Here is a 70,719-nt window from a genome sequence, read left to right on the forward strand (position 1 = left end):
GAGAGGGCATCGCCGCAGGACCATGGTGTACATGTCCACCCGGCACCCTCTCTGGGGTTTTAAAAACATTAGTTATTCCACTAACAAACATATTGTCAAAGATACATCTCTAACAACATGCTCTTCTCATCACGAACACCGCACTGAGGCTTGTCTACTTGTTACAGCAGTATATATACACCTTGCCGCTGTGACGTCAACATGTTACGCCGTAGTGCCCGTGATGTCACAGAGCGGATAGAACACTGTGATTGGACGGCTAGTCCAGATATGTACCTTGCCGCTGTGACGTGTGCACGTTACTACGTAGTGCCCGTGATGTCACAGAGCGGATAGAACACTGTGACTTGACGGCTAGTCCAGGCGGCTATAATTGAAATAAATGTAGGGCTAGATTTAAATAGATTTAAGCTATTTTCTTTTTGCTTAAGACCCAACGATACCCCTTATTTAATACACTCCGACATTCAGAATTAAATAGGAGCGCTGGTCGGATAACAACAGATAGCATAGTGTCCGTAGTGATGTCACTCAGCGCTCAGTCGTTAATTGTCCACGTTTTCGATAGAGATGGATAGGCATTATTGGCGATATTAAATAAAGGTAATCGCTCTCTATGAATCATTCATATTCAAGGGCGTTTTGTTATTTTGAAGACTATACTCGTAGGCCAGTAGGATTTGAAAGGAGCCCACGATACTTTAAACTTTATGCGGGTTGGATCATACAACTGCCGCGGGCTACGCCTGGGCAACAACGCAGGAGACAGAGCCCGACGTATAGTAGTTGACAACCTGCTGAAAAACTGTGATATTTTATGTTTACAAGAAACTTTCTTATCTAAACAGGACTTGGGAAATTTGAACTCTTTTAATGACAATTTCCATGGGGCTGGTGAGTCCACTACTGACCTATCTATGGGGATAGTGAGAGGAAGGATAGCAGGGGGCGTGGCCATCCTTTGGCACAAAAAGAGAGAAGAGTTCAATAAAGTTTTTTAAAAGTGGAAACAGAGCGCCATAAGGAAGAGCTTACGACGTAGTTTAAGATGCATGTAGCAGGGATGGCTCTGGAAAACGTGGCCTTGGACTTCAACATCAGTGCTAATTTTAGGCAACAGCTACTTCCCACATCACTGCTAGTGTTTTTAAGAGTCATAGCCTACTTTTCCAGTTGAAATGCAAATTATGGTCATTTTCATCTATGAATTAATTAAAAAAAATAATAATGAGCTTGCTAGCACATCTCTCCTGTGTTATTTTTGATTTGCCTTGTTTTTTAGCTGGTTTCGTCCAATTAAAAGAGCACATTAAACCACCCTTGCGAGAAGTTGCGTCAACGTGGTGATAAATACAACATTAATCTGCTTTTATGGGTAGGTGTCTTGCCTCAATACTTAGATCTTCAAATACTTAGAATACTAATCTTCAAATGAATGCCTTGATTCTGTGTATGTGGCTGGAATGAAACTGGATGTAGGTTACATCATCTCCCAGTGCTCCGAGGGTTCATGACATCATAATGCATGACCACTGTGACAAAAATATATTGTATCTTTTTTATTTATTTTCTTCAGGTCATAAACATAACAGCGGAAAAAAAAACACAACGCTCACTCAAACACGAGCAACAGAGATGGGTCTGTCCGCCGCCAGATACTAATGGACCAACATGCCTCGCGCATGCGCGCATAGCCTTGGGGTGAGCGCGAGCGTATCTTGTTCCCATGGATACGCTAAAGCAAAGCGTCGCTCCTCGCGCGCTTTTCGAACCGCTTTACCGCCGCCGGCCCGACAGCGGCAGTAGGCTAGTAACTGTAGTTTGCTATTAGCCATTTTAACACCTTTAACACATTCTTTGGCATCGGGGGCCTTGTTAACTAGCTACACCTCAGGGATGCAGAGCGAGCTGGCCTTAACGACGAGAGAACGGCATATCTGTATCGTCTAGTCTATGATTTTACCACTACTTTTCACTACTAGCTTGCTCGGAGCAACGTGCCGTCAGCCTCAATAGCATATCCGGTTTAAGCAACCTCTTTTCAAAATAAGAGCTTTGTCTGAAATGTGTCAGAAGATGCGATTTGGATTTAACCGGTTCTCGAGGTTAATACTATATTATTCTATGTACTTTTCATTGTGAAAACAATCTCAGAGTGATGGAACAATCACAAAGAGAGAAACCAATTAATATAAAATATATACACATTATATATACAAAAGCTTTCCTAAATAAGTACCCTAGGTCTAGACCAGTATTAAAAGAACCCAGAGTCTGGATGGAATGGTAGATTTTATCGAACATTGCACTCAGGTGCAGAAGAATCAGGAGGCAGGGGGAGGCAGCATCCGCAGCCATCAGAAGGTTATCCTGACCCTGAGTAATGCCATTTCAGTGCTGTGGGCCGGTCGGAAATCAGACTAGAACTTCTCAAAGAGGTTGTTGAAGTTGAGATGTTCTTGGAGCTGTGCTGCAACCATTTTGTCAAACACATTGGAGAGAAGGGGGAGTTTCTGGGCCTGTAGTTTGTCAGAAATTCTGGATGAGTAGGCTTTTATTTTTTAGAAGGGGGGTAATTATAGCAGTCTTGAGTACAGGGGGGGATACGGCCTGGTTGGAGGGACTGGTTAATCACCTGGGTGATCAGAGAACTGAGAACAGGATTTCAACAGGGCAGTTGGAATAGGATCTAGGGCAGATGTAGAGGAATTCATATTGAAAATGATGGCCTCAATTTCTCCCCGGATGACTTCAGAGAAACAGGAGAGAGGTTGAGGTGGTGAACTTATCACTAATAGGCCTATTATTACATACTCACTGTCCTGAATCTATTTCACCCCATATTGTGAGGGCCCAATTTGTAGTTTAAACATTTCCCACACCTATGCAGACAAATGTACCAATCACATTATAGCTCATCTCACTCTCCTGAATCCATCCCTTGTAGCTTAGCCAGCCTCACTAATTGAACCTCATTGACATCAATTATTTAACTAATTTTTAGTTTCAAATCGTTATTTGAATGATTTGTGTTTATTAATCGTTTTCTATTATTTCATGTCTTCGCAGCAAATAAAAAGTAGGGTACTTTTGTTTTTGCGTGACTTTGATTTTGAAATCCATTCGCTATTGAGGCTCGCTTCACTGCTCTGCGGCATAACAAGCTGTCTGGCTCTGCTCTGCCGGTAAGACAGTCAGTTACGGGTAACTAGGCTAACTAGCCAACGTTAGCTTTGGCTTCTGAGATACCTGACCACCAAGATAGCCAGCCTGATGGTCACTTTGCATGGATCTCAATAGCGAACAAGCTGCTCGCTAGCTGTAACGTTAAGCTAGTGAAAATGTAATGCTAGCTAGCTAGCTATGAGCAAGTCAGAATCTAGCTAGCATTTCTAGAGTCAAATTCAGATAAATTAGCAAGTTAGGCAACTTGCACGCTAGCACTAACGTTAATGGTTAGGACTAACGTTAGCCAGCTAAGTTGCATTACTGTCTGGCTAGTGCTGACAAATGTGCTGTTGACATCTAACTGCATCGAAGTGATCTAGCTGCTGTTCCGTCTTGCATTTCAGACTGCAACCATGAGTACCAACGCAGAGAGGAAATTTATCAATCTCCGAAAACGTTTGGATCAGTTAGGATACAGACAGCCCTTGGGGATCGAGACCCTGCCGCTGGTTGAAAAACTGTTCAGGTAAGTTAACATGGACAACAGAGAAACGTTAGCTAATATCTGGTAGATATAGTAGCTGTAGCGTGTGTGTGTGTGTGTGTGTGTGTGTGTGTGTGTGTGTGTGTGTGTGTGTGTGTATGCATGTATGTATGCATGTGTGTGCTGCTTGCTGCTTTATTTTTCTGTGTATTGCAGTGATCTGGTCCACACTACTGAAAGCCTGCGTAATACCAAGCTGAACGCGGGGAAGACAGGGAAAGAGAGCAGGAATGTGGACGCCCTCCTGGAGCCGTATAAGACTGAGAACGCTCGCCTGGTCAGAGAGAACAATGAGCTCCACCTCGGGCTTCTCAAACTGAGAGAGGAGAAGGACCGGGTCAGCCGGGGTACGTCAGAGCAGTCGCTCAGTCAAACAACGCCATTAAAGGTCCACGGCTTACCTCCATGTCCAAAGATGTCCCCATCTGTGGTCCACAGCTTACCCATATCGAAAGATGTCTCCATCAGCGGTCGTACTACGAACTTGGCCCTGACGCCTCACTGCTGTCTTTTTCAGAGCTGAAGGCTTTCATCAGGAAGCTGGACCACGAGACGTCCGATCTGAAGTTCCTGAATAACCAGTATGTGCACAAGGTGCGCGCCATGGAGAAGGACGGCAAGTCCAAGACGGAGCGCATCCAGCAGCTGCAGGAGAAGAACATGCAGGCTGTGGTGCAGACGCCAGGTCAGACGGGGAACTCTACACGGCCATTTTGTCATCTTATCTGCATGTTATGCTCTTATCTGATTGATCCGTCTCTGGTGATGTGAAAGGTGGGAAAAAGCGCAGCATTCCATTCAGACGTCAGAGGATGCAGATCGATGAGCTCATCGCTCCCTTCGCTGGCCCCGCCCAGCCCCTGGCACCACCTGATGACCCGTACATCGCTGATCTCCTGCAGGTCGCTGATGACAGGTGAGGTCCTGGAACTCTCTGAAGCTGTTCAGCTATCTACATGCAGTGTGGACTGTGGTAAATTATCGGTATGCTGCATGTGGATTGTGGTAAATGTTCGGCTCATAAAAATGTGACTCTGTAGGATTACAGAATTGCAACAGGACATCACCAAACTGAACCTAGACCTGGAAAGAGCTCAGGGAAATATCAAACATTTAAACACACAGGTAGGTAACATACACACAAACACAATCATTCTCAACAGCGATGGACATTTTATTATTCATCACAAACTGCAGGGCTTACTTGAATGTGTTGTTGGCAGGTTGAGGAGCGGGATAAGGAGATTGAGCGTCTCAATCGAGCGCTCGACGGCGGGCGTCCTCATGACGTCATCTCCCTAGAGGCTCAGAACATCAGCAACGAGAAACTGATAGCCCACCTGAACCTGCAGGTAGCAATGCGCAAGTGACTCTAGGCTTCCACCTTTATGAGTCTCACCATTCACGCTACAGTCTTGCCTGTTCTCTAAGGTTTTTTGGGGGGTTACGAACCCCACGTTGAGCTCTGTGTCTGGGCTCCGCAGATCGAGTTCCTGCAGCAGACCAATGGGACGCTGGAGCAGAAGGTGCAGGCGCTGCAGCAGAGGAAGCAGGACGCCTCCAGCGAGATGGCGGACCTCAGCGCTAAGAACCAGGAGCTGTGTCAGGAGCTCACCCACATAGACCACATGGCCCAGCAGCTGGAGAGGGACAAGGAGCTGGTGCTGGAGACGGCAGACCTGGAGCTTCAGGAAGCTAAGGTGAGAGAGAGCGATAACCACCATCCCATGACCCCACATACAAACCAAGGTTATAATAGTTTTGCTTTTTTCATTAGTTTTTATTTTTATATCGTTTTAACTTTTTGTTTTCAATTTCAGTTTAGTTTTCATTCGTTTTTAAAGCAGTTTTGCTAGTTTAGTTTTTACTTTTTTGAAAATGCTTAGTTTTAGTTTCGTTTTTATTAGTTTTAGTTTTAGTTTTTTTTTTCTTCTGAGCCCATCCTGATCTTGCGAGCTCACATTGTTTTACTCTGTGTGAAACAAACCATCTGGCGCAAGTTAGGTTACTTCTGCACAGGGGCACAGCGAAAAAAAAATGGAGGATAGATTTCATAACCACCCAAAATACTAAGCTTATGTATGAAATGAAAAAGACTAAAACTAAGGACATTTTCTCTATAATTCTAGTTCATTTTAGTTAGTTTTGTTGACAAAGAATACAGTTTTCGTTAGTAATCGTTTTTTGTAAAGCCTTCTTTTTATTTTTTATTTCAGTTAACTAAAATGTTTTTTTCAGACCTAGTTTTCGTTTTTTAGTTAGTTTTTGTTAACTATAATAACCTTATACAAACACAACTGACTGAACTTACGATGTCCCTTGTTTGGTCTTATCAGAAAGAAATCCAAAATCAACAGAGAACCATGGTGGACCTGGAGGACATAATCACAAAACTAAGAAGGGTATGTGGACTTATTTATTAGGCTGGAGGAAATATGCCTTCCTTCCGAACATCTAGCCTTGTGAGACCATCCTGATCTAGCGAGCTCACATTCACTTTCCCTTCTCTGATCAGTCTGGCCTTCCCCCTATCTGCAACGACTATTGTGGGCGGGAGTACTTACCTTCAGGCAATCAGCGTAACAAAACGATCGCCAAATCCAGTCGGAAGAACAGCGAAAATGTCTTCTGAGAAACATAGCTTCATATCTTCCGTGCATAGCTGACTCTTGTTCTTGTTTAATTGTTATTATTGAGTCTATTTCAGCAATACCACACTTATGGCTGTGTTTATTCTACTAATGTTAACGTTACTGCTCAATGCTTCATTTTGTTTTCCCACAGTAACCAATCAGGGGCTGCGTTCCAGTAGTCAAAATACAGTCCCTGATTGGCCCGGTCAAAACGTAATTTTGAGAATAATCGTTTGAGATGGGGGGAATACAGACTGATCTGTGGAGGCAAACTGAAAGTGAGCTTGTGAGATCAGGATGGTTGGTTTCATGAGGCTACCTGATCTTATCTACATGTCCAGTTTTCTCAAGGCTATGAAGTATCTGTCCATTCTGTGGGTGTTCCTTCTGTGAATTCAGGACCAGTCCGAGGGCGACCATGAGCAAGTCTGTCTGAGGGCCCAGCTGGCTGAGCTCAGGGAGCAGAATGAGAAGATGGAGGGACTGATGAACTTCTTGGAGGAGGAGAAGAGGAGGCTTCAGAACAAGCTGGATAAGATGACTGATACTGGTGAGCAGCAGAGGCTTGATCTACCTCTAATCCTGACCCTAACCCAACTGGGCCTTCCACCTCTAACCCTGACCCTAACCCAACTGAGCCTTCCACCTCTAACCCTGACCCTAACCCAACTGAGCCTTCCACCTCTAACCCTGACCCTAACCCAACTGAGCCTTCCACCTCTAACCCTGACCCTAACCCAACTGAGCCTTCCACCTCTAACCCTGACCCTAACCCAACAGAGCCTTCCACCTCTAACCCTGACCCTAACCCAACTGAGCCTTCCACCTCTAACCCTGACCCTAACCCAACAGAGCCTTCCACCTCTAACCCTGACCCTAACCCAACTGAGCCTTCCACCTCTAACCCTGACCCTAACCCAACAGAGCCTTCCACCTCTAACCCTGACCCTAACCCAACTGAGCCTTCCACCTCTAACCCTGACCCTAACCCAACAGAGCCTTCCACCTCTAACCCTGACCCTAACCCAACTGAGCCTTCCACCTCTTACCCTGACCCTAACCCAACTGAGCCTTCCACCTCTAACCCTGACCCTTGCTGGTGATATTTGGTATTGCTGGCGTGTGTGTGTTTTTCTCCGGTCAGATAAACAGCTGGTCCTGGAGCTGGAGAACATGCGGGTTAAACACGGCGTGTGCGGGAAGGGCCGCTCGCCGTCGCGACTCGACGCGTTCGTGAGGAGCCTGGAGGAGGAGCGGGACTACTACCGGCAGCAGGCGGAGGGCCACCGTAGGGCCCGGGGGGGCAGCCCCGCCCGTAGCCCCGCCCGCAGCCCCGCCCGGGCAAGAGGGGACCGGCACGGCAGGGTGAGAACCTGCACCGTCACGGCTGACAGCACTAGCTCATACTAGGCATCGCTACTGGTCAGGGGTTCAAACTCACTTTATACAACGGTTAGTTCTGGTTCTTGATCCTGATTGGCTGGAAGCCGTGTTAAAATACTTTGGAACACACACCTGGGACCGCATATCATTCCATTTTCAGTATTAATGCGCCTCCCATTTGATCCAATGCATTGTATTTGTTGTTGTTCCTTTTGTTGGGGGAACTATTTTGCTTGGTGGAATTGAGGGAATGATGCTTTGTTTTGAATAAATGTTAATATTTTATTCCACTTCGCGTCGTGCCTAACAACGCCCCCTAGCTGTTATAAAATATTTTTACCAGCCATTGGCTGGTAAATAGAGCTAATTTTAACCCTTGCTACTAGTACATGGCTGTCCCTTATACATGGTTGTAAGCATGTCTGTGTGTGTGGGCGTGTGTGTGTGCGTGTGTGTGTGCGGTCTAGGTGCACGTAACAGCTAGGTTTTGTGTGTGGTTCAGGGGGGCAGTCTGGAGTCTGAGCTGTCTCGGACGGTGAAGGAGAGAGATGAGCTCCAGACGGCGCTGCTGGGGTTCGAGAGGCACATGGAGGACATCCAGACCAGCGTGAAGGCGCTGACCGCCGAGAGAGACCAGCTCAGCACGCAGGCCAAACAGGTGACACAGCCGGAGAGACTGTCCCAGGTCGCCCGCATTGACCTTATTAACACGGCGGCCATGTCGCGCTCAGGGTGGGAGAATGCGGAAGTATCCATATAGTACAAGTTCGTTATGAGGTTCGTTATAAAAATAACACTTCAAGATTCGAAATAGTCAAAAAATAACATCCAGAATACACTACTGGAATTACAAACTCATGATTACTGGACTCTCATTGTTTTTCACCGCGGTAGTTTTCACGTTATGAAATACATAGGAGCGCATTAGTCATCAGCTCATTCCCGTCCATGTATTTCATAACGTGAAAAATACCGCGGTGAAAAACCGGAGTCCAGTAATCATGAGTTTGTAATTCCAGTAGTGTATTCTGGATGTTATTTTTTGACTATTTCGAATCTTGAAGTGTTATTTTTATAACGAACTTGTACTATTAGACTATGGATACTTCCGCATTCTCCCACCCTGAGCGTGACGTAAGAGCAAAATGGCCGCCGTGTGAATAAGGTCAGTGGTCAGCTGTCCCACACCGGCGTGACGTTGATCTGCGTCCAGTTCCAGGAGGAGCTGAGGCAGGCTCGCAGAGGAGGACAACTGGCCGATGACGTCACGAGGTTGAACGAGCGGGCGGATGTCGAACTACAACGGATGAGCTCCGAGAGGGAGGCGCTGAGCGAGAGACTACAACGGATGACGTCGGAGCGGGAGGCGCTGAGCGAGAGACTACGACGGATGACGTCGGAGAGGGACGCGCTGAGCGAGGCTCTACAGGTCCTATATCCGTCTTCTTACTCTCTCTCTCTCCCCGTGTGGAGCCATGACACGCCCACACCAAGGTTATTTTAGTTAACGAAAACGAACTAAAAAACTAAAACTAGGTGTGAAAAAACATTTTAGTTAACTGAAATAAAAATAAAAACTAGACTTAACAAAAAAACGATAACTAACTAAAACTGTATTGTGTGTTTACAAAACTAAATAAAATAAACAAAAATTATTGAGAAAGTGACATAAGCCTAATATTTTGGGTGGATATGAAATCTATCCTCCATTTTTTCTTAGCTGTGCCCCTGTGCAGAAGTAACCTGACGTGCGTCAGATGGTTTGTTTCACACAGAGGGAAACAACGTGAGCTCGCGAGATCAGGATAGTCTCATGAGGCAAGCGCAGAAGAAAAAAAAAACTAAAACTAATACTGAAACTAATAAAAACAACTAAAACTAAGCATTTTCAAAAAATAAACTAAACTAGCAAACCTGCTTTAAAACTAATCAAAACTAAACTGAAATTGAAAACAAAAAGTTAAAACGATATAAAAATAAAAACTAATGATAAAAGCAAAACTATTATAACCTTGGCCCCCACAGGGCGTGGCACACAGACCCCAGCGGCAGAGCAGTGTGACTTGAGTGTATCTCTGGTCTGCGTCTTGCTAGAACGGTCTGTTTGCGTTTTTTTTCCAGGTTCAGGCCCAAAGCTCTGCTCTCACAGACAGGGAAGACGAGAGGATGGTCTCAGACCTGGAGAACGCCGTCACGGCTGTAAGTCAAGAACGCTGTGCCACTGTCAGACTCTGCTTTTAAGACGTTATGCCCACATTAATCTGACTTAAACTGGGCTTGGTGTGTGCGTGCGTGTGTGTGTGTGCGTCCGTGTGCGTCCGTGTGCGTCCGTGTGTGTGTGTGTGTGCATGTGTGTGTGTGTGTGTGCGTGTGCGTGTGTGTGTGTTCCAGCTGGAGAGGGAGCGCTTGGCCCTGCAGGCTCAGGTGGCCGTGCTGAGGGAGGGCAGCGCAGTGCTGGAGGACGAGCTGAAGGCCCGGCGCTCTGCCCTGGTCCAGACCGCGGAGGAGACGGCCCAGCACAGAGCCGAGTCAGCAGCACTGCGGTCAGTATGCCACGTCACGTGACGTGCGGGATTATAGATGGGTGTGGGTGTGTTTTGGTGAGAGTAACTAAACTAAAAAAGCATGATTTCTCTCTCTTCCTACTCTCTCCACTAATATCTCTCTCTCCCCTTCTCTCTGTCCTCTCTCTCTGTCCTTCGCCCCCTCTCTCTACCCTTCCCTTCCCTCTGTTGTGCTCTCTCCTTCCCTCTCTCTCTCTCTCTCTCTCTCTCTCTCTTTCTCTCTCTTTCTCTCTCTCTCTTTCTCTCTCTCTCTCTCTCTCTCTTTCTCTCTCTTTCTCTCTCTCTCTTTCTCTCTCTTTCTCTCTCTCTCTTTCTCTCTCTCTCTCTTTCGCTCTCTCTCTCTCTTTCTCTCTCTCTCTCTTTCTCTCTTTCTCTCTCTCTCTTTCTCTCTATCTTTCTCTCTCTTTCTCTTTCCCTCTCTCTCTCTCTCTGTAGGCTGCTCCAGGAACAGATGGAGCAGTCTCTGTTCGACACCCAGCACAGACTGTCTGTGAAGACCAACGAGCTCCAGGCTGCCCACGATCAGATTGAGAAACTGGAGGAGAGAATTGGTGAGGGGTCTGTAGATGAGGGCCGTACGAGCCCAGGTATCAGTCATAGAGGTGTGTATGTGAGGTCATAGGAGCCCATATCAGTCATAGAGGTGTGTATGTGAGGGTCATAGGAGCAGAGGTATCAGTCATAGAGGTGTGTATGTGAGGGTCATAGGAGCCCAGGTATCAGTCATAGAGGTGTGTATGTGAGGTCATAGGAGCCCAGGTATCAGTCATAGAGGTGTGTATGTGAGGGTCATAGGAGCCCAGGTATCAGTCATAGAGGTGTGTATGTGAGGTCATAGGAGCAGAGGTATCAGTCATAGAGGTGTGTATGTGAGGTCATAGGAGCCCAGGTATCAGTCATAGAGGTGTGTATGTGAGGTCATAGGAGCCCAGGTATCAGTCAGGTCCTCTGATGTTCTCTGACCCTGGAACATGCCACGGTCTGGTTCTCCCAGGCGAGATGAGCCGGCAGGGTTCCACGCAGCACGAGGAGGTCGGCGCGCTCCAGAAGACCGTCTCCGCTCTGGACCGGGAGAAGGACGTCCTTCAGGACGAGGTGGACCAGCAGACCGAGCGGCGGGTCCTGCTACAGGAGGACCTCTCTCGGAAGGTAGGCGTGTGACTCACACACCTGCACAGTACAGACAATAGCCATGTTTCCATCCACACGTTTTATGCGAATTAAGTTATATCGAATTAAAAATGCCTTATGGAAACAGTAAAATTCGATAAAAAATCATGAAAATCGACAAAAAGTTTGTACTGTCGATCTCATCGGATTTTCTCTTGTTCAATAAAAGTCTTTTGTGATAAATGCTTTATCCGATTTAAAGCTCTAGATGGAAACGCACGTTCAGCGGCTTTATTCGCATTATATTTTTAGCGATCCTCACACAATTCGATTGACAAGTGGATGGAAACATGGCTACTGAGTCCATCCCTTCGGTGAGAATTCTCACCGTGAGCGCTGAGGTTATTTTTGAACCACTTCCGCTCTATCGTAGCGCTGGGCAAGTGCAATAGCACAGCTAGCCATGATCCATACTGTAGGCCAGGCATTCCCAAACTGTGAGGCGGGCCTCCCCTGGGGGGCCACAAAGAAATTCAGGGGAGGCATGGAGGGATGGTTAGAAAAAAAAAGAAGGAAAAACATGTTTATTTTAGAATTTTCTATGGTTTTTATGAATGAAACGTGATTTTAAAGGTCTTTTTTTTTTTTTTTTATGGACAAATGTGGGGGGTTGGGGGAACGCGGGTGTGTCACTGTTTTCAGAGGGGAGGCCCACATTGATGGAGTTTGGGAACCCATGCTGTAGGCTATTGTGCTTGTTTGCTGTGCAACATGGAAAACCGAAATGCCAAACTGAAATGCTAGCAAGCAAGTGCCGAGCTTATTTGATACGTTGTTTGACTGCCTCCAATACATTGTCAGCCATTCCAGTCACAAATGACGGCGCAGCTGTAACGCTAACATTTCCTCCGTATCCGAGCCGGGTCAGAAAGTGCTCGGCAGCGCTCTGATTGGCTCGGAGTAAGCGGAGCTAAGCCAACCCCTTAAGTGCGCTCTTTGCTGTGAGCAAAGCTGAGCCGGTCAATTACTTAACGCGCCCAATTGGATGTAAGCTGGAGGAGCAAGTTACAACGCCGAGAAACTCTCATCTCTCTACAGGACAAGACCCTGGAAGAAGTGAGAAGGACTGTTTCAGACATGGAGAACTCTCTGGAGTAAGTAGACATTTCATCTCGGGGTGAAAAATGTATTTTTTCTGATCAGGTCTCTCAGCGTGTGTGAATTTTACTAGCGGGGTCGATGCTGTTTTGATGTTGCGTGTTGTTCCTGAAGTCAGCTGAAGGGGGCGCTGAGCAGCCGCGAACGGGAGATCGCCAGTCTGAGGAGACAGCTGGACGCCGCTCACGAGGAGCTGACCGGCACCGGCAGAGACCGAGAGATCGCCCTGCGAGAGAACCGGAGACTGCAGGACGACCTGGCCACCATGACCAGAGAGAACCAGGTACACGGTGACCAGAGAGAACCAGGTACACGGTGACCAGAGAGAACCAGGTACACGTTGACCAGAGAGAACCAGGTACACGGTGACCAGAGAGAACCAGGTACACGGTGACCAGAGAGAACCAGGTACACGGTGACCAGAGAGAACCAGGTACACGGTGACCAGAGAGAACCAGGTACACGGTGACCAGAGAGAACCAGGTACACGGTGACCAGAGAGAACCAGGTACACAGTGACCAGAGAGAACCAGGTACACAGTGACCAGAGAGAACCAGGTACACGGTGACCAGAGAGAACCAGGTACAATGTGACCAGAGAGAACCAGGTACACGGTGACCAGAGAGAACCAGGTACACGGTGACCAGAGAGAACCAGGTACACGGTGACCAGAGAGAACCAGGTACACGGTGACCAGAGAGAACCAGGTACACGGTGACCAGAGAGAACCAGGTACACGGTGACCAGAGAGAACCAGGTACACGGTGACCAGAGAGAACCAGGTACACGGTGACCAGAGAGAACCAGGTACACGGTGACCAGAGAGAACCAGGTACACGGTGACCAGAGAGAACCAGGTACACGGTGACCAGAGAGAACCAGTTACACGGTGACGGCGAGGTCTGGGGGGAGGAGTCTCCGCTGAAGTCCTCCTCCACTCACACCGTAGAAGTAGCCTGTCGTCACCTCGTCTTCGTTTTGGATGAATTGAACAGCCTGAAAGGTCAGGTCAGAAACGCTGACCCGTGGCTTCACACACCCCCGTCCACTGCTGTTCTGTCCGCAGGCTGTCCACGCCGAGATGGAGGAGGTCCTGCACGAGAAAGACGAGCTGAAGATGAGGGTTCACTCTTACATCTCCGAGGTGGCCAGGATAGAGAACCTAATGGCTGTGAAGGTAGGTCACTAGTGGAGTATTCAGCCTAGGGGAGATGTTCTCTAATCATTATTAAGTATTATTACTATTAGGATTAACAATAAAATATCTATAGCATGTACATAACCAGGGGTTTTCCTGGCTCAAAATGGGTCTTTGGGGGGTGATGTGCACACAATTTTTGGGGAAACCAGTTTTATGCCGAGTAGCCTACCAGCATATATAGACCTATATTCTTCGCTGTCGTTCTGACTGAGCTCACTTTTCACAATCGCGGGAAATCTCCCGAGAGTCCTGACATGACACAAAATGGATATGAAGCCAAAATGTTTTAGATACTGATAACCTGTGGTCCAAACCATGGACAATACAAGAAAGAGGGATGGGCTGCACTTGAAACAAGCTTCTGTATCAAATACATTTAGAGAGGATTTGAATTGCTATTTTTATTTGACATTTTTAGCATTTTGGCACTGGTGATTTTCCTCTAAAATCTATTTGGGGGCACAAAAAAACTCACCCAAAAGTAGCAAAATATGTATTCAATCCAGTGTGCGTGCGTGAGCATATCATGAACAGCTGCCCTGCCTTCAAGGGACTGTATACGGCACGCCATGATCGTATCGTGGATCTGACTGCGAAAGAACTGCGCCGTGCCACTGGACAACAAACACAATTCCATATTAATGAAACTTCATATTGACTGGTTTGCCTCATCCCAACTCAGCAATACATTTAACAATATTGTCGAAAGCTCTCCTAATACTCCGGATATTGTCATGATTAATGAATCCACCAAGTCTGTATTTATTTTAGAAATTGGATGTTCTTTTGACATGTACATGGACACTTGCTTTAGCTATAAAATATAAAAATATCAACCACTTGCTCATGCCATCTCTGCATGTGGGTATAATTGCAAAATTATAGTTTTGATATTTGGCAGCTTAGTACACAAAATGTGTGTGCGAGGACTCCAACTTGCTGGACTGGCAAATAAATCTGCAAAACACGTGAATGTGATCTTGCACTGCGTTGTGTGACTCTTGCTACTGTTGGATTTTGATATTGATGTGTATCTTTGATTGAAAATCCAATAAAGAAATTGAAATGTGTGTGTGTGTGTGTGCTGCCCCCAGGAGCAGGAGAACCGGGACATGCTGGAGCGGTTCCGTCAGGCCCACTCGGAGGCGGAGCAGCAGGAGCAGCAGCTGCAGCACGCCCAGGGCCTGACCCACTCCATCCGCCTGGAGCTGCTCTCCTCCGACACGGAGCGCCGCCACCTCCGCGAGACCGTCAGCCACCAGGAGAGGGAGATCCAGGAGGTGGGGCCTACCGGGGGCGGGGCCTACCGGGGCGGGGCTAACCACACAAGCTTCACCTCCTGTCAATGACATGTAGTCAATATGGGGACGTTGGGATGTGGGTATAGGGATGACTGAAATCTTTGCTACATGACTTTTTTGTATTCCTTCTATGTATGTAACTCTCCTACTGTGTACTATTTGCCCCACTATTTTAAGAGTGTATATTTTTTTGCCCAGGGACTGCGGGTGGAAATTAGCTGTTTAGCTATAACCTTGTACAGTGCATCTCTCCCTATTCTATAGGGTAAATGTCTACTGTACCTTGTCCCTGTCTTAAAAATAAATAAAATCAATCAATCAATAGGAGGCTCGTAGGAGTCCATACAGAATAATCACAGGTCCAGGTGCCACTGCCGATCAGTTCTGTTGTTGCCGTGGGTGATGGTGTTACTTGTGGAGGTTAGTAGTGAGACCAGGGCTGCGTTCAGATTCAGGGAACAGAGGCGAACGTTCGTGGCGAACATGTGAAGAGTTCATTTGCAAAAACAGATATGTGCATTTTGATACATTTTGATAAATAATTTTTTCAATCAAATGTCAACATTAAATATCAATTAAATAACAGTTTGATGGTTTTGATTACGTAAAGAAGAGTCTTTATTTAATCAAAACAACCCAACTGTAATTTAATTGATATTTAATGTTGACATTTGATTGAAAAAATGATTTATCAAAATGCACATATCTGTTTTTGCAAATTAACTCTTCATGTTTTTCTTTGAACGGTAAAATTTGAACAGAAAGCCCTCCGGTGATCAATGATGATTTTCTGGATGATATATTTTGGATGTAGTCCCGTTAGTACAACAACATTTAACATTGGTTAGAAGTAAAAGGGCCTCCTATATTCAATTAATTCAATCAATCAATCACACTTCCCTTATTTTTGTTCACCTCAAACTCTCTTCTCAGACCATGCGCTTATGTCTGCAAACGTTCGCAGCGAACACAAAGCTATTACTGAAAAAAACGTTTTTAAATACTTTTGAGAACGGTCGCGAACGTTAAGCTATGTTGGCTGAATTTGAACGCCCCTCTCGTTCTGCTCTGCTCCGCCTCCAGCACCTGAGCGCCCAGCAGGCGTACGAGGCCCAGGTCTCGTCCCTGGCGCGGGGGATGGCCTGGCTGGAGGAGGAGCTACAGGACGCCCGGGCGGAGAGGGCCGCCCTGATCTCTGACCTGGCCTCCGTCAGGGAGCTCTGCGTCAAGCTGGACTCCAGCAAGGAGCTCAGCACACGACAGGTCACCTCCAAGAGCATGGAGCTGGAGAGGGTGAGCCCAACCACACACACACACACACACACACACACACACACACGCCAGGTCACCTCCAAGAGCATGGAGCTGGAGAGGGTGAGCCCAACCACACACACACACACACACACACACGCCAGGTCACCTCCAAGAGCATGGAGCTGGAGAGGGTGAGCCCAACCACACACACACACACACACACACACACACACACACATACACACACAAACACACACACGCCAGGTCACCTCCAAGAGCATGGAGCTTGAGAGGGTGAGCTCTATGGGGTGTGATTCGTGCCAGCGTAACAAACACTCAGTGCTTTCGTCGCCTGCATTGCGTGTATAAAGGTACTTTGGCGAGCTGATTAATAGGCGTGCATATACGCACGCGTTACGAGTCGCTCGCATTCTCAGAGGGTGATGTGTAAAAGGTGCCGTGCCACTTTTGCGCACATGCATGTAACGTTTGCACGCTCGTGTTAAGTCAGCGGGCACTAGAAGCTGCGAGCGGGGCTCATTTGTCCATATTGAATAAAAATTAAGAATATTTATTTGCACTCAATCAAATTCCAGGACCCTCCTTGCATAACTTTTCCTAGATATGTGTCGTTTTATCTCCACTATCGCTACATTTTCAAATAGGTTGTGGCTGTTCGAACTGGTGCTGACGGGGCTGCAGCGCCCTCTATTGACAAGAAACACGTGTATCTGAACATTTGTTTTAAATTGCGAAGAAAGAGTCATTCAGATATTAGGCTTTATTAAAAACAAGTTGCTTAACATGTGCGAATTCCATTTATTGAGAATGCATTACCAATTGGCAAGGACGAGATTAGAACCAGCTATGATTTAAAGGGACTGACCTTAACACGTGCGGCCGCTAACACGTCTGCTGCGCAAGCAAGGCACTGGCACGTTTGACACGTCGCTATGCAATTTCTGCACACATTACAAGCGAACGTACGTACGTACATCTATAATTTTACCAAACTGTCATGTGTAGTGTTGGTGTCGCATATGTGAGGCGCATCTAACATGTAGTGTTGCCGTCACGCACACGATGCGCAATACGTGTAAACAACATGTGCACAGCGTCTGCGTGACAGGTACGTTACAGCTATGAGACGTCTGTCTCTCCATTGTTTGTCAATGGAAATTATACACGTGCGTTTAGACGTTTGATGTCATCGCGTCTTCTTAAGTAGGCGCAAGTCAAGCGTTTCAGTATGGTGTGCTGGCACTAATCACACCCCATAGAGCTCAACCACACACACACACACACACACACACACACCAGCTCACCACCAAGAGCATGGAGCTGTAGAGGGTGAACCCGTATACATCACACACATAAATAAACACACACAAGGGATGTGCTTGAGCTCTGCGCCCTGATTCCCATGTGGATTCATCTACAAACTCTCTCTCTCCCCAGGTGACGGGCGAGCTAGAAGACGTGCGGTCAGAAGCGGACACGCTGAAGAAGCAGCTGGCCAGCGAGAGGCTGACCGTCCGCAACCTGGAGGCGCTGCTGTCCAGCAACCGGCAGAAGGAGTTCCAGACGCACCTGAGCGCCAGCGAGCGGGAGTCCGAGCTCAAGGTCCTGAGAGACAGACTGGCCCTGGCAGACAGCAAGACGTGAGACACACACACACACACACACACACACACACACACACCTAGTCAATATCTCATTCTTGTCAAGTTCTCATTTTTACTTTTTGATATATTTGCTTTATAAAGACTACAGTACTACAACAATCCTCCCGCCTAAGCACGTATTGTATTTTATTGTATTATATTATATTGCACTGTACTTTAGATTGCTATTCTTGCACTTTGCCTTCAGCACTAGATTATGCTCTTAGTCACTTGTTTTAGAGGGAAGATGCACTTGTGAGTTTTAGTAGTACAGTACAGTAGTATATATACTATATATATATATATATGGCTCTTCCTACGTTAAATGCAATTATTGTTAGTCGCTTTGGATAAAAGCGTCTGCCAAATGACTGTAATGTAATGTAATAAAAAGGAGACGTGTGTGTGTGTGTGTGTGTGTGTGTGTGTGTGTGTGTGTGCGCGCGCGCGTGTGTGTGCATGTGCGTGCGTGCGTGCGTGTGTGTGCGTGCAGGGCGGGACACGCCAGGGAGGTGTCCCAGCTCCGAGGGAAGCTCTCCCAGCTGCAGACGGAGATGGACGTCCTGAAGAGACAGCTGACCACCGAGCGCTTTGAGCGGTGAGCTTCGTCACGCTGCAGCACTGCCTTCTGGGAAAGATCCAGCAAATGAATGAAACGTGTCGTAAATCTGTCTAAAGGCCGTCACGCACAGGGCTTGTTCATGGGGCGGCTGTAGCTCAGTTGGTAGAGCGGGTTGTTCAATGATAAGGGTCAGTGGTTCGAATCCCAGCTCTGACTGTCCACATGTCGAAGTGTCCTTGAGCAAGACACCTAACCCCAAAATTGCTCCCAATGAGCAGGTTAGCACCTTGCATGGCAGCTACCGCCATTGGTGTGTGAATGTGTGTGTGAATGGGTGAATGATAGGCCATTGTAAAGCGCTTTGAGTGCCGCTAAGGTGGAAAAGCGCTATACTGTATAAGTGCAGTCCATTTACCATTTATGTGCAATATCGGCTCCAGCATTTTTCCATTTTCAAGCCAGCAACATTGTCTTAACTGGATGAATGAGGTCAGAACGACCTGATGGGCAACCTCCAATCACAGCTCTCACGCTGGTCATTAACCAGAGGTATAAAACCCGGCTTTAGAAAGTACAGATTATAACCATGGATTGCCTCCACCCATGCACTAAACGGTCAATGGACTGCACTGAGGTATATAGCGCTTTTATCCAAAGCGCTTTACAATGGCCTCTCATGCACCCATTCACACACACATTCACACTCCAATGGCGGTAGCTGCCATGCAAGGTGCTAGCATGCTCATTGGGAGCTATTTGGGGTTCAGTGTCTTGCCCAAGGACACTTCGACATTTGGACAGGAGGAGCTGGGATTCGCACCGCCGACTCGCGTTTACTTTGTTAAGCTGCGTTTTACACCTCTGCCATTAACCCTAGTAAGCAGGTTTACTTGCATAATGGAAATATTCAAGAAGTACTACCCAGACCCTCCCTCTTTAAAGCACTTGTTTTGTTAAAGGTGCTCTGTTCGATTTACTAAACTTTTTGTAAAAAAAAAAGAAGGAAAAAAAAAAAAATCCAATATATACAATAAATAGGTCCAGGGGAGTCATAACTATCTGTATAGAAAATAGAGCCAACGGTGTCGTGCCTGTGGAGCAAATGCAGAATTTCTTTTTATTATGAGCGAAGCCGGCCCGGCGCTGAGCCCCACCCCCTGAACGGCACCTTATGGAGTGAAAACGCCCACTTGTTTATATCTGATACACTGCGCCACAGCCCCATCTAGTGGCTGAACAAAATCGAACTGAGCACCTTTAAGCACTTGTTTTGCTACTCTTGCACATTGGCTTCAGCACTAGATTATGCTCTTAATCACATGTTTACAAAGGAGATGCACTTGTACACTGACTACCGACATTAAATGCATTTATTTTAAGTTGCTTTGGATAAAAGCATCTGCTAAATTACTATAATACTGTAAAATAATGTTTTTCCCATAAAACATTCCCTCATGCTGTGGGTGTCTAGTCAGAGGGCCATACGGGAGATGTCTTAAGTGTGTGTGTGTGTGTGTGTGTGTGTGTGTCCCTCAGGGAGAGGGCGTTTCAGGAGATGCGCAGACAGGGCGTGTCCTTCTCCTCCTTGCGGAGCTCCTCCCCCCTCAGCACCTCTCTCAGTCCGGAGAGATCCATCCTCCGAACACCAGAGCGCTCGGATAGGTCACTAGAGAAGTGAGTCTCAGACACACACACACACACACACACACACACACTGCTCTCACTGTTCAACTACCATATCGTTTATGAAACAGTATTGACTTTCACAGTTCCCTCTGTTCAACCTTGTGATTGGTGTGACTTGTCCCTGTTTATCCACAGGAGTGTGAGCTTTAAGGAGTAGAGGAACGTCACCGGGACACATGAAGGGGCGCGGCTGAGAAGCCTGGGGGAGCAGCTGGTTAAGCCTTCAGTCTTGCACTGTTTTAAAAAGTGCACTAAAAGCCTTGAGGTTGTCCATTAAATCATGCCTTTGTCACCAAAGCCTTTTAAAACATGACAGTTTGAATAATTACATTATGTCTTATGTTTTTTCTATCCAGAAAGTGAACTAATTACTAAATGTTTATTTTTTTTAAAACATATTTCAAAGCCGTGTCAGAAAATGGGTTTTACATAGTGATGATGTGTATAACATGGTATTTAACTAGGACATTGAAACTGAGCTGATACAGCTGATGAAATTGTATTTCTATGAATTGAGTTTTGGTAAGAACTAATAAGAAGCCTGTTAGTCTGTTTCTGAAGCACTGAGGAGAATTCTGTTAATTTTACACTTTGTTTACATAATTTATAAGGTATTTTTGTATTTTTGTGTGGTTCTGATGTTTAAATTATAAGTAATTCCCACAAATACTACAAATAAAGTATTTCTAAATAAATCAACTACAGTACTTTCTCTACCTTACATTCACCAGTTAAAGCCTATACCACATCTTTAGGTTGCACTTCAGACAACTGCGGAATAGATGCAACAGCATGTTTGGATAAGCTAAATCTGATTATATGTCCTCTCTTGCAAGCTCCAGAGGAAATGCAGCTACTTCCCCTCTCCCACCACAGAGATGCATGCCACGTCCACTTCGCTAAAGCCTACAGACACAGTATATCATAGTGCTCTGCGTTTGATCACTGGCGATGGGTTCGGGTTGGATCGAGGGGTCAGGGAAGAGTTTTTACAGCTCACTTATCTGGCCCCCGGGTGATTACTGTTTTTTTGCTTCCCTCTGGAATATTTAGAGAGTGGGTCGTATGCCTCTGGGTATGAAATGCGCTATACAAATAAAGCTTTGATTGATTGATCGCCATCCCTTGCCACTCGAAGATAACATGCCATTTACTTTTAAAGCACTGTCTGGCAAGCTGCCATTATACATGTACCTATCATCACTAGAGTTTTAGAGACATGGAACACCACACTAGGTCACAGTCTCGTATAAGGCTGAACGTACCTCTGTAACACCAACGCAGGAAAGTGCCTTTAGTTTTTATGCACTCGAGAGGTGGAACAGACTGCAGGCCTCCCTAAAGCTGGACCAGCTGGCCTCGCTGGAGAGGTTCAAGGTTATGATAGGGGTGCTCCATGTCGACTGCACATGTTTCTTATAATCTTGTTTTTATTCTTGGATCTTATGACCTCGTTTTGTGATTTTATGTTTTTTTGTTGTATCATGTTCCTGTTCTGTATGTTTTTTATTGTAATCTGGACGGCATTGAAAAAGAGCTTGCTCTCAAATGTCTTCCCTGAATGAATAAAAGGTTTCAATTCTATTTAGAGTAATGTAGAATGAATAGCTTGCTAGTTCTGCTAGCGTCTGCAGGTACAGTGGGATACCAGAAGTCAACACCTCAGGGGGAGTGGTCTGCATTCCTTAGTTCTTGGAGACTACTTTTTTGCCTTTTGAACATTTGAAACATCCTTCTTTTTTGCTTCTTTAATAATCTGCAAAGGAGCCAATATACATTGAGTTTTATTGTCATCCAAATAAACTCTGGACAGTGCTTAGCCTACTTGGGTCAGGACTATTGCCAGCCACAGTGGAAGTAGGATTTCAAGATAGGATGGAGCCGGACGATTGTCCACTACAGTAACATTTCCAGGAGAGGAGTGGACAGGCGACCAAAACACTGCTATTTGATTATCAATACTGTTACCACTTCATAGCCTCAAGTTTTAGTGGTTTCAACAACACCATGACATCTAACAATCCATAATTTGCAAAACTGCCAATAACATCTTATAAATAGTAAACCGATATCAAAATACTGCTTGTTCCCTAGGAATAGAAATTCATGGAATAAGTAAATACTGTAGAAAAATAATAATTTCAAACAATAAAACGGCTTCTTTCAGCGTAGTTAATGTCTGCAGTATTCAGTGGTTGTGTTTGGCAGGGGGTAGGTGAAGAGAGAGAAGTCTAAAATGTACTTGGGGAGGAGTTCTCGGAGGAGCTTTTGGGGCAGGCTGCACAAGTAGTAGTGCAAGGTCTCCGTGGTGACGGGCTTATACCACGTCTGGCGTTCTGGGAAATGGACGTGCGGAGGCGCCCCGATGCGCTGCAGGACAAACTCGGCGTCGCTCTCTAGATGCTCGTAGGAGCCGATGAAGTCGTAGGACACGGCGCAGGGCTGGCACAGGTTATAGATGGGCATCCAGTGTTCATTCATGCGCTCCACGTCCTCGTCCAGCAGGTAGCGCACAAACTCGGCGAAGGTCACGTCGTCCCCGGCCACCGAGCTGTCCTTGGCGTGGCCCTTCCGGTAGCGCCTGATGATCTCAGCACCGTACTTCTTCTGGTAAGACTGGATCTCGCCAAACTTGTTCCTGTAGGCTGAGAGCAGGCGCTCCATGGGCTCCCGCACAAACATGAACTTGAAGTAGTGCTTGAGTCGGTAGCGGATCTGGTCGGGCTTCAGGGAGGACAGGAAGAGCAGGTCGCTGCGGTGGTTCATCTTGATGTTGACCTCCACGTTCTCCAGGGCTCCGCTCAGGACCTTCAGGACCCTCTTCCAGTTGGAGCAGGCCACCTTGGGGACGTAGCAGTACAGGAAGCGGTGCTCGTCGTTGACCAGGATGTGCTGCATCAGGACTTTCCTCTGGAAGGGGCTCAGAGACCACACGCTGTGGGGCATGTTCTTCTGACCGCACACGCTACGGATGGTGCGGTTGCGGATCTCCTGCAGGATCTAAAGGTTTAGGGGGGAAATAAAATGGTGTATTTCAGTTCAATGTATCAATGCACTGTTTACACGCCTTTTTCAAACCAAACAAACTCATAGCCTACTTCTGTTTCATGTTTATGTGCTATGAATATGGGTCAATGGGTTGAAACTAACCATGTTATAGCAACATAAGCTCTGCAGCAATACCATAGCCTCTCACAAAATACCTCTGCTGAGTGGCAATACGCCTACCCCAAGTGAAATTCTGATCATAGTGGAGATGAGATCATTTTTGATGCTGATTCTATTTCCTGAGACAGTATAACTGCTCCCTACCTGGGATTCTGCGTCCACAGCTCGATCGTGATGTCGGGCTTGTCTGAGGTAGTCTGCCTTCTTGCTGGATCCCCGTGGTGGCGGCGTCTCCATACTATTCAGCATGCCTTTCTCGATCATTAGTAGAAGGCCTCCGGACGCCACGATCACAGCGAAAGTCAGCACCGACGGCAAGACAGCCGAGCCGCGGCGCAAAGGCACGGAGTTCACTGTTGTTGTTCTTAAGTTTAAAATAGATCCGCTCCTGGCGCAGTCTTGCTTGCGCGGTGGCATGTTGGGTGTTTTGGGTGTGTGATATCAGCCGGGTCGCAGACTTTACGGTTGGGTGTTTTTATGTGCAGCAAAAAAAGTTTAAAACTCTACCACGTATCCATAACTTCTCTCTGCGGTGGGTCTGCAAGGCAGCGCTTTGAAGTCCCTCCCTCTGAGTGTCAAACTGAGGGATTGTGGGAATTGTAGGCACTTGTTTGCAAAGGCTACTTTCTGTTTTTTTTTATATAGGCTACATCCATGCTACTGACCCACACACACACAAAAATGATGCTATTCATGTTTGAACTTTGCGGATTTCTGAAATTAAGTATTCTGTCATGATTATTAATATTGATGCAGATCTATGACTAATTAATTAACATAGTGATGATGTGTATAACATGGTATTTAACTAGGACATTGAAACTGAGCTGATACAGCTGATGAAATTGTATTTCTGTGAATTGAGTTTTGGTAAGAACTAATAAGAAGCCCTTTCGTCTGTTTCTGAAGCACTGAGGAGAATCCTGTTAATTTTACACTTTGTTTACATAATTTATAAGGTGTTTTTTTGTGGTTCTGATGTTTAAATTATAAGTAATCCCTACAAATACTACAAATAAAGTATTACTAAATAAATTAACTAGTGTACTTTCTCTACCTTACATTCACCAGTTATAGCCTATACTAATTAAACCCGGTTCTGAGGCCACACAGAGATGCGCCCTAATATGAACAATATTGCCAACAATTCCGATATGAACGTGTTAATGCATCTCGTCCAGCCACACCCTCCCGCGCGTGCAGATGTGCAGACTGTGTTCCTGGGCGCGCGTGCACGTCTGTGTCTCTGTCGCGGGCACGCGCAGCATCAGCAACACAAAAGGGTCGGGACTGGAACAGTATTGGAGATAAGAAGCGCCGTGGGTAACTTCAAGGCCAATCGCGTCGAAGCATCTATTGCAAGGTGATGGACAATTGTATTTATTGCCTATTTTACTGTCGTAATTATTCATAATTCATATCTTACCTCGTTAAACGAAGGTTAGGCTACATATGAGATATAGAGGGGTGGGATGTATTCTCAATAAGCTGACCTTGTCATCGCCTCCCATTTTCATTGACCTGCTGAAGCGCGCTTCATCCATCACAGATGTGCACTAGGGCTTGGACCTGGCATTTCATTTTTATTTTTTATTTTTAATTCTAAATTGACAGCCTATGTGAAAGTGCCATTTACAGTAAGCATCAGATTATTATGTTTGACTTAACCTAGGCTACTGCATGTGATTAACTACTGTCAAGCAACGTTTTTATGCAGACAAGAGTCTCTAATGTTTATTACATTTGAACGTTATGAAGAGGCTACAGATTCTTTGTTCCCCATGCGTTCGGTCCAGCAGATAAGCTGTCCCTTAAAGGCTGGCTCGCTGATGTCTATTGACTGTATTATGAAGCCTTCTCTTGTGTTGTCGCCAGCTCATTTTCTCTCGGTACTCTACACCACCTCTCTCGAAATGCAGTCTACCTGTGCCACATCCTATCAGCATAAGGAACATGGAAGACGGTTTCATACATTTTGCGCATTCCTCGACTTAGATGTCACGGATGCATTTTGTCTGAGAGAGTGTTTAACATTGATTTTGTGGCTTTGTACACAAACATTGAATCTGTGTTGGTTTGGCCTCGTTTTCATTCGTCGTGTGCCTATATGGCATCTTTTCCCTCGATGACTGGAGAGCAGAGCAGATAGGGCACATCGCCAGAAATGATGAATAGCCTGTATTCGGGGATGGAAGAAATATGTGTCGTGAATGCATGTTGCCGTAGATGAAATGTTGGCCTAAGTTGTGTAGGCCTATAGCCCATACTGTAGCTGATGTCTGTCTAGCTCATTATTAAGCCTACACGTCATCACGCAGTGAGGGGATCTGGACTCGCGATTATCATATGTGTGAATTCCACCTTGCCGTTTTTATAGGCTAGGCTATATCACTATATGGTGAAAGCAGACATGATTATTGGAGATGACTGCTTTCAGGAAGGAAAAGTTGGAGATCAGATCAGATTGCCAAATCGCATTGTGCTGGACAGAACCATAACTAACCTTAAAACCTAACCAGCTGATCAATATTGACCAATGTTTCAGGGCATTTAGAGTAATTGGGGCAATATTGATTGTGTTGTCAATGACAAAGAGTATTTGAAAATGGCAGTGTGCTGGTTGAAGCATTGTCTGCCTGGAAGCATGACCTAATGTTTTGTTTTATATATCTCAAGTTTGCATAGCAAATAGTAGATAAGCACCATGCCCCACATAATTAGCCCTCTGCTTTCATAAGCGTGTCCTGTCTGCTGTCTTTCATAAGCGCGCCCTGATGTCTGCTGCAGGCTACTGTATGTACAGTACCTACTGATCATATGGTGCTTTCAGAGATGTGGTTCGAGTTGAAATTACAGCCAGATGGCAGGCCTCTAATAATGGAGCTCTGATTGATTGATTGATTGATTGATTGATTGATTGATAGATTGATTGATTGATTGATTGATTGAAAACAAATACACACTAGTCTACCAGGTGTCACTGCAGCAACCCTGTGTTGCTTCCAGCCTCACAACCCTCTCTGGATTCCATGTTGATGTGAAAGAGCTGGCCATATTCAGTCACCTAAAAGCCTTTAAAAGAAAACTGAGAATACAAACTTCCAAAATTCATTGGATTTATTTGAAAAATGGAGTTGAAGAGCTACATAAAAATCAATGCACATTGGCATCTTAAACAGTGGATCACCTCAAACATCCTCTTATTCTGATTGGACACAGCTGTTGACGATCCAGTTAAATCAGATGTGCCAGGTTACTGTTAATAAAGCCTGACCAGGAGACGAACACATTGATAATACATTAACCTCTGTGGATGAGTTAGTGGAAAAAAGAACAAAAATGACTGGTAGGTTTGCTAAATGCTAAAATGAACACAAAACACGCATGCTTTAACACTTAACACCACTGAAAAGCTAGCGATTCAATGGTACGACTGGACAGGAGTGAGTTTGACCAGTTGAACTCAGTTACATTAGCATGGGTCCCTGTTGAAACATTTGACCTATAGTCCCACAGTGAACGGTCCTCAGGTACGGTGGTCTTCCACATAATTACCTCTCAGGTCGATTCAAGTTTGAATCCCCATGAAAGCATGAATGAAAGGAGGCGTGGTGAGACCAACGCCAGTATGACTGAGAACAGCAGAGAGCTGCTGATCATGGTCTCTCACACCACTCTGCTACGTTGAATTATTAAGACTTATTCCCCTCTCAGCGCCCCTCCCCCCGTGTGTGTGTGTGTGTGTGTGTGTGTGCCCGCGGGTGTTATGCTAACAGGTATGTAATGTGGGGGTTCTATTAATATACACACAGTCAGAGAGCAGTGTGTGTTTGGAGAGCTTTGCTGCTATAGCATATGAGCTGGTTCCTAGGATACTGCCTGAACCCCAGCAGGGGGTCGGAGAATCATGCAGCTCCATTAGACGGTAACACGACACTCCTACTACCCTATTGAATTTAGCTGGCTCGTTAGGCTGTTATAGCTATGAAATAATGAAAGGATTATTGTATACTGTAAATAATCTCAAGTGACTGTACTCTGGAGACTATGACAGTGAGGTAGCTACATTTTAGCATAATTACATTAAGGCTCAGAGCTGGATGAATTATGGCATCTCACCTCTCAGACTAAACGCATGTGTGTGAACCTTGACAGACCTTCATCAGCCTATCTCAGCACTGTGATGGTCACACACTTGCACACGCATGTACTGTTCATTCACAATGACGGCTTTGTGTGCGACGTCAGCCAGTTAAAATGATGAATGCAACTCTGTTCGCCTGCACCGTCTATCAGACCAGGAAACAAAGTATCACTTTGTGCCTCCTCAGCGCAGCTTCTGCAGAACAACCCCCCCCCTCCCCCAACCCCCCCCCCACACAGACACCTTCTCCTCTGTCAGTCTCTGACCGGACATGTACCCACTCTCATATGCATGTACCCACACGCGCACGTGTGTGTTCACGCTCATGCATGTACCCGCACGCACACGTATGTGTGTTAACTCTCATGCATGTACCCGCACGCACACGTATGTGTGTTCACGCTCATGCATGTACCCGCACGCACACGTATGTGTGTTCACGCTCATGCATGTACCCACTCACACATGTATGTTCCTGAAGGCACCGTATGCAGCGACTGGGAGTGTGATTCTACGTTCTACACACAAACACACATGAAAACCCTCGTTGCATCAGTGACACCTGACTCCAGGTAATGCCCTAGTTCCACACTGACAGCAGGCAGGTGGAACAGACACACACACACACGCTCAGAGGTCTCCTTGCACACAGACAGACGAGGTAGTGACAAGGTAAGGCTACATTCTTATACAGAATGTCTAGAGCTACTGTATTGCCCTTTTAACACCCATTAGAGTCAGTTGTACTTGTAAGTTTGAATGACAATGTGCTTAATTCTTAGTAGTAAGTTTGAATTACAGTGATGCTTAGTTCTTTTCATTTGAATATGTTGGTGCTCTCAGCAAATAAGCGTGTTACTGACATTTTGTTATCATACCATTTAAATGTTTTGTGTTTTTGTTTGATAGGCAGCTGTTATTCCAAGTTAGTTAGGATGATATTCTTGTGAGCCTAACGTGTGTCTGTCTTTGTCAGTGAGAGAAGAAGGGCCCCTCTGTTCCGTTGTTGTCGTTGTCGTTGTTGTTGTTGTCGTCGTCGTCGTATAACACACTGCAGTCCGTTACTTCACCACTGGTCTGTGTGGAAACTGTAGCCCTGGGGCCTCATTTATCATTGAGGTACGCCTTCTTTTACACGGTCTTTTTCGCGAGTTCAGGCGTACGCCATTTGCCCCCCCCACATTGCGATTTATCAAGCCGTAAGGGCGAAAATTTAGTCGCCTTTCTCCGCGCTTTTGTAGGACACCTCTCCAGTTGGCGTACCGATTTACACGGTGTTCTACGCCCTTCTTGAACACAGGGGGAACTGGCGACGCCGGTGGTGCGTCGGTGAATTACTATGTTTGACGGAGAGAATAAGAGCGACAGTTCATGAACGCACAATCATGTAGGCTACTAGGCCAATTCAGCACAAACATATATCGCAATGCAAGATTAGACGTGTCCTCTAACCGGCTCATTCATGGTTCGATATGGATTTGTTCCCCAAACTGTACCTATGCGCTGTCCCAAACCCTTCCGCGCTATATGTCACACACTTAATGCAGGCACTCCATCAAACGCCAATCATTGACCAATTAGATTGTCATTAATATGTGATCATGTGGACCTGTTTGCTCTTTGGTAAGCATATAAATGACAGTCCTCCTGTGCGTAATGCGAGCCTAAATGAATCCGGCGCTACTCGGCCTATACTGGCCGAGATAGAACTCCAAATAGGTGACGGCGATGGCGACTGCACCCACATAAGGGCACCATCAGTGAATGAATACGTCTATGTGAATCGCTAAAATGTGCACACTAGAAATACCCAAATCATATGTGACGCCGACATGCTCATCACAAGTGTAGTGGCACGGTGGCCTGGCTCCACGCATGACTCATTCATCCTGGCGCACAGCAGGGTAGGGACTAGACTGGAGGCAGGCGCTGCGCGTGACGGCTGGCTTGATGGTGTGTCCATAACCAAGATACATATTCTTTGTCTTATTTACTTTTAATCTTTATTAGCATTTTCCATCCATACAACGACAATACAATAAAACATAAAAACCTACAATAACAGCTTATGGGTACATCCATCCATGCAGCTTTTTTTTCTTACTCAAATATGACAATTTTAATATTAGTGGTATCATCACACTTCCTTCTATAATCCATCCATTTTTCCCATCTCCCTTCAAACTTTCCTTCCTGCATCCTCAATGCATGCGTGAACCTCTCCCTAACATACATCTCCTCCACAACACCCAGCCACTGCTCCTTGGTTGGGCGTTCCACCTTATACCAAGCCCTCGTTATTGTCTTTTTACTAGCAACCAATAGTACTTTCACTAGGTATCTGTCCCCTCCTTGTACATCATCCCGTGTTATGTTTGCCAAGATATATATTCAAAGCTGATAAGAAGGTGGAGGCCGGCGCGCTGGAGGTGGAGGGTACAACTCGCGGGGGCACGACCGTCAGGTCCAGGACCACTGCAGACTCCCCCTCCTCTGAGTCCCACCCCACGTCAGAGTCTGGAGAAACAATTTCAATCATGTTCCTTGAGTTTGTCTGTGAACTTGATTATGCATTAAACATTTCATTGTGCAGCCATATTCATTTGATATGTTTTTCTGTTGGCAGTCAAATAAATGCTGTGATTTACCGGGTGATTTAGATGAGTCTTAATTTCCCAGAGGGGAAAATGTTTAATGTGTTCTAACATTATGAAGTGGTCATCTGCGTTATTGTTCCCTGTGTTTGGTCCTAATTTAATCATAGCCTACGACAGAATGTTCTCTTTCCTCACAGCCACATTACAGTATGTCCGTGTATGCCCAATCCTAGATGCACAACACGTAGCTAAAGTAGGCTACTAAGCTGTAGGAGCAAACAGACAAACGTAGGCGATTTATACCTTCCGAAGAGGATTGCCTTCCTCACGTGGACCTCACCAACTAGCACATGCACCTCCGTCTCCGAAAAGTTCCTCTTCTTCGCTCTTCGTTCCATGTTTCAATGTACCGCCTGGGTGCTCCACGCTACCTTTTTAAGCCGGTTCCTTCCGGGAAACCACGTTTGTCCACTCACGGTTGTGACCATATATGGTTGGATTAGGGCGTGGAGGGGGCGGAACACGGGGCGCGTGCGCGTACGCTCCCTTCCCCGCCCGTCTCGGATTTACCGTGCAGAAAAGGGCATACGACATTTTTGATAGATCCGAAAAGCGTGTAAATATTCTCGTCGTACGCTACATTGTGCATTTTCCGCGTTTTCGTCGTACGCCCTCTTTTACACCTGAATTTACACGCTCTTTGATAAATGAGGCCCCTGATCATGTGATGCTGCCTGGTGTGTCGCACACTCTTTCACTACGTACATCTCGCCTGCTCCATCTAAGTCTGTTTTATCTCTTTATCTCTGATCTATCTCTCTTATCTCTTTATTACGCTCTCTGATCTGATCTCTTCCAGTCGTTCTATGATCCTGCAGCTAGCAGTGCTGCTCAGTCTCAGATGCCCACCTGCTCTAGGATGATTCCATGCTTTTAGGGCGCAATACGCTCTAGTATACTCAGGTTTTGCATATTGAGGTCTGAGTGTGTGTTAGGTATGTTGAGTGTATCACTTGGTGTGTGTTATGGTTTGTGTTGAGTGTATCACTTGGTGTGTTATTATGGTTTGTGTTGAGTGTATCACTTGGTGTGTTAGACGGTCCATATAGTGTCTCCTTTGATAGTGAATAGTATTAACCTGTTGTCATGGTAGCCTGAGGCTAGCAGACCTCAGATCTTAATTCTATCGGAGGGTGGACAGAAACCAGGGCTAGACAAAGAGAGGGGTTGATTGAGACGAAGAGAGGGGTCGATTGAGACAAAGAGAGGGGTCGATTGAGACGAAGAGAGGGGTCGATTGTGTCAACAACACTCACTCATTCAAAAAGAGTGGCATTAGTGATCAGATGAGTGGAGGAGAGGGTAAAGGATTCTATATGGTCAAGAGTCTTTGTAACTAATCCACATGGTAAACAAATCAGGGATTTACCTCAAATTCAGGCTTAGATGTACATTGTATGACTCATAGAGTGATGGAAATGAGGCATTCTGTAGTGTGACTCTTTAAAATATTCTAATTAAAATGAAGAAATGTGTCTGAAAAAGCACCAAACAAATCAAACACATTATTCAGTAGTCATGACATAGGATGTATCTCAACCAGTATTCATTAAGTTGTGGCATCGCCGAGATATTTTTGTCGCTTCAGTCCATCGATATCCTTAGAGATCGAGGGGCTCCGTCATGGATCCTGTGTCATTTTTGTCCCCCTGCATCAACGTGTCCCTCCCTGCTACGCTCAGCACCGCTTCCTCAACCCCCATCGCGCTCCACCTCTCCACCCCTGCTCTAGTCTCCGACCCTGTCATCCCTCCCTGGCTCCTAGCAGAACGCTGTACTCAGACCTCACATCCCCGACCTGCTGTTCATTATCTTCTGTTTTCTATTTATTTTTCTGTCTTTCTCCCCCCCCCCCCCCCGACCTGCCGAGGAGCCAGCTGCTGGGAGGGACACACGTCCGGGTAAAACAGGCGTTGTGCAAAAAAAGTGCAGATCGATGTTCCCTAAGGTTTTGCTGCAGTGGTGCTCTGCCCTGCCGAGCTGTGCGGCTGAAATAGGTAAACTATCCCACGGCCACCATCACCGACCACCCCATGCTGCTACTGTTACCACTACAGGCTGTTTGATGCTGTAAGGCTGTGGAGTTTGGCGCAATGAGCAAGCTGTGGCACCGAGCTACGGCGGCGAGATGTGCTTGTGGAGCCGGGCCCGGCGGAGAGGTGCGGAGCTGTCAGGCGCTTCTGCGGGGGCCCGGTGATGCGGCGTGGTTCTGGCGCCCCCCCGCTAGCGTGAGGCGGCCGTTCCTCCGTCGGAGGCTTCTCTCTCTCTCTCCCTCTCTGTCTCCGCAGAGCACATGGCCGCTCCGCGTGCTCGCTTCATCTCATCTGCAGCTCTGCTCCCCTGCCTGCTTACTGCAGCACACACACACTCACACATACGCATACACACACGCGCACACACACGCGCATACACACACGCGCACACACGCATGCACTCACACACATGCATGCACACACAAACAAACAAACAAAACTACTATTAGACACACTAATTTTGCCAATTTTGCTCAGGCTACTTTGAACACAATCTCAACCCCTTCTTACACATGCTCTGACGACACACACACACACACACACACACACACACACACACACACACATACACACATATTTATTGATATTTGCAACCACAAGTAAACAGCCCCTCTCTGTGGAATAGTAGAAACACACATATGAACGTTAACACATTCAGAGGTTTCCATTTAAACACATCCTTGCTCTCTCCTTGTTCTGAGAGTCACAGGACAAAGAAAACCATTCTGGCTGAGACATTTCTGAGAGGGTCTTTCAGGCCTGTGTGTGTGTGTGTGCGTGTGTGTGCACGCATGTGTGCGTGATTGTGTGCGTGTGTGTGTGCACGCATGTGTGCGTGCTTGTGTGCGTGTGTGTGTGTGTGCGTGTGCACGTGTGTGTGTGTGTGTGTGTGTGTGTGTGTGTAGCTGTCACCCTCAAGAAGTCAGCCCACGGAATGCTGATCCCACTGCTCTCTTTCTGCACCATCTCTCTGCACCGTCTCTCTCTGCCCCGTCTCTCTGCCCTGTCTCTCTGCCCTGTCTCTCTGCCCTGTCTCTCTCTGCCCTGTCTCTCTCTGCCCTGTCTCTCTCTGCCCTGTCTCTCTCTGCACCATCTCTCTCTGCCCCGTCTCTCTGCCCTGTCTCTCTCTGCACCATCTCTCTGCCCGGTCTCTCTGCTCTGTCTCTCTCTGCCCCGACTCTCTCTGCCCCGTCTCTCTGCCCTGTCTCTCTGCCCTGTCTCTCTGCCCCGTCTCTCTGCCCCGTCTCTCTCTGCCCCGTCTCTCTGCCCTGTCTCTCTGCCCCGTCTCTCTGCCCCGTCTCTCTGCCCTGTCTCTCTCTGCCCCGTCTCTCTCTGCCCTGTCTCTCTCTGCCCTGTCTCTCTCTGCCCCGTCTCTCTCTGCACGTCTCTCCGCCCCGTCTCTCTCTGCCCCGTCTCTCTGCCCTGTCTCTCTCTGCCCTGTCTCTCTCCGCCCCGTCTCTCTCTGCCCCGTCTCTCCGCCCCGTCTCTCTCTGCCCTGTCTCTCTCTGCCCTGTCTCTCTCTGCCCTGTCTCTCTTTGCCCCGTCTCTCTGCCCTGTCTCTCTCTGCCCTGTCTCTCTCTGCCCTGTCTCTCTCTGCCCTGTCTCTCTCTACCCCGTCTCTCTCTGCCCTGTCTCTCTCTGCCCCGTCTCTCTCTGCACGTCTCTCTGCCCCGTCTCTCTCTGCCCCGTCTCTCTCTGCCCTGTCTCTCTGCCCCGTCTCTCTCTGCCCTGTCTCTCTCTGCCCCGTCTCTCTCTGCACGTCTCTCTGCCCCGTCTCTCTCTGCCCCGTCTCTCTCTGCCCTGTCTCTCTCTGCCCTGTCTCTCTCTGCACGTCTCTCTGCCCCGTCTCTCTCTGCCCCGTCTCTCTCTGCCCTGTCTCTCTGCCCCGTCTCTCTCTGCCCTGTCTCTCTCTGCCCCGTCTCTCTCTGCACGTCTCTCTGCCCCGTCTCTCTCTGCCCCGTCTCTCTCTGCCCCGTCTCTCTCTGCCCTGTCTCTCTCTGCCCCGTCTCTCTCTGCCCCGTCTCTCTCTGCCCTGTCTCTCTCTGCCCCGTCTCTCTCTGCCCTGTCTCTCTGCCCTGTCTCTCTCTGCCCTGTCTCTCTCTGCACGTCTCTCTGCCCTGTCTCTCTCTGCCCTGTCTCTCTCTGCCCTGTCTCTCTCTGCACGTCTCTCTGCCCCGTCTCTCTCGCACGCCCCGGTAGCTAACGGCTCTCATGTGAGGGGGGCCGCACATCACATGCTTTGACAGTACATCTGAAAACCTGTGGCTCAGCGATGCTGGAGACGAGTGTTAGATCAGAGCACAGAGCAGACACACGTCTGATGGAGGTGACTAAGAGCACAGAGCAGACATATGTCTGATGGAGGGGACTAGTGGACTGGTGTTAGATGAGAGCACAGAGCAGACACACGTCTGATGGAGGGGACTAGTAGACGGGTGTTAGATCAGAGCACAGAGCAGACACACGTCTGATGGAGGTGACTAAGAGCACAGAGCAGACACATGTCTGATGGAGGGGACTAGTGGACTGGTGTTAGATCAGAGCACAGAGCAGACACACGTCTGATGGAGGGGACTAGTGGACTGGTGTTAGATCAGAGCACAGAGCAGACACACGTCTGATGGAGGGGACTAGTAGACTGGTGTTAGATCAGAGCACAGAGCAGACACATGTCTGATGGAGGTGACTAGTGGAGTGTGTTTGACTGCTGTTAGATAAGAGCACAGAGCAGACACATGTCTGATGGAGGGAACTAGTGGAGTGTGTTTGATATAAGAGGCAGGTGGTTCATATGGTGGTAGCGCAGAGTGAGCAGCCTGGACTCATGTGGAGGCGAATTCAGGGGTGGTAGAACGGACGGCTGTCCTGATGAGATAGATAGATAGATAGATAATTAGATAGATAGATAGATAGATAGATAGATAGATAGATAGATAGATAGATAGATAGATAGATAGATAGATAGATAGATAGATAGATAGATAGATAGATAGATAGATAGATAGATAGATAGATAGATAGATAGATAGATAGATAGAAAGATAGATAGATAGATACTGTAGGTGGGAGAGAGGCAAAGGAATCAGTGGTGTTCAAGTGTGATGATTTTCTGTGTGTGTGTGTGTGTGTGTGTGTGTGTGTGTGTGTGTGTGTGTGTGTGTGTTGGGGTGACTGCTGGATTTGGTCTGTGCCATTTGTCTCAGCTATCAAAAGTGTGTTTTAGGCTTCTTGAGGGGCTATTATATTTGTACGCAAAAGGCTTCTCTCAAGGGACCCAGCGTGCCATGACCAGGCTTGTGACCAGGGGACAGTCACAGAGGGACAAGAGAGAAGAGAAACTTGTTAGAGGATGAGAGAGTTTGAGGGGGACAGAAACGAGACTCAGGTGTTTATGTGAAGCAGGTCTCTATGGTGAATACCCTGTGACCTTTTCCTCTACTCTCATGTTTCATTCCTCTCCTCTCCTCTCGTCTGTTCTCCATCTCCTGGTTAAACAAACAACAACAACGACAACAACGACAACAACAACCTTCACTCCTCTGTTCTCTCACCACAGACCAAGGTGTGCAGTTACCATGGCTTCGGGCGCCACGGAAACTCATTTAGAGGTAACCGTATCCGAGAGCCCAGGTAAATAGGAGAAAAAAAAAAGAAAAAGAGTGCTTTCCGACTTGGTCTTAAAGAGACGGAGACACAAGGAGGCCTTTGTTTGCCTTGTGTCTACAGCTTTTCTTTGACTGTCTCTTTAAGAGGTGCATGGTGTGGTGATCACAGAGGCTTTAAGAGGCCAGCAGGTGTGTGTGGTGAACTTCGACCCTTGCTATCCTCTTCCTGTTGGTCTTCATTCAGGCCTTTCTGGTGTGCTGTGCCAAAGCTGATACCTCTCTCATTGGTTCATTGATGATGTCAGCGAGGGGAGGAGACTGAATACATCAGGACTGGAGGAAGCAAAAACGTAACGAGGACCGCCGAGACGAGACGACTGAATTGACGGTGTCGGGTAGTAGAGGACCGCTCCGGGCTCCACGCTGCAGAAAACGTGTCCTTCCCGGTTTCACACACGAGCGTGTGAGCCGAGCCGAGCCAGGCCGGCACCGGACACGACGAGACGCTGAGCGAGCCGGCTGTGGGGCGACAGGACGACCGCACCACAGCACCCTAACACACCGCATTCACAGAGCGCCGACAGGGGAAGAAAGACGTAGAGAAAGATTGACAGACTGAGAGAAAGAGAGTAGACCAGGTCATCCACAGAGGGACGACAGCGGCTGAGTCTCGTAGCCGGCGCTCTGGGTTGGCTGGACAGCCGAGTCCAGCAGACCAGAGAGGGTGCGAGCACGACTCAGTCATACCGGGGGCACGGTCTAGAAAAAGTTCTGTTCACGAAGTAAAGAACCAGCACTCACGAGTTAGTCCAAATGTAGGATGATTTAATGATTTCTCACAGCGCTCGGGCGGACAGACACCTAATGTCAGTGTGGTCCAGCAGATGTGGTATATTGCTGGTTCTGCTATTCTACAGTAGTGTCTCTTAAAGGCATCAAAACACATACAGTATGATGACTCATGTCTCATGAGGTAGGAGTTGATATGGATGCTCTCTCCCCATAATGTATGTTGGCCAAAGTCTTCTGTTATTGAATTTCATGGGAGTCAGAGGGGATACAGATGCTACTGGCTCCTCCTTACAAACCCACACAAACATAGACAACAAGACACACCCACACACACACACACACACACACACACACACATACGCACGCACACACACACACGTACACACACACACACACACACAGACATCCGGACACATTTCAGAGGGAGAGGAGGAAGGCGTCAGGTCAGGGGTCAGAGCGTGGAAACTAGTTTATTGTATCATCTCCCACAATGCCTCTGTGCAGCGACACGCATAGAGAAATCCCACACTAGCGGCTACTTATAGCCCTGAAAGGGATACCCAGCCAGAGAGTGTTCGCCTTCACAGTGGTGTAGAGTAGCCTGGTAACCTCACCCACTTTACTGAAGCCACAGGCCCACCCACTAACACTTAGACTTACACACACACACACACACACATTCACGCACAGACACACACACACACACACAAGAACGTACACACACGCACGCACGCACGCACACACGTACACACAACCTCAGGCACTCATACACAATACATGCATACCTGTATACGCAATGTATGTAGGCAATATACTCATGTGGAAATACATGTGTTGAAATTGTCTAGGGTATGCTGTATATATATATATATATATATATATATATATAAACATGCTGCTTAAATTAAACATTACACCCAATCTTTTATGAGCCTTTGATGCACCTTGCAACTGTTGCAGGATGTAGTCAACAATGACAGAGACGCTTTGCAGAGAGATGTGAGGTGACTTCATCCTAATCTGAAAACAGAGCAGAGAGATGATATGCCGTCTGTGGATGACGTATTCAGTATGACAACAACCCTGGGAGGCCACAGGCCACGGTGACCGAGCTGATCTTGATACAACTGAGAAATCTGTAACTGATCCATGAATGCCGATATGGAAATGATATCAGTCAAAGGTCTTCCACCTATCTGAACTGAACTTCGCTGTGGACTGGCGGGAAGGACAGGCTTCGCTGAGGGGTTTTAGTACTGTAGGTTGGTTCTTCTTTATTGTGCATTTATACAAAACGTGGTGCGATGCTTTTATTTTGTTTTGAAGTGGTAGAGTAGACCATATTACCAATACCAACATAAATTATGTTCGCTTTATGTAATGTGTTTTGGGGTTGGGTTGCAGTGAACAAATGTTTCGTAGATTAACAAGAGATAATGAAGAACATTGTATATGTAATGTTACCAATAGAACAGACCTATAAGTATGTGGATATAGGTAGTATAGAGAGGACCTATGGGAACTCAGTAGTGTGGCCCTTGACAACACTGTTGACATTTACGCACACTGGGAAGTGCATATACAGATACAGATACAGATAAAGAGACAGATACAGATACAGCTTTATTTATCCCCGAAAGGCAATTCAGTTTCTCCAGTCCACCGACTACATATACACATTCATACTACATATACACATTCATACTACACATACACATTCATACTACATATACACATTCATACTACACATACACATTCATACTACATATACACATTCATACTGCACAATCATCATCAGTGACAGAGGAAACACGATAAATGGCATGGAGTTAGGCAGAGAGCAGAAGAAAATATTCAATAAGAATATAATATATAATACTGATCATCAGGACTGTGGCTGTTGGTTTGATTTTGATTAATTGTACCATTAGGTATCCAGTAGTTTTGATACAGTACCCAGTGTTGATTAAGTACCCAGTGTTGATACAGTACCCAGTGTTGGTTTGCTTATGGCCAAGCCGCTACAGTTATAATGTTGTTGTATTAACGCTGAGCTACAGTAATAATGCTGTTACAGTATTAACACCACTACTGTAATAACGATGTTGCAGTAGTAACACTGCTACAGTATTAATCTACTGTACAGTTCATTCTGCCTGGTTGATTATAGTGATCTTGACCTGTTCTCAAGGCAGTTTTCCATGCCATGGTGAACTCTGCTCTCTTTGTAGAACAGCTCAGGCCCTCTGGGGAAGTACTGCAGGGGGTACCTAGGGGTGCTGATTGAAGCTAGGCGCCCCCACTTCAGACAAGTCTTCATGTGATTGAAGCTACTGTAGGCGCCCCCACTTCACACAAGTCTCCATGTGATTGAAGTTCGATGCCCCTACTTCAGACAAGTCTCCATGTGATTGAGGAGGATGTGAATGGTCACATCATATTATGTATATCAAGTAATAACTTGAACTATCAATGTTTCTTTAAACATGGGTAGGAATGTTCAGTAAACATGAACATGGCCAGTTGAAATGTTCTCTCATAATATGTGAGGGACAAATGGAGTAAGCACATGATTGAGGGACTTGATTGATAAGCTACGGTACAGCCATTTTATTTTCTGTCTATATTATGTCTCTGAGAGTTTCTGGTTTCTCTCTGTGTGTATAATCTCCTTGTTTCTCTAAACCAATATGGGTAGGTATTCACAACAAAGCCAAGGTTTTCTCTTCATCTCATTTGCTGTTTTTCATTGTTTTGTATGTACTGTATATTTTTGACATACTGAGGACACTCATGCACAGTCATTTCCATAATTATTTGTAAGAATGTATATACAGTAGGGTAAGGGGTGATATCAAGAGAGATAAAATTGATTGTGTGTGGCTGGTTATCATGTGTTTCCTCTGCCAACAGGAAGACGCCGACGAGGCAAATTCCAACCCTTCAGACGCCTGTTTGGGAAGAGGAAGAAGCGAGCAGCAGAGAAGGGCTTTGATGCAGCTGAGTTCAAGGCGAGCTTTTCCACGGAGGAAGTGTGCAATGGAGTGGTCTCAGATGACGAGGAGACCAACCAACATCTGAGGTAATGTTGAACTGACCAACCAACATCTAGCCTAAGGTCATGTTGACCTGACCAACCAACATCTTAGATAATGTTGAACTGACCAACCAACATCTGAGGTCATGTTGAGCTGACCAACCAACATCTGAGGTAATGTTGAGCTGACCAACCAACATCTGAGGTAATGTTGAACTGACCAACCAACATCTTAGGTAATGCTGAACTGACCAACCAACATCTTAGGTAATGCTGAACTGACCAACCAACATCTTAGGTAATGCTGAACTGACCAACCAACATCTTACAGTAGGTAATGTTGAACTGACCAACCAACATCTTAGGTAATGTTGAACTGACCAACCAACATCTTAGGTAATGTTGAACTGACCAACCAACATCTTAGGTAATGTTGAACTGACCAACCAACATCGGAGGTTATGTTGAATTGACCAACCAACTTCTGAGGTAATGTTGAACTGACCAACCAACTTCTGAGGTTATGTTGAATTGACCAACCAACTTCTGAGGTAATGTTGAACTGACCAACATCTTAGGTAATTTTGAACTGACCACCAAACATCTGAGGTACTGTTGAACAGTAAATATATTTTAGATAACCCTTTTCTTAGTGCTTGTACAGAGCAAGAAGGCACAGGAAGTACAGAGCCTGAACATAGGTGTTATGAATAATTCAGTGTCCAGGGTCTGAGAACCCTTTATGTGTTTTATCCCCATGAGCAGATAGCTCTTATTCAGGACCAAGAGCAGTTTCTTTCCCACTAAACCCTACACAAATAAATCATGATGCAGCTTTTCATTTTTGCTGTCTGGTTCTCTTTATTGTCTTGTATTTTGGTGCCAGAAGGCTCTATTGTATTACTATGTCACTATCTGTTGAGAAAAGGGTAGGGCTCAGTGGAAAAAGAATACACTTGATTGACCTTTAGCTTTTAATTGGTGAGATTGAGTGTGCGAGCCTCTGAAAGACTGATTTACCGAGTGATCCTACACACTATTGTGTGAATGAACGATTTAATGAACTAGTTAATGAATGCTAGACTTTAATAGCACGCTGTAACCGTTTCCATTCTGTCCCTGCAGGGAGCTGACTACGGTGGGGAGCCGAGCCCTGTCGCACGACAGCGTCTTCATCCCAGAGGAGCCTGTGCAGGAGGGCAGCCCAGAGGAGACCATGTCCCAGGAGAACATCTCAGACAAAGTCAGAAACCTTCAGGTGGGCCTCAGTCCACACTTCACGTAATAAGAGGCTGAGGACATTCTCATACTGTAGCTTTCGTTGCTAAGTGGAAACAATTAGATAGTAAAAAAAAAAAAAAAAATCCATTTCAGAATCAATCAAAGGGAGTTAAAAACAAACTGCATTGCAGAACCAATCCAACAAGTCTTTAGGGTCTAGGTTTGTTTAGGTTGAACCAATCTAAAGCAGTATGGGTCAGTTTGTTAGTGGTGTTCTCACCACTGTTCCCGTGACTATCTTGAATCCAGAAATCCCCAGGTGATTGGTAGAGGGAGATCTCTGATTGTCTGATTGGTAGAGGGAGATCTCTGATTGTCTGATTGGTAGAGGGAGATCTCTGATTGTCTGGTATGGCAAGACTAGGTGTGCCCACCCTACAATAACACAGCAGTAGCTTTATAATCAATCTTGTATAATATCACTAAATCCACTGTTTCTGTTTTTCTGAGTAGAGGCAGATAGCCCAGAATATCAAGTTCGGCCAGAAGCCCCCATCTCAGAGGAAGAGTGAGGGAGAGGAGGGCAGTTCTGATGAAGAGGACGCACCCAGAAGCCCTCTGAAGGTGTTAGCCCAGGTGGAGGCGGAGCCAGGCGAGACAGAGCCAAAGGTAAGGATTGATTCAGGGCAGACTGAGATAATACTACTGTAAAAATACTTTACTACAGTACTACTATAAAAAATATTATACCTGTATACAACTGTAAAATACATACTTGAATACATATTAGTCTGTGATAAGACTACTGTAAAAATACTTTACTACAGTACTACTATAAAAAAATATTATACCTGTATACAACTGTAAAATACATACTTGAATACATATTAGACTGTGATAATACTACTCTAAAATACTTATATACTATTACTGTGTAAAACAAAATGGGTGTCATCTGCCTAGCTATGGTAATTACTGTTACAGTACCTCGTAATGACACTACCAAGAAGTAACATGTATAGGCTGAAGAGTAAGGGCCTTAAAACAGATCCTTGTGGGACCCCACAGGCCATATACATGTTTTTGAAGCTGTGGTCACCAAGGGCGACAAAATATTCCTGGTTAGTTAGTTGGATAGGTCCTGAACCAGTTGAGGATTGGACCAGAGGCCGACCCAGTTATGCTCAAGTCTTCTAATAAGGATATGAATATCTATGATATCAAAAGCTGCACTCAGCTCCAGAAGGGCGAGGACTGAGATCTTTTTGGAGTCAGCATTAAGTCTAAGGTCATTTACAACCTTGAATAACGTGCTATGATGGGTGCGAAAGTAAAGTGGAAAATGTGAAAGGTGCAATTAGTCACTAGGAAATCATTCAACTACAAAGTTTTCTCCTGAATTGTTCTTAAAAAGGGAAGGTTGGAGATTGGTCTGAAGGACTGAAGAGTCTACTGTAGGTTACTTTTCTTCAGAAGGGGTCTCACAGTTTTAAGTGCTGATGGGAAAATACCTGTAAGCAGGGAACAGTTTACAATAGCTAGAATTTCCTCAGACACAGAGTTGAAGATACTTAAGTCTTGAAAAATGTGGTGGGAATGGAATCATGAGGGCATGTAGACTTAAACTTAAATTGACACTAGTTTGCTCAGCATTTCTGTATCAGCCAGTGCAAAACCATGGCCAAGTCTGTACCATGTACTTCGACCTGTAATTGTTTTTAATTATTAATATTATTAATACTTACTTTAATTAACTAACTTACTTAAGTCTAGACCCATGTACTTCGACCTGTAATTGTTTTTAATTATTAATATTATTAATACTTACTTTAATATTAATATTATTAATAATTGCTACTATATGACTACTATATTATTAATAATTACTACTTATCTGTTTAAGATTGTCATTACTGTAAATGAGGGAAACCTCAATGCTTCACGAGTATAAATAAAGGTTTGGAATTTAATGAAACAGCTCATATTTCCACTACATGATGGAAGAGGTTCAGCAAGCAAAAGACCTGGCCAAGTACTACTGTAAAACTATTTCTATACTATCTTAGACTGAGATAACACTACAGAAAAAATATTACTCCATACTGTAAAAAAGAAAACTATATACTTTAATACATCTTAGACTGAGATAATACTACTGTAAAAATACTTCTCTGGTTTACTGTATTGTCAGTTTATAATGCAAAGATGCAAACCCTTGATGTGTATCAGTGAAGGACCGTGTTCATGTGAATATTCTGACAGGTCCAGGGGGCTGAACAGAGGCACAGTACCCCAGTCAAGTCCCCCAGGTCCAAACGAATCCTTCCAGCCACCGGCACCATCGAATCCATCAACCTGGATTCAGTCCCGCAGTCTGTCCCTCGACTGGACAACACGGCTGCCAAGCACAAGCTGGCTGTCAAACCCAAAAACCAGAGGGTGTCCCGCAAACACCGCAGGTTCACGCAGGTGAGAGAGGAGCTGAGAGGTCTCCCCTGGCGCGTTCGAGTGACTTGGGAGCGTTGTAGCCGATAAGATATCTCTGCATGTGTGTGAATGCGGTGACATGAAACGCATGTTATTCTCTCCCATGTCCGCGATCTGCAGGAGTTGTCTCTGCCTGACGACCTGCTGGAGGAAAAGGAAGCCACGGGCGCATCCACGGACGGCCGACAAAGGACCCCGGGGTCCGCGGACGAGGACTACGAGTCCCTGGAGAGATCCAAGAAGCAAAGGATCCAGGAGGAGGAGAGACGGGAGTCCAGGAAGAAGAGGGAGAGGGAGGGAGAACGTGTGAGAGAGGAGGCGCTGGAGGAGGAGAGGAAGAGGAGAGCTGAGGACCTGCGGATCAGAGAGGAGGAGGAGGAGGAGAGATGTCGCAGACAACAAGAGGAGGAACGACTTAGAAAAGAGGAGGAGGACGCAGAGAGGAGGAGGAAGGAGGAGGAGGAAATGAGAATGAGAGAGGAACAAGAGAGAGTACAGAGGGAAGAAGAGGAGAGGAGGATCCGTGAGGAAGAGGAGCGCAAACGGGAGGAGGAGGAAGAGAGAAGAAGGGAGGAAGAAGAGCAGAGGAAGAGAGAGGAGGAGGAGAGCAGACAACGCCTCCGTCTGGAGGAGGAAGAGAGGCTGAGAGAGGAGAGAGAGGAGGCCGAGAGGCAGACGCTACGGGAGCTGGAGGCGGAGATGAGACTGCAGGAGGAGGAGGAGGAGCAGCAGAGTAAGTCCGCAGGCGAGTGTGAGGGAAACCCCGACGAGAGGAAGAGGCAGGCGGAGGAGTTGCGCTGGCGGGAGATGGAGGAGAGACAGAGGCCGTTTTCCTTCAAGGTCTCCTCTGGGGAGAAGCAGATCCTCTTCCAGAAGGTCAACCTGACGCCTGTCACTCCGGCCTCCGGCCAACAGGGCGGCGCTGTAGCAGACCTGGCCGAGGGCGGCTCCAAAGCCTCCTCCTCTCCCGGGGGGGGCGACTCCCCTAACCTGCCGTCCTCTCAGTATGTCCCCCACACGGCCATCTTGGTCACAGGGGCGCAGCTCTGTGGACCCGCCGTCAACCTGGACCAGATCAAAGACCCGGCCTGCAAGTCTCTGCTGGGCCTGGGGGACGACAAGAAGGCCATGGGCACTCCGAAGAGCAAGACCTCCCCGGAGCGCAAGTCCGGGAAAACCAAGTCCCTCAACGAGTCGTCCCTCTCCACAGACCAGTCCAGCGCTGCCATCCTGGCGGAGTGGGCCAGTATAAGATCAAAGATATTCAAAGGGGCAGAGGAGGGGAAGTATGAGGACTACCCAGAGCCCAGCCAGAGCCCAAGCCAGAACCCGCCCGGCGGTGAGAACCAGAGTCCATTCCCCCACACAAACCTCAGGAAGACCATGTCGGCCAGCGCCAAGTTCTCCATCACCCCGGCGAAGAAGAAGTTTTCCGACTCGAAGAGGAACTCTGAGGTGTTGAGTCAGGAGGACAAAGACGGTGGGAAGACAGAGGCTGCTTCGTCTGACGGTTCCGCGGCCCAGCCGGCCCGCCAGCAGACCCAGGGCAAGGTGGGTAAAACGGTCCGCATCGCACACAGGTCAGAGGGATGCATGTTTGCCAAAGACCTCCCTTCCTTCCTGGTCCCCAACGCTGCCCAGGGTCCGGCCGACGCCGAGCGGCTCGAGGAGGAGGCCAGGAGCCGGGGCGAATCGTACCAGTCTGATGAGAGGGAGGACGACGAGGACAGGCGCCAGGGCGGCCAGGACAAGCCCGCTCCCTTCGGGATCAAACTGAGGAGGACCAACTACTCCCTGCGCTTCCACAGCGAGCAGCCCACAGAGAAGAGGAAGAAGAGGTACAGCGCCGGGGACAGTTTTGACGGCGTCCCCTCGCCCCTCACGCCGATAGAGCCCGAGTCCGCACCGGCGTTGTGTGACGCGCCCGGCCCCGCCTCGCCACTCCGGGAGAGCAAGCCTGTCCACGCCGTCGCGTCCACCAATGAGCTCCGGACCCGAGCAGGCAAGGCCGCCTCCTCCTCCGTCACGCCCTGCGAGGCTGAATCCCCGTCTAAGCCCTCCTCGGTCTACCAGAGGTCCGGCGTCTCCTCCAAGCCCGCGGGCACCGCCCCCGGACCGCCGCCGCCACTCTCCAAGTCCGGCAGAGGGGGCGCCGGCGAGGCGTCGGCCAAGAGGCCGGCGGCGGAGGAGCGGGAAAGGAGGGAGGAGTCGTCGGCGGTGGCGCAGCTCCACAGGAGCAGCCAGGGGGAGGAGGAGCCGCGGGAGAAGAAGTCCTTCTTCCCCTCCATCAGCATCCCCTGGAGAGAGAAGGCCGACCGCAAGACGGAGCTCAGCAAGAGAGGTCAGGATCAGAAGCAGTTTCACTGCTGGGTAGCTTTCACACACAATAGGAATTTGCTCTGGTCAGTTGGTGCATAACACTGATGAAGACAACATTAGACAGGGCACAGGGACTAGACAGGACAGGGCAAATGGCAGCACAAAATACAAAATGGTGCGCGATGTGTGTATACACAGTACGTGTACAATGTGTTAATGCGAATGATGTTTTTATATATACAGTGTGTGCTGTTGTGATATGTGGTGCAGTGTGAGCCCATGTGCAGTACAGTCAGCAGTCATGTGCAAAAAAAGAGAGGAAGTCAAAAGGGGAGAGTCAGAGGTCAGAGGTCACCTCGGGGAAACACTCAGCTGTCCATAGGCTCATAGTAAGGGTGCATAGCTGATCATGAATATTGTATCTATTTTTAAGCAATCGTCATCAAATCTGTAACTGGTTGAATTATTCAGCTACAGGCCTGAATCTGAGTCTATAAAGATGACGTCCAGTACATGATGCTAAAGACCCTCTCTCTCTCTCTCTCCCTCTCCCTCTCTCTCTCTCCCTCTCTCTCTCTCTCTCTCTCTCTCTCTCCGCTTCCAGAGAAGCCGTCACTGCAGAGCAGACACTCGCTGGACAGCGTGCGGGCGCAGGATAAGGAGGCGGGGCCTCTGTGGGTCACGTTGGCGCTGCAGAAGCAGAAGGGTTTCAGGGAGCAGCAGCAGAGCCGCGAGGAGAGGCGGAGCCATAGGGAGGCCAAGCTAGCGGAGAAACAGGCCCGAGATCGAGACAGCGTACGTAGCCTTAACCACACCTTAACACGTCAGCAACATACACACGTGAGTATGTAACTGCACATGACTTAACACATATCACCGACATACACTTAAATACACACATTCATATACTGTATAATTTGAGAGACAATTCAGTTTGAATGATGGATCTCATTTGAATATTATTCTGATTGAAGTCATCCCCAAGTTTGACCAATATGATGAAATGTAAAGAGCAAGTCATATGGTACTATTCCACTAATAGAGCTGTCTAATCCAGGTAATATGGTACTATGAGGGTTATTATGGTACTATTCCACTAATAGAGCTGTCTAATCCAGGTAATATGGTACTATGAGGGTTATTATGGTACTATTCCACTAATAGAGCTGTCTAATCCAGGTAATATGGTACTATGAGGGTTATTATGGTACTATTCCACTAATAGAGCTGTCTAATCCAGGTAACATGGTACTATGAGGGTTATTATGGTACTATTCCACTAATAGAGCTGTCTAATCCAGGTAATATGGTACTAGGAGGGTTATTATGGTACTATTCCACTAATAGAGCTGTCTAATCCAGGTAACATGGTACTATGAGGGTTATTATGGTACTATTCCACTAATAGAGCTGTCTAATCCAGGTAACATGGTACTATGAGGGTTATTATGGTACTATTCCAGTAATAGAGGTGTCTAATCAAAGTAGCATGGTACTATTCCACTAATAGAGGTGTTTAATCATAGTACCTCAAGGTATTGAATCAAAGTAGTAAGGTACTATTCCAGTCATAGGTTATTGTGGTACTATTCCACTAATAGAAGGTTATTGTGGTACTATTCCACTAATAGAGGTGTCTAATCAAAATAGTATGGTACTATTCCACTAATAGAAAATTATTATGGTACTATTCCACAAATAGAGGTGTCTAATCAAAGTAGTATGGTACTATTCCACTAATAGAAGGTTATTATGGTACTATTCCACTAATAGAGGTGTCTAATCAAAATAGTATGGTACTATTCCACTAATAGAAGGTTATTATGGTACTATTCCACTAATAGAAGGTTATTATGGTACTATTCCACTAATAGAATGTTATTATGGTACTATTCCACTAATAGAGGTGTCTAATCAAAGTAGTATGGTACTATTCCACTAATAGAAGGTTATTATGGTACTATTCCACTAATAGAGGTGTCTAATCAAAATAGTATGGTACTATTCCACTAATAGAAGGTTATTATGGTACTATTCCACTAATAGAAGGTTATTATGGTACTATTCCACTAATAGAAGGTTATTATGGTACTATTCCACTAATAGAGGTGTCTAATCAAAGTAGTATGGTACTATTCCACTAATGGAGGATTATTATGGTAGTATTATCATGTTATAAATGGTTCCTGTCTTCCACAGAGTGGGTTGTCCAGTCCTTCAAGCAGTAAAGGGAGCGGCACCAGCAGTCCTACTCTCCCTCTCGAAACTCCCCAGCAGGCCAAGAGGCCCGACAGCCTCCTGGGCCGCTTTGAGCGCAGGGAACACCTGAAGAAGGCCAACACGCTGCCCAGCTCTGTCACAGGTGACCGGAACACCAGTAGTGCTGCTGTGTCATACATTTGATTTAACCAGTAATGTATCAGTGCTAGCTCCTTTCCATTTGTGACAACTACAGCAGAGTCGCTGCCCATCTTTCGCTGCAGGCTCAAAACCCGCCTCTTCTAAAAGTACTACCACGATCCTCCCTCTTAAGCAGCCGTTATATTTTTTGTTTGCTATTCTTGCACTTTGGCTTCAGCACTAGATTATGCTCTTAGTAATTTGTTTTAGAAGTGAGATGCACTTAGCAAGTAGTAGTACATTGGCTTTTCCTATGTTAAATGCAATTATTCTAAGTCGCTTTGGATAAAAGTGTCAGCTACATGACTGTAATGTAACTAGGACACTTTTGACATCCTCAGCAACCATAATCAAAGCTTTATGACATTCACCCATATCTAAACAACATTTGATTACACCATTTGTTTCATATCTGTATGCTAATCAAACCAGGTCTTTGTGATCAGGGTTTTATGGGTGACTTTTGGTGCACTGGCTCAACCCTTTCTCCTTGTTGGGAACTTGTGTTACAGTTGAGATTGCCGACTCCACTCCATCGCCCCCTGCTGTGAAGGAGGTGTCCAAACGCTTCCCGGCTAGTGACTCTTCCCAGGTCTGCACAGAGCCGGCCTGGCTGGCCCTGGCGAAACGCAAGGCCAAAGCCTGGAGCGACTGCCCCCAGATCATCAAATAACCAGCACCACCGCCCATCACACCCGTACACCGCCCATCAACTACACACAAGCATGTACTTACAATACACATACTAACACACACACTATGCTCCGCACACAAAGATTACCAGACTGCTTGCTATCAACTATATACAGTTCTCTAACAAGTCGGTACATTTCTCCAAACTATGATGACTGTTCTCACAAACGTTAACAGCTTTCTAAACTCTTAAATCAGATAAGCTAATTGCAAAACTTGTTTTTCATACAAATTACAAAATTTAACAGTTTAGTAAAACTCCTCAAACAAAACAAAAACTCCCATCACACTGGTGTGAAATGTGTCAGTCGTGCTCACAGCAATGTAAAACGTTGGAATCTGGAAAGGTTATGAAAGTAATTTTGCATACAGTAAAACATAATTTGAAAAAAGTCTGTAGAAATGAAATTCTATCAAAAAAGGGAATGCTGATAAATGTATTCTGATAATCATGGTGAACATTTTGCACCTCTCTGTGGATATAGCTGTATATCTGATTAATCCACAATTAATCATTGATTATATTATATATTATTAGATTATTATAAATATATTATATTATTGATTGTAAAGAATCTAATCAAAAAGAAAACATTTACAGTAAATGTTTCATTTCCCATAGAATTCTGTCTGTTTTGCTCATGTACAGTCTGTAAAGCCTGTGTTAACTGTTTTCAAGGAATTGGGAATAGTTTGGAGAAATCTGCCAAATAGATTAAAAAATAATAAAGAAAACAAACTGTGTGAAGCAGCCCAGATCCTACACAGCGAAGGCTCAATATCAGATCCTCCACAGCTAAGACTCACATTGCAATAGCCCCGCCCTCTGTAAAGTAGCCAATCAAAGCACTATGGTTGTAAATACATGCACTTTACTCACTATCAACCAATATGTATTGGGATAGATGAATCCGAAGAGTGAAAATTAGTGGTTGTTGAACGGATTCTTGGAAGTACTTAGAACAGTGTTTCAAGGGCTAACGATGACAAAACCGACCCTTGACCCTGTGAAATCCTCCTCATGACAGCGTTCTAAAATGTTCCTGGCCTGTTTTCCGTTACCTTATCTCGTGGGTATTATTTTTAGCACTGGTTTTGTTAAATCAATGGATATGACATCTCCCAGCCCTGTTTGCGATGTACAAAATATGCTTCTTTTATACTTGTATTTAAATCCAGTACTTAGAATAACAATTCTCACTGTGTCCGTGATGACTGTGACTCCTGTCAAAAAGCTATTGTAAAATTTGCCATGTTGACAAAGTTGTTCGAATCTGTTGTTTGTAAACGAACACTAAATCTGTCACGCTCTCACCTGTCGGCTGCACCTACGACAAGTGTTGCTCAGTTATGAACTGCACACAGTATTCTCACCATGATGATGTAGCCTGGATTTAGGATTTTGGACTTTGCTATGGAAAGAAATGACCTGCTTGCTGTAACACGTTCCTGTCATCGCCTGATCCTTTCAAAATGTCAGCCAGCACTGGACGCCTACCTAACGTTCTCTACATGTGAGCTGTCCCAGGCCCTGAGGGATTCTGTCAAAACTTTGTCATTTTGTTTTAACTTCTTGTGCAATAGTGTAGTGTAGTGTACACAGTGTTGTATGTAACAAACATGTTTGGTAATAATTGCACTTTTTTGTCCCACTTGAAGGTATTCAGATTCTTTAAGTGATGCAAATGTTATGAATAATGTAAATTAAACTGAGGTCTGAGCGTCAGGCCAACTGTCATCATATTCCTCCTCCATATCTGTTTTTCAACAGGCCTTAGTTGACTTTTCTCTCAGCCCCCCCAAGTCAATCCAGTCATTTGTTTAAAGTTACCTTTTTTAATCAGTGCAGCAAAACATCAGACACAGGACTGTGTTTAACTTCTCTCCCGCCCGTCATCTCGACACAGTAGACAAAGTCATTACGACATCCCACCACTAGGGAGCGCTCCCACACAACGGGAGAGGAGAAGAGCTCCCCGGGAAGAGAGAGCGAGGCTGCGAGCGTTCCGTCCTGCCCGTCCAGGATCCAGAGGGTCCCGTCCGTGGAGGCCAGTCCCACCAGTGCCCCCTGCTGTCCCCAGGGAGAGCTGTGGAACACGGTGGGGCTGGAGTACACCTTGCCGGAGGTCTGGAAGCTCCACGCCACCGAGCCGTCGGCGCAGCTCAGGCCGTACACTCGCCCGTCGTGCGAGCCGCACACGACCGTGCGCTCGTCCGGGGCGACGCAGGGGGACGAGAACACCGGGCCGTTGGTTGTGAACTGCCAGAGCTGCAGAAGACCCACACGGTTACATACTTGACAAAGAATGATCATGAGACCGGCTTACTAGCGTCTCTCTCTGGTCCCTGTCTCACCATCGCCCCCTGCAGGCTGAGGCAGCAGATGTTCCCGTCCACAGAGCCGATGAAGACGCGGTCCCGGGAGCAGTTCGGCGACGAGAAGAAGGGAGCGTCTCTGGAGTACGTCCACAAGAGGGCGCCGTCGTCCTGTATCGGTAAAACACACAGATACGTCTTACTCACGCAGCGCCGAGCTACTTCGGGGTCGTTTTTCCTCGTCTGCGCTCGGCGCGTCTGTGCGGTGTGGGCGGAGCTGACGCACACTCACGGGACTGAGGCAGAGGAGGCGCCCGCCCAGCGTGGCCACGTACAGCTGTCTGAGGGAGGGGTGGACGCACGGCGAGGAGAACACAGCCCCGCCCCCACACGGTCGCTTCCACACACACCGATGTGCCTAGAACACACACAAACACATGGAGTGCACTTATATAGCGCTTTTCTCCAAATGGCCTCTCGTTCACCCATTCACACACCAATGGCGGCAGCTCCCATGCAAGGTGCTAGCCTGCTCATTGGGAGCAATTTGGGGTTCAGGGTCTTGCCCAAGGACACTTCCAGCATGTGGACAGGAGAAGCCGAGATTCGAACCGCTGACCCTGCGTTAATTAGACGATACACTCCACCTCCTAAGCCACAGCCGCCCCAAACATCATTAACACACATCACCCCACTTACAGCAAAACAAGCAAAAACAAACACGCAGAACACACAACCCACACACACACCTGTGGGTCCAGGGCGTATACGTGTCCGTCGTGCGACCCCACGATGACCAGGCCGGTACGGGGGTCCAGGGTGGGACTGCTCTTCACTGCGTCTCCTGTCTGAAACGTCCACCTGGTCTCCCCAGTGTCCACACAGAGGAAATACACACACCCGTCATAGCAGCCTGGGAACACACACACACACACACACACAAGCACACACACACACACGCGCACACACACACACACAACATACATATACCATCAATATACACACCCATCATAGCAGCCTGGGAACACACCAAACAGACACACACACACACACACACACACCATCAATATGAACTGGGTCATAGCTGGCATGCATCATTACATTAGTAATTTATCTGATGCTTTTATCCAAAGCAAATTACAATAATTGCATTTAACGTAGGTAGTCAGTGTACTACTACTCACAATTGCATCTCCTTTCTAAACACGTGACTTGGAGAGTGACCTACAGTAGTGCTAAAGCCAAGGAGCAAGAGCAGCAAGACATGAATATAATAGGTGCTTAAAGACGCAATGAAATCAAAAATGTATTTTTTTCCGATTTTGGATCACATCCTTGGTCTTAGTGTGTACCTATTTAATAATATATGCCAAATATTTTTCAAAATTTCCATTTTGTTGTAATCTATCAAATCCTATGATTTTTTCTTCCTGTAAAACAAAATCTCCCAATTTGTAAGCAATGCAAGAGCAAGGTCAACCAATAATCTCACAGCATCCACCCGTCAATCAAAGCTATCCGTCTATCGAACTGTCGAAAGTTCTTAGAACCCGCCGCCGACTTGTCAACGATCCAATCAAACTCCTCTAAGCGTTATGTCCCGCCCCTATAGCCCGCTTGAGTCGGAAATACGTCAAACTACAGAAGTGAGACGATCTCAAACGTCCGTTTCAGCTGGACTTTAAGAGGGAGGGGTCGTGCAGAGCGGACGTTTGGGTACCGACCAAGGTTATTATAGTTAACGAAAACTAACTAAAAAACGAAAACTAGGTGTGAAAAAACATTTTAGTTAACTGAAATAAAAATAAAAACTAGAGTTTACAAAAAAACGAAAACTAACTAAAATAAACTAAAATTATTGAGAAAATGTCCTTAGTTTTAGTCTTTTTAATTTCATACATAAGCCTAGTATTTTGGGTGGATATGAAATCTATCCTCCATTTTTTCTTAGCTGTGCCCCTGCGCAGGAGTAACCTGACGTGCGGCAGATGGTTTGTTTCACACGGAGTGAAACAATGTGATCTCACGAGATCAGAATGGTCTCACGAGGGTAGTGCAGAAGAAAAAAAAACTAAAACTAATCCTGAAACTAATAAAAACTAACTAACTAACTAACTAAAACGAAGCATTTTCCAAAAATAAAAACTAAACTAAACTAGCAAACCTGCTTTAAAACTAATCAAAACTAAACTGAAATTGAAAACAAAAAGTTAAAACGATATAAAAATAAAAACTAATGAAAAAAGCTAAACTATTATAACCTTGGTACCGACCTGCCACCACCAGGCCACCGTCCAGGGACAGGGCCACCGAGGCCTCCACCCGTCCGCCCAGCGCCCTCTCCCACAGCAGGCGTCCGCTGGCCAGGTCCAGGGCCTGCATCCGCTGGGAGTGGGAGCCGATGAACACCGAGGTCCCAGGGGTCCGCGCGCCTCGCCCCCGCGCCAGCAGGACAGGGGAGGCGTCCACGCACCTGCCCGTGTCCGAGGACCAGCTCAGCCTCAGCCTCAGCCCCGGCCCCGGGCCGCTGGTCTCTGCACCGCCGTCGTCGTCGCCAAGCTCGCCGGGCCCCCCCCCCGCCTCTCCGGAGGCCGCCCGCGTCGGCACGTCTGCCGTCCTGGTGATTGGTCCGTCCGCGTCGCCGCTCTGTATCTCCATCACGTGCCCCGCCCTCCTCACTACTGTCCATCTCACAGCCTCCGTCTCAGCAGAAACTCCAACTCCCAGCAGCCTCTCTGACGTAGGGGGAGGGTCTGTTCTGTGCGTCTTGGTCGGCGCCGGGGAGAGGGGGTCCGTTCGCCGTTTCCTGGCTTCGGGCGTCCCGCCGTTCCCGGCCGAGAGTGTCCGCCTCGCCGTGGCGACGTGACGCAGGACGTCCGAGAGGGATCCGTCCAGGATGACCTCCAGGAGTCCTGATGACATCACTCCTGTAACAGTGCTGATGTCATCACAGAGCGCCAGCGCCCGGAGGGAGTCGCCTCCGCTGAACAGGAAGTTGGCGTCCTCTCTGATGACTGCGTCCTCGGCAAGACCCAAAGAGTCCTGTCAGACAGAAACACACAGACCCAAAGAGTCCTGTCAGACAGAAACACACAGACCCAAAGAGTCCAGTCAGACAGAAACACACAGACCCAAAGAGTCCAGTCAGACAGAAACACACAGACCCAAAGAGTCCTGTCAGACAGAAACACACAGACCCAAAGAGTCCTGTCAGACAGAAACACACAGACCCAAAGAGTCCAGTCAGACAGAAACACACAACAGATACATGTACTGACAAGGAAGTCTTAAACTAACCCTACTACTACTGCCACTACAACTACTACTACTGATACTACTACTACTACTACTACTACTACTACTACTCTACTACTACTACTACTACTACTACTACTCTACTACTACTACTACTACTACTACTACTACTACTACTACTACTACTACTATTACTACCACTACTATTACTATTACTACTACTATTACTACTACTACTACTATTACTACTACTACTGATACTACTACTACTACTACTACCACTACTACTACTACTACTACTACTACTACTACTACTACTGATACTACTACTACTACTACTACTACTACTACTACTACTGATACTACTACTACTACTACTACTACTACTACCACTACTACTACTACTACTACTACTACTACTACCACTACTACTACTACTACTACTATTACTATTACTATTACTACTACTACTACTACTACTACTGATACTACTACTACTACTACTACTACTACTACTACTACTACTACCACTACTACTACTACTACTACTACTATTACTACTACTACTACTACTACTTCTACTACTACTACTGATACTACTACTGATACTACTACTACTACTACTACTACTGATACTACTACTACTACTACTACTATTACTACTACTACTACTACCACTACTAATACTACTACTACTATTACTACTACTACTACTACTACCACTACTATTACTACTACTACTACTACTACTATTACTACCACTACTATTACTACTTCTACTACTACTACTACTACTACTGATACTACTACTACTATTACTATTACTACTACTAATACTACTACTACTACTACTACTACTACTACTGATACTACAACTACTACTACTGATACTACTACTACTAATACTATTACTATTACTACTACTACTATTACTATTACTATTACTATTACTATTACTATAACTACTACTACTACTACTGCTACTAAAGGTAGTATTGACTTTGAATCTGAGGAAATATGATGATAATCAGTCTGGTTTATTGTCTGTACCCGCCACATGGACCAGAGCCTCTCCCTCAGTGACTCCATGTCTCTCAGGGGAGAGTCTGAAACAGCCCTCTGTCTTCTGTACGTCTCCATCAGTGCACTCATATCCACCTTCCCTGTGAGAGCAAAATACCTCCATTAATGTCGGGAGACTGACACAAGACTCAAAAAATGGCAGCTAAGAGAGAGCACAGTTTCTATCTGGTCTGGAGAGTGGCGAGGCGAGGCGTGGACCGCGCCGGGGCTCTCACCGTGTGGCGTTAGCGGCAGCGCTGGGACCAGCAGCAGGGTGTCTGGGACACTGGGGCGGGGCAGCAGCTGAGCCAGCCTCCTCCGCAGACCTCTGGAGGAGGCGGAGAGCTCCCCCTGCTGGTGGGACACGCCGTGGTCCGCCTGATGGTCTGCGGAGGCTGACGGTTCGCCGTTTAGCTGGCTTTGAACAGACGGGGGCGCGGCGGCTGCCTTTGGGTCTCCAGACGTAGAGGGGGCCGCCACGACGAAAGCCACCAGCCGGGAGCCTTCATACAAGCCCACGGCGCAGGCCTCCACCTGGGGGAGGCGCAGCAGAACCTGACGGACGTACGGAGGAGGGAGAGAAGAATGGGACGAGGAGGGCGGAGGCCAGAGGGAGAGAGGTGAGGGGGAGAGACCAGAGGGAGAGAGACCAGAGGGAGAGAGGAGAGGAGGAACCAGAGAGAGGTGAGGGGGAGAGACCAGAGGGAGAGAGGTGAGGAGGGACCAGAGAGAGGAGAGGGGGAGAGACCAGAGGGAGAGGGAGAGAGGTGAGAGACCAGAGGGAGAGACCAGAGGGAGAGACCAGAGGGAGAGAGGTGAGAGACCAGAGGGAGAGAGGAGAGAGGGAGAGAGGAGAGAGACCAGAGGGAGAGAGGAGAGAGGGAGAGAGGAGAGAGACCAGAGGGAGAGATGAGAGACCAGAGGGAGAGAGGTGAGGGGGAGAGTTTGTCTAGTTACTCATGCTTTACCCTGACACTAGAATGTACTAGGTTCTGACACTAGAATGTACTAGGTTCTGACACTAGAATGTACTAGGTTCTGACACCAGCACGTACTGGGTTTGGAACTTCTGTGTTTGTTAAATGGCATCACGCGTCTCAACCCCCTCATCGTCGTGCGCCATCAGCTGCGTCATTTTTTTTTTTCCCAAGATATTTTTTAGGGCTTTTCAGCTTTAATGTTATAGGACAGTGTAGAGAGACAGGAAATGTGGGAGAGGGGAGGACATGCGGCACAGGACTCGAGCCCGGAATCGAACCCGGGTCCGCCGCGCGAAGGACTAGCCTTCATATGGTGCGCGCCTTACCCGGTGAGCTACCGGGGCGCCCCCAGCTGCGTCATTTTGAAAGAAAGAAGGCGTCGCTCACCTGCTGCAGCGCGTCCAGGTGCACCCGCTGTCCGTGGCGCTTGATGAGCCGGTCCCGCCTGCCCAGGTAGTAGAGCTGTGAGTCCCTCACCCGCACCCAGTCTCCCGTCGCCCGCATGGTCCCAGGGACAGCAGCCAGCTCACCGTCCAGGAGACACACTCTGTCTTTACCTCCTAGGAGATACCGTTAGTAAATAGTGATGCGCTGGTACCAGATGGAGGCCATCGGGCCGGTACTGGCTCTGAAGCCCTCTAACCGGGTATAGAGACTCTTTATTCCCACCTATGAAGACCTGGCCTTCTCCCTCAGAGACGACGCAGCCTTGGTCATCTCTCACTTCTACAGTGGTGTCCATCAGAGGGGCTCCCAGTGGGACAGAGGGCTCAGCTCTGTGAGATATGAACACAGTTACATCATGAGGGCAGTAGTGAACACACGGCTACATCATGAGGGCAGTAGTGAACACACCTACATCATGAGGGCAGTAGTGAACACACCTACATCATGAGGGCAGTAGTGAACACACGGCTACATCATGAGGGCAGTAGTGAACACACAGCTACATCCTGAGGGCAGTAGTGAACACAGTTACATCATGAGAGCAGTAGTGAACACACAGCTACATCCTGAGGGCAGTAGTGAACACAGTTACATCATGAGAGCAGTAGTGAACACAGCTACATCATGAGGGTAGTAGTGAACACACAGCTACATCATGAGGGTAGTAGTGAACACACAGCTACATCATGAGGGCAGTAGTGAACACACAGCTACATCATGAGGGCAGTAGTGAACACACAGCTACATCATGAGGGTAGTAGTGAACACACAGCTACATCATGAGGGTAGTAGTGAACACACCTACATCATGAGGGCAGTAGTGAACACACACCTACATCATGAGGGCAGTAGTGAACACACCTACATCATGAGGGCAGTAGTGAACACACGGCTACATCATGAGGGCAGTAGTGAACAGTTACATCATGAGGGCAGTAGTGAACACAGTTACATCATGAGGGCAGTAGTGAACACACGGCTACATCGTCAGGGCAGTAGTGAACACAACTACATCATGAGGGCAGTAATAAAACTGGATTCATGACCGACAACGTTTTGATTGGTTGAGGTTTGGATGGCGTTTGGAAGCCGTAGCCAGGGTTTCAAGGTCAGGGGTCACTCACTGATCAGTAGGGAGTGGTTCAGTGTCTGGGAGCCTGTAGCAACAAGCCCAGCAGGACACCTCCGTGACGCCGTAGATGTTGTAGACCAGGGTGCGGTTCCCTTCCTGTCTCCAGCTCCTCAGCAGGCCTGAGGATGGGCAGGCCTCGCCCCCCAGGGCTAACACACGCAGGGAGGAGCCTGCAGAGAGCACCTCCTCCCGGAGGAGACGCCTGCCAAAACATCCTAGAAGGGTGGGCGTCACCTGAGGGGAAAAAAAACACCCTGACACACTTACTACAAGAAGGACAATCATGAGTGTATAGACTGATTCAGTTGCTTACAAACAAAAGTCACAGCTGATGAATTCATACGCAATGTGGTGGCAGAAGGACACTAATATCAGTAAGTATGTCTCAGGTAAATCGAACACTCACTAAATGGTAAATGGACTGCACTTATATAGCGCTTTTCCACCTTAGCGGCACTCAAAGCGCTTTACAATGGCCTCTCATTCACCCATTCACACACACATTCACACACCAATGGCGGCAGCTGCCATGCAAGGTGCTAACCTGCTCATTGGGAGCAATTTGGGGTTAGGTGTCTTGCTCAAGGACACTTCGACATGTGGACAGTCGGAGCTGGGATTCGAACCGCTGACCCTTCGATCACTGAACGACCCGCTCTACCAACTGAGCCACAGCTGCCCCAACTCACTAAAGACAAACGTTCACTAAAACACATGGCAAAAACCATGCCTGCAAATAAACACACCACATTCCGTTTGCTTTCACAGACAATTGGTTGTGCAATTATTAGGACATGAGACTCTTGATCATTTGATAGCTAGCTTTTCATTCTTTTGCCACCTGGTTTGTGTGTGTACATCAATTTTTGACGTAACTAGAAATTGGTCTTGGATAAAGTATTGATAACTTTTAACAATTTCTCACCTGTAAGAAAGTCGTATTATGATTCTTAAAAAGTACACAAGACAGTCTATTGGGCATCTTTTTGATCACCGTTGGAACAATGAGGAGCCTTGCCCCTGACGACAGGGCCAGAAACATGTCCACCACCGAGGGGTCAAAGGTCAGGGGGGAGGCCAGGAACACCACGTCATCTGCAGTCATCTGAAAAAGAGAACTGAGGAGAGACGCACTCATCAGGGAGTTTCATCTACCTGGAGAAAAGAGACAACATTATCTGATCATTTACAAACAACAACATGCCAATTACAGTAGTAGTAGTAGTAGGCACATTATTGATCCCAAGGGGGAAATTGCACATTGCCTGACGGTGTTATTTAACGTTTTTTTGTATTTTAAATAAAAAATATTGAATCAAGGGTTTGGCAGATGATGTTTTTCAAATTTATATAATTTGAAAAGGTCTCCTTGTTTATCCCATTTCTCAAGAACGAAACACCAAGGAAGCCACTACCTCATGGACCTAGGGCTGCTGTTGACATATACTAACCGGAGATGTAGTATATTTGGCACTATGCACTTATGAGGTACCCTGACTATTTTGGGTTTCCCTGTTGTTCCAGATGTGTGTAACACATATGCCAGCTCTCCCTGGTCAACACATCCACCCACTGCGGCTGGGGCATGGTAGTCAGCTGGGGCAAGGTAGTCAGCTGGGGCAAGATGGCCAGCTGGGGCAAGATGGTCAGCTGGGGCAAGATGGTCAGCTGGGCGAGCAACGTTGGTGTCTGTTCCGTAGGCTCCTTCAAGCTGTGCTCCTCCAGAATCCTGCACGGCTGCTGAGCGCCTCAGTCTTACGAGGGCCAGGTTGTGTCTAGACAACACTGCACACACCTCCACACTCATCAGGCTGGAGAACGCCCTCTGGAATTGCTAAGGGGAGAAGAGTAAGCATATTAAGAAAATATACTGTAAACATGATAAGCGTAGTCTGTCTATGATCTGATATGATCTGACCATTTTACCTCAAATAGATCCCGCTGTACAACACAGTACTTCAACACACACTGATCCACTATGCGGGCAGAGAGAAGAGCTGGTGCATCTGGGTCCAATGGGACATACGCCGCCGGTACCTGGAGGATGCTTTTAAAAACACATTCATCCTTGAGAGCAGTGTCCAGAGTGGATAGCTTACACTGTATTTTTTTTCACTGCCTGAATAAACATAACATACCCTAGGATCCAGACAGGTAGGTTGACATCTGTGTGACAATACAATGCAATTATATTTGTATTCTGCTGCTCTCGTAACAGATGAGTTAATTCATTCCCAAGCCCAGTAAGTTCGCTGTAACGCAGTGACACTGGAGCAGAAGCATCAGTGCCACTATCGTATGTGACAGCTATCCTGTCACCATGTACAGAGGCAGCTGCGGTCACCAGATCTTGAAGCGTTTTCGTTTCCATTGCGGAGCAAGGAACAGTAAAGTTAGCTATCTCTATGTTTGACCATCTGCAAAAAATGTGCGCAGTTATCTATTTACATATAGAAATAAATAGAAAGGTCCGGACCGGTTCAGATACTTTAATCTCGACATCACAGAAGTATTACTGTCGCACAGATATGACGTCAGATATTTTGAAGCGCAAATTTCGAGGTCTGAAAAATTTGTAAAGTAGTTGTAAAGTATTTTGGAGGATATGAAAGAGGGAAGAAGGAGGAGGAGAGAGAAGGCGAAGAGGGAGGGAGGAGCATGGGGATATTAATACATCCATGGGATATTCAGAGGACGTCGCAAAGGAGAGCTTCACACGAGGCGACGGTCCGCCTGGAGGAGTCTGTTGTTGGCTGCCGACCAGTAGTAGTTTGGGCTATGAGTGAATCTGTCCACCAGGTGGTGCTCTCGGTCCTGAAATCAAATGCCAACAGCTAGCTGGCTTCCACCACGGTTACCACAATCATACCACAATACCTCCATCCATCGGCTACCACCCTTCTATTAAAACATCCATGCTACCACCTAGTACATGATGGCTACCACCAAGCTGCTACCACTACTATCTAGGTCCAGAACCGTTGGGACTATGCTGTATATATTCTTGAAATGGTATAAAAAGGAATGGGACAGCACTTGCGACATCACGTTACGTTGACGCCAAAGCATATTTCAGACTATTGTGGGTGTGTGACTTTTTATTTCAAGTTTAAATTTGACGTTGTTTTTCTTGTAGGCTTAGCTACATGTAGATTGATTTTGGGTCAAGTCAAATCCCATTTACATTATCGCAACCCTCTGTTACCCTCAAAACATTTCTGATCAACTTGTTGAAATCATTTTATTTTGTGGTCATATTCTTGTTTGTGATGACTCGCAAGAATGACAAAACGCAGTTCTGCACATCACAACTCTTGCCCCATATTCTGAATATGATATTCATGCTGGAAATGTAAATTCAAGAATACTGCACCGAGATGGATGATGAATGTCATGCAGCTTTTAACTGGGGAATCATGATTTATGGTAACAGAAATGTATGTAATGTATAACCATAGCCATATTTTCAAACAAATCAAATTATACAAACCTGTCGACCCACCCATTTGTCTCTTTTAGATACAATACATTACATGGAAAAAATGTTTATAATGGGCAAAACAGTTGAGAGCATGCTACAGTATCGAAAACAATGATGTACCAGGATGCACATATTTTAAGAAAGCTGTAGAAGGTGAGCTATAGTAAATACTGTCTATTGTAATTGACAAAACAGACACGGCCTCATCTATGACAGCTTTAATAGACACTGAACAGTGATGGCACTGACGTTAGTATTATAACAGATGCTGAACAGCGATGGCGCCGACATTAGTTCTTAGGTTAAGAGGAGACATGCTGGTCTAACAAGACATCACGCTGACCTAATTAAGCACTCAAAAGCTACACATGGACATGGTAAACATACTACATACAATACGCTAGAGGCAAAATATGAAGAGGCATTTTTCTTGACTTTTCTTTTTTTATATGAAAAACTTACTCTGATCACCTCAGTTTTTGGTTTGAGCTCTTGTGCGTCTTACAATGGTGTGTTGTACAATAGCTGTAACTTGGAACAAATCTCTGCCATGCGAGGCAAGATGATAAGCAGCTATGGACAGTTGTGGTCATCTACTTCCCTGTGGTGGCGGGGTCGTGTTGTGGTCATCAGCTGCCCTGCCAATGCTGCTCCAGCATCACTGCCCTCTCCTTATCGGGGAGGGTTGGTAGTCTTGTGGTCAAGATAGTAGTGGGGTTCTGTTGTGGTCAATGTGGTAGGAGGGATGTGTTTTGGTCAAGGCAGTTCTGAGGTTGTGTTTTGGTCAAGGTGGTTCTGGGGTTGTGTTTTGGTCAAGGTGGTTCTGGGGTTGTGTTGTGGTCAAGGTAGTTCTGGGGTTGTGTTTTGGTCAAAGTGGTTCTGGAGTTGTGTTGTGGTCAAGGTAGTTCTGGGGTTGTGTTGTGGTCAAGGTAGTTCTGGGGTTGTGTTGTGGTCAAGGTGGTTCTGGAGTTGTGTTGTGGTCAAGGTAGTTCTGGGGTTGTGTTGTGGTCAAGGTGGTTCTGGGGTTGTGTTGTGGTTAAGGCAGTTCTGGGGTTGTGTTGTGGGCAAGGTGGTTCTGGAGTTGTGTTGTGGTCAAGGTGGTTCTGGGGTTGTGTTGTGGTCAAGGTAGTTCTGGGGTTGTGTTGTGGTCAAGGTAGTTCTGGGGTTGTGTTGTGGTCAAGGTAGTTCTGGGGTTGTGTTGTGGTCAATGTGGTAGGAGGGGTGTGTTGTGGTCAAGGTGGTAGTGGAGTTGGGTCAAGGCAGTTCTGGGGTTGTGTTGTGGTCAATGTGGTAGGAGGGGTGTGTTGTGGTCAAGGCAGTTCTGGGGTTGTGTTGTGGTCAAGGTAGTAGTGGAGTTGGGTCAAGAAGGTTCTGGGGTCGTGTTGTGGTCAAGGTGGTAGTGGAGTTGGGTCAAGAAGATTTCTGGGGTTGTGTTGTGGTCAAGGTGGTAGTGGAGTTGGGTCAAGAAGATTTCTGGGGTTGTGTTGTGGTCAAGGTGGTCATCACCACTCCAGCTCTACAGGGTATTTGCCTGTCAGGCAGGCGGTGCAGTGGCCGAACCTTCTCCTGGGTTTGTTATCAGAGCTGATCTCCTCGTCCTTCCCCTGGAAGGAGGGGATTCCTCCCTGGACGGCCGACAACAGACCCTCCACCGACAGGTACTGGACACTGGTGGCACCTGCACAACACGACAGCACGTAGCATCTCAGGTGTATAGTAACACATTGCGCATAGATAAACATTGCTCATCATATTGTATTTGCCCTTTGTACTTCTTGCTCCGTTATATATCTTGCACTGATGATCAGAAGCTATGGACAGTTGTGGTCATCCATTGTCCTGTTTTTGCACTGTCCTGTCTTATTCCTGCACCATGTCTATTGTTGTCTGTTTGTTATTGTTGTCTGTTTGTTATTATGTACCAACAGTCCAGAACAAATTCCTAGTACAGTATGTGTGAAAACCTACCTGGCTACAATAAATATGATTCAGGTCATATGGAAGAAGACCAGGACATGTCTGTCTATTGAGGGGACAATTCAATTGTAACAATGTACTAATACTGGATCGTTTGTGAATTGTGCAACAACGTTACCGATGTAGCCGGCGATGTCCTTGAACTCTGGCCTGTTGGCGATGAGCTCCTCCTTGGTGGGGATGTTGATGCCCATGTAGCAGGGGAACCTGATGGGAGGAGAGGCCACGCGGATGTGCACCTACGAGAGGGGAGGTCAGAGGGGTCGAGGTCAGAGGGACGAGGTCGGAGGGGTCGTTACAGACCATGAAACCAGGCTTAGTAATAGTAAAACTACATTAGCAGGGGACAGATGTGTATAATGCATGACAAATGGCACCTGCAGTGTAAATTCGAAGTGTTTTACAGTAGCTGCATTTATTTGTATGAAAGGTGCTACACAAACAGTTTTATTATCATTATTATAGTTACTCACCTCAGTTGCCCCTGCCTCCTTCAGAAGCTTGATTATGGGGGAGATGGTGTTGCCCCTGACGATGGAGTCATCGATAAGCACCACTCTCTTGCCAGCAAAGTTGTCAGTCAGCGCACCAAACTTCTTGGCCACCCCCAACTGTCTTAGACGCGTGTTTGGTTGAATAAACGTTCTACCAACATAGCGGTTCTTACACAGAACCTCCACATACGGTAGCCTCGACTGAGGAGAGGGAACACAAGAATACACACACACGCACACACACACGCACACACATCTGAGTACCATTCCACACTGGATCAGTTTGTCAGGTAGCCCTAATGCCGGGCTCACACTACAGGATATTTTAAATCCTCACCAATTTCGAAATCGGGTTACATCACGCACATAAGGAGAATCTTAACAGATATTCTTCTTGCGCATCTCAAACAAGCGCCCACAGCAAGATTTGAAAATAACAGCTCATCACACACTACAGGATCTTATCGTGCCCGAGGGAGCAACGAACCACTGGTCTCGCCGTCTCACTTGTAAAGTCGGGACGTAATAATCTTAAATATCAAACATCAAACACTAACCGATCGGGAGGTATAAGACTGGATCTGTAAACCCCTCACATTACAAGATAATCTGGGCCGATTATCGGCCCCGACCAACGTTCCATACCAGATTTCTCCTCCGATTGTCGGGAGGGGTGAATCGGGGATAAATCGGCCTAAAAATCCTGTAGTCTGAGCCCGGCATAACTCACCTGTTGAGCGTACCCCAGGGCAGCAGGCGTGGCGGACTCTGGCACGGTGCTGACCACGTCGGCGTCTGTGGGGGCCTCGATGGCCAGCTGTCGGCCACAGCGCTGCCGGACCGTATAAACCATCTGGCCTAGAGGCGTCAAGAACACACGCTGAGGAAACCACGACTGTTCCATCATTTCCCCTCACGGATCAATAAAGTACTCCCTACTGTTAAAGTATTATCATCTGTTTATACTAATCTGGGATCTTTTTGTATTGTTCTTGTATTCAAAACTGCTCCCATTTTGTGGAAAGATGAGAACAATATTGTGCTTACCTTCAAATATAGAGTCTGGTCTGGCAAAGTAAACATATTCAAATATGCAGAAGGCAGGGGGGTCTCCCTCCGGACGAGGAACGATGCTCAGGGTCTTCACTCCGTGTTTGGAGATCTGGACTATCTCTCCTGGCAACACCTCTCTGTAGTACCTGGGGAGACGCACAGACAGCTGTGAGCATCAGATTATTATGGTATGGAGAGAGAGAGAGAGATCGCCGTGGCGATGATGAGAACTCACTTGGCACCGATGGACTGGAAGCTGCAGGACTCTGATGATACGACCCAGCCTTCGGTGTCTCCCTCTCCCGAGCCTGACCAAGCACACACACAAGAGACGGTCAGTCTCTGATCGGACCGCCGGCTTCGGCTTCTTCACCACGGCGACCAGCCTCATCATCACTTTATCACCTTTGTGATGGAACACCTGGTCTGGGCCAGGTCAAGCCAAACCTTAGGAATGAAGCCTACATTCAAAAGACACCCATGTGGTTAGACACAGTCCGAGCCTGCACACCTGTGGTGAAGTTTAGAGGCAGTCCGAGCCTGCATACCTGTGGTGTGAAGTTTAGACACAGTCTGAGTCTGTATACCTGTAGTGTGGAGTTTAGAGACGTCTGAGTCTGTATACCTGTGGTGTGATGTTTAGACACAGTCCAAGCCTGCATACCTGCAGTGTAGAGTTTAGAGACAGTCCAAGCCTGCGTACCTGTGGTGAAGTTTAGACACAGTCCAAGCCTACACACCTGTGGTGAAGTTTAGACACAGTCTGAGTCTGTATACCTGCAGTGTAGAGTTTAGAGACAGTCTGAGTCTGTATACCTGTGGTGTGAAGTTTAGAGACAGTGAGTCTGTTTACCTGTAGTGTGGAGTTTAGAGACAGTCCAAGCCTGCGTACCTGTGGTGTGGAGTTTAGAGATGGGGACAAGCCTGCATACCTGTGGTGTGGAGTTTAGAGACAGTCCAAGCCTGTGTACCTGTGGTGAAGTTTAGACACAGTCCGAGCCTGCGTACCTGTAGTGTAGAGTTTAGAGACAGTCCAAGCCTGCACACCTGCAGTGTAGAGTTTAGAGACAGTCCAAGCCTGTGTACCTGTGGTGAAGTTTAGACACAGTCCAAGCCTGCGTACCTGTGGTGTGGAGTTTAGAGATGGGGACAAGCCTGCGTACCTGTGGTGTGGAGTTTAGAGATGGGGACAAGCCTGCGTACCTGTGGTGTGGAGTTTAGAGACAGTCTGAGCCTGCGTACCTGTGGTGTGGAGTTTAGAGATGGGGACGAGGCGTCCAAGGCTCAGGGGGCGGTTTCCGTAAGGGTCCCGGACAGCGTAGATCACATCTGTGTACATCACCAGCAATGAGTAGGAGGTAGGGGTCTCCGTCATCAGGTTCTTTATCCTGCAGCAAAGGATCAATAACAACCCAGTAGAAAGTCATCAGGTTCTTTATCCTGCAGCAAAGGATCAATAACATCCCAGTAGAACGTCATCAGGTTCTTTATCCTGTAACGGACGATCGATCCAGAGAAGCTGTGTGATTTTGGTGTGGTCTGATATTTATCCAAAATCTGGTCAGATTAAAGGAGAATTCAAGTGTATAATTTTCTAGCCTCTAAACACATGTAATGTGTCTTGTTTACAATGAACTTTAAACCGAACCGGAAAATGTCATTATTTTGTGTACCAAGTTCAATAAACTGAATGTGGTGTTTACTTGGAGTGGTGTGGTGTTATTTTGAAAGACTCAATTGACCAGCATGCATTGCGCGAAACCACATTTCTCTTTATTGTTTTGTGGGCGTGTAGTTGAGCCTACATTCCTATGCCATCAAGATCTACAAAAACACGTTATAAAGAGTAATTGTTTGCCCTACCACAACTGTTTGCTTTTAAGATCTACAAACACACATCATGTTATAAAGAGTAATTGTTTGCCCGACCACAAATGTTGTAAAAACACACTTATCTAGGGACAAATTGTTTTGTCAGTATGAAAGTTGTTTATCAAGGTCTTGGTTATGTAAGGATGTTAAAATAGTCTAAATCTGAAATCTAAATAGCAAAAAGAAAAAGGCTTCATCACAATTCTCTCTCTAACTTCAGTCCTGCTGGGGGAAGGCACCTAGACACTTGAGGGACCACTTGAAAAAGACAAAAGAAAGTGCTAGAACCTTTTTATCATATCAATAGAAGTGGCCAGGTAGAGAGAGGGCAGGGAGAGAATCAAATACAAGCTTTACTTTTCGTCATATTTAACCTAATTTTTAAAATCTTTCTTATTATTTTAAAATCGTATTATCTTAAAATCTTATTATTTTTATTATATTATTTGCCAGTGCTCCAATCAGAAAGATACGATTTGAAGGTTTCTGTTAATGTTTTTGCTGTGTGTGTATGATAAAATATTGCGAAGACATGAGTAGTGAGTACACACACACACACACACACACACACACACGTTATCGTTGGCTGAACCTGCAGACTTGAAAGGGTTTTAATGGAGGATCAATAACAAACCAGTCGACCAGTGGATCTTTACAGAGGGGTTATACACAAGGACCATGATGGTATGGGACAAACCTGGCAACCCAGTCAGGGACGTCCAGCTCCTCCATTGGTGGAGTGAGAGCCAGCAGCTGAGTGATGAGCTCACTGTCTGAGCTGGTCGATAGCCCCACTCCATGACGCATCACCTGCAAAGCACACAGGTAAACACAATCAATAAGGGGCCTACATACAAGAACTTATTACATGCGGCTCTGAAATATTTGATTCTGATTGGACAATTGAACATTCTACCAGTCAATTATTTCTCAATAAATGACTGATGTCAAGAGCAACTGAGCGATACTGTCCGCTGCTAATGGGGGGGCACATTATATGTAGTGTGAAACATTCTTAACAATAACGGTTTGGCTGTTGTAGCCCGTGTTCAATCTCTGAAAGCGTCTGCACACAGAACCGTTTAGCTGGCAAAATAAAGAGTGTAGGCCTATAGTATTAATACTGTGGTATTAAGTAGCCGTAGTATGAATTAGCCGTGTAATAAGCGCGATAAAGTAGAGCCATCCGGCTTCGCCTCAGGGCTCCCAACGCACTGCCAAGCACATTTGAATACTTTATTTAATTCCACAAATTATATTACAACAGTAGGGAATCAAATTTAACAGGGCTAGGCAGTTCAAGAACACCTAAGGATACACATAGGCTACATACTGTAGCAGCTTCTCCTACGGCAGCTGAAACAGAGCAATATTTACCAAGTCTGCCTTGACTTTTTCTCATGCCAGCAATGTTCAGACTACTCCTGGTGTACTCATATACATGGCCCAGAATTCCAAATGATATGCAGTTTACATCTGTACCCACAGTTGGTTATAAGGGCTACACACACACACACACACACTCTCACACACACGCACGCACGCACACACACGCACACACGCACTCACGCACTCACGCACTCACGCACGCACACAGCGCTACGACCACGCCCACCTTCTTGCGGAGCGCGGCAGCGTTGACCAGCTCTCCGTTGTGCGCCACGGCTATTTTCCCGTGCAGCGTGTCCACCACGAACGGCTGGCAGTTCTGCAGCTCGGAGATGCCCGTGGTGGAGTAGCGGGTGTGGCCGATTCCCAGGTTGCCATAGCGAAGCTTCAGCAGGTCCTCGGGCGGGAAGGCACTGTTCACTAGCCCCATGCCCTGGCAGGAAACAGGAAAAGGGTCACAGACTAAACCAGATCCAGTTTTCTCAGTGTTTCAAGTGTCCCTTTCCTGTGAAAAGCGAGTGTGCGCCTTCTCTGGGACGCAGTCCAACCATTTTGAAAGAGGCTATTAGAACTATTAGAACCATTTTATAATTATTATAACTTGAACTGACAGGTTGTTTAGCAGGTGACAAATAATGAGATTATGAACCTGGCTGTGATGATTACAGCAATGTTTGCCTTTCATATATTCATACTACTGTAATGTGTTCCTCAGTTTTACCTTGAGGGTTGTGTACGTTGGTGGGTTGGCTCCATTACTTGTCACTATTCCAGCACTTTCCTGCCCCCTGTGTGAACACAAAGAACCACAAATTAAGCCCTTGAATAGCCGAGCTAGTCAAAGGAAAACGCTAAGTACACACAAGAGGCACTGAAAACAAGTTTATCATGTACCGACACGCTGGATGCTAATAGCTGCATGTATCATGTAGAAACATGTCAGGGTAGAGAGACCTGTTTGATAATAGCTGGTGGAGAGCAGCACTGGAGCAGGGGAAAGGAAACGGACACAGTGTGTGTGTGCATCTGCAACTGATTAAGCCTTATATGGAGCGGCTGTGTGGGGACGGCTCCTCCTGCCAAGCTGTTTCTCAGATTACAGCCCGGCCCCGCCCCCACATCACACAGCTTAAGCCAGTGGTGAGGCTGCTCCGTCTCACGTGGGCGTTCCGTACGGGCTTAACCGCCTGGTTGCCTAGGGAACCGGGCTGCAGGAGAAGGGGGGGGGGGGAGGGGTGGATAGAAGAGAGGCGTTTGTTTCCAGGTCAGCTCAAACATGGAGGGGAGAGCAGGCAGACAAAGGGCCAGAGGAGAGGAGGTGCTGCTGCTGCTGGACTCGGGGCCAGGGGGAGGCCAGTGGGGGAAGGCGGAGGAGCTGGCTCTCCTGTCCGTGTGGGAAGAGCTCAGGCCGGCGGCGGCAGAGAGCAGGGCGACGTTCGAGTTCCTCTCAGAGCGTCTGAGGGGGCTCAGCGTGCAGCGCGGCTGGAGGGAGTGCCAGGCTAAGTGCAGGAGCATGGGACTGCAGGGCAGGAAGGCCGAGCAGCCGGGCTCTTCCGGCGGGGACGACCAGGGAGCGGCGACGGCCATGTTGGAGCCCGCGCTGACATCTAATGGAGGGTCACTAGATGAAGACTGGGAGGAAGAGGAGGAGATCACCAGCAGTGAGAGAGGGGCCTACTCTTCCTCAGTCACAATGCAGGAAGGTAAATGTTTAATATGCTGAGAAAAAACAACAACAACATGGCCCTGTTTTGGGATTCTCTCAGATTCAACCCCCTACTACCCTTCCTTGGGGACATCACTGATCTGACATGAATCGACTGGGCACAGCTGTGTGGAAGGGAACATGCTTTCACTTATCATGTAGATCAGATGGCCTCAAGGAAGGAGGTAGAATTCAAAGGGGGCCCATGAATGTTTGAGGAACAAGACATTTACTCCCAGGCTGAGATACACCCAGCCAACCTCACCCTTAAGTTTCTGCTGACCAAATGGGCATTTTAGTTCTGACCCCTTGGACTCAACATTCCAGAAAGTTCTCTCTCTAGCTCACAAAGGTCAAGTATAAAGTCCAGAGGTTTCTCAACATGACAATGATACAGCCACATTTGGTCTGTTATCTAAGGCTCAATCTCTGTATTGATCTTTGAGTGAATGCATGCCTTTTCTCTTCAGTGGGGTTTGATGAATTTTCACTGTGAAATTTCTCCCTATATTGGTTGTTGTTCTAAGTCAGGGGTGCCCACCCTTTTGTGGCTTGAGAGCTACTTGTGAAAGGACCAGCTCAACTGGAGCTACCAGCTAACATTTACATACAATTAGCAGGGCTGAGGTGAAGTCGACTGGCAAAACATGCGTCGACGCATCGCAAAGAAGTAAGATGGCTGCCCCCGGTTAAAACTAACAGTTTTGGAATGGGATTTTCTACAGTATTTATTTAGATTATCTTGTACCTTTTAGCTTTCCAACCCTGCTA

At 46.9% G+C, this 70,719-nt stretch overlaps 6 protein-coding genes across 8 annotated transcripts in view; 3 read left to right on the plus strand and 3 right to left on the minus strand.

Moving 5' to 3' along the window:
- Positions 1–3,577: 3,577 nt before the first annotated feature.
- Positions 3,578–20,438, plus strand: cep135 (centrosomal protein 135). The gene is made up of 25 exons (XM_084436153.1): positions 3,578–3,694; positions 3,869–4,059; positions 4,230–4,397; positions 4,487–4,628; positions 4,753–4,837; positions 4,936–5,064; positions 5,197–5,412; positions 6,049–6,114; positions 6,745–6,895; positions 7,490–7,710; positions 8,231–8,476; positions 8,942–9,157; positions 9,850–9,927; positions 10,120–10,271; positions 10,728–10,843; positions 11,287–11,441; positions 12,501–12,556; positions 12,675–12,843; positions 13,628–13,738; positions 14,857–15,042; positions 16,147–16,356; positions 17,776–17,978; positions 18,475–18,579; positions 20,080–20,217; positions 20,365–20,438. The coding sequence occupies exons 1-25, from the start codon at positions 3,582–3,584 to the stop codon at positions 20,384–20,386; spliced, it is 3,645 nt and encodes a 1,214-aa protein (XP_084292279.1). The 5' UTR covers positions 3,578–3,581; the 3' UTR covers positions 20,387–20,438.
- Positions 20,439–22,273: 1,835 nt separating this feature from the next.
- On the minus strand, positions 22,274–23,837 carry chst14 (carbohydrate (N-acetylgalactosamine 4-0) sulfotransferase 14). Its single transcript, XM_084436262.1, has 2 exons — positions 23,542–23,837; positions 22,274–23,229 (listed from the first exon to the last, which is right to left on the minus strand). The coding sequence occupies exons 1-2, from the start codon at positions 23,812–23,814 to the stop codon at positions 22,402–22,404; spliced, it is 1,101 nt and encodes a 366-aa protein (XP_084292388.1). The 5' UTR covers positions 23,815–23,837; the 3' UTR covers positions 22,274–22,401.
- An 8,297-nt stretch (positions 23,838–32,134) lies between these two features.
- Positions 32,135–48,765, plus strand: cracd (capping protein inhibiting regulator of actin dynamics; the record flags this gene model as incomplete). Its single annotated transcript, XM_084436154.1, has 9 exons — positions 32,135–32,195; positions 39,542–39,710; positions 40,791–40,923; positions 41,400–41,555; positions 43,149–43,355; positions 43,494–45,714; positions 46,297–46,487; positions 47,892–48,054; positions 48,605–48,765. 9 exons carry the CDS (start codon positions 32,135–32,137, stop codon positions 48,763–48,765), a joined length of 3,462 nt encoding a protein of 1,153 aa, XP_084292280.1.
- Positions 48,766–50,625: 1,860 nt separating this feature from the next.
- Positions 50,626–59,993, minus strand: aasdh (aminoadipate-semialdehyde dehydrogenase; the record flags this gene model as incomplete). Its single annotated transcript, XM_084436155.1, has 13 exons — positions 59,904–59,993; positions 59,429–59,811; positions 58,903–59,095; positions 57,970–58,211; positions 57,068–57,174; positions 56,786–56,958; positions 55,655–55,973; positions 55,407–55,519; positions 53,375–54,143; positions 51,851–52,014; positions 51,394–51,519; positions 51,141–51,272; positions 50,626–51,054 (listed from the first exon to the last, which is right to left on the minus strand). The coding sequence occupies exons 2-13, from the start codon at positions 59,782–59,784 to the stop codon at positions 50,626–50,628; spliced, it is 3,123 nt and encodes a 1,040-aa protein (XP_084292281.1). The 5' UTR covers positions 59,785–59,811; positions 59,904–59,993.
- Positions 59,994–62,642: 2,649 nt separating this feature from the next.
- ppat (phosphoribosyl pyrophosphate amidotransferase) overlaps positions 62,643–70,719 on the minus strand; it is a 13,999-nt gene continuing 5,922 nt past the window's right edge. For all 3 annotated transcript variants that reach the window (XM_084436218.1, XM_084436216.1, XM_084436217.1), the window contains exons 3-12: positions 68,965–69,031; positions 68,470–68,676; positions 67,552–67,664; positions 66,225–66,370; positions 65,218–65,290; positions 64,977–65,128; positions 64,660–64,787; positions 63,909–64,130; positions 63,554–63,674; positions 62,643–63,136 (exon numbers count right to left, since the gene is read on the minus strand). In XM_084436218.1, the coding sequence (XP_084292344.1) occupies positions 62,961–63,136; positions 63,554–63,674; positions 63,909–64,130; positions 64,660–64,787; positions 64,977–65,128; positions 65,218–65,290; positions 66,225–66,370; positions 67,552–67,664; positions 68,470–68,676; positions 68,965–69,031 (1,405 nt within the window). In that variant the 3' untranslated portion in view covers positions 62,643–62,960. The remainder of the gene's footprint in view (positions 63,137–63,553; positions 63,675–63,908; positions 64,131–64,659; positions 64,788–64,976; positions 65,129–65,217; positions 65,291–66,224; positions 66,371–67,551; positions 67,665–68,469; positions 68,677–68,964; positions 69,032–70,719) is intronic.
- The window catches only part of LOC311329921 (zinc finger and SCAN domain-containing protein 20-like), a gene marked incomplete at both ends in the record, with an annotated part of 4,739 nt that continues 3,539 nt past the window's right edge, over positions 69,520–70,719 (plus strand). Inside the window, one exon of the mRNA XM_084461873.1 lies at positions 69,520–69,946. Within this exon, the coding sequence (XP_084317999.1) occupies positions 69,520–69,946 (427 nt within the window). The remainder of the gene's footprint in view (positions 69,947–70,719) is intronic.

This window comes from Borostomias antarcticus (assembly GCF_949987555.1).
Source record: "Borostomias antarcticus genome assembly, chromosome: 3".
NCBI classification, from domain to species: Eukaryota; Metazoa; Chordata; class Actinopteri; order Stomiiformes; family Stomiidae; genus Borostomias; species Borostomias antarcticus.

What these genes read in the sequence shown, in the direction of transcription:
- cep135 (XM_084436153.1), top strand. Translation starts at nt 3,582, where the DNA reads ATGAGTACCAACGCAGAGAGGAAATTTATCAATCTCCGAAAACGTTTG. An exon ending in GGCTGTGGTGCAGACGCCAG is followed by an intron (nt 4,398 to 4,486) that starts GTCAGACGGGGA and finishes GTGATGTGAAAG; the next exon opens with GTGGGAAAAAGCGCAGCATT. An exon ending in TGGAGAACGCCGTCACGGCT is followed by an intron (nt 9,928 to 10,119) that starts GTAAGTCAAGAA and finishes TGTGTGTTCCAG; the next exon opens with CTGGAGAGGGAGCGCTTGGC.
- chst14 (XM_084436262.1), bottom strand. Translation starts at nt 23,814, where the DNA reads ATGCCACCGCGCAAGCAAGACTGCGCCAGGAGCGGATCTATTTTAAAC. An exon ending in CTGTGGACGCAGAATCCCAG is followed by an intron (nt 23,230 to 23,541) that starts GTAGGGAGCAGT and finishes CTAAACCTTTAG; the next exon opens with ATCCTGCAGGAGATCCGCAA.